Raw genomic sequence first — 72,089 nt, 5'->3', positions numbered from 1 at the left:
TAGTAACCTTGGCCTTAAAAGCAAGGTTAGGCTTCTTTGCCCTTTGAGAACGTAGCACCATATTGTCGGCGGTCTTGTCCAAGATGCTCATTGCAACGAACTCATCCAACACTTCACTTGAGGTCATGGAGTGGAAGTCCGGTCGTTGACGAATGACGGAGGACATGACCTTGTTGTAGGGCATCATGGCCTTGAGGAACTTTCGCTTGATCCAATTGTCATCCGTGTCCTTGCTTCCATGATCTCGGAGTGCGACCGCGAGTTTGGTCACTCTTCGAAAGAGCTCACGAGGTTCTTCATCTTCTTTCATTGCAAACTCATCCGCTTCATCTTGCACCACTTCATAGTTGGAGCATTGAATGCTAGCACTTCCTCGATAGAGACCCTCAACACATTTCCATGCTTCTTTAGCCATGACATGCGGTCGGAGGTGAGGAAGATCTTCGGGAAGGATAGCATCTTGGATGATGAAGAGAGCACTCTCATTGAATTGATTGTCCACGGCTTCTCGAGGGGTGAAGTTGCTTGGGTCATGAGGATAAAAACCTTATTCAATGATTCTCCAAAGGCTAGTGTTCACATGTTTTAAATGACGCTTAAAGCGATAGACCCAAGAATCAAAATCTTCATGTTTCTCATATTTAGGTGGAGGACCGGCATGATTCAAGTGAGTGGAGGGGATTGGCCCTCCATAAACCGGGGGTTCCACATGGGCAAAGATGCCGGTACCATTTCTACCACTAATAGAAGGACTCTTATCAATGTTAGCTTCCCCCTTGTCGGAGGGAGCATCCGTCACCTTGTTGGTGAGATCACCCACTTTCATCGGCGAGGTAGATTGTTTAAGTCCTTCTAGGAATTCCTTAAACATGTACTTGACCTCGGTCGTCATGGAGGTTTTCAATGTTTCCAAAGCCACATTGAATTCCACACGTGAGATCGAGTTACGCCCATCTCCCGTAGATGAGATCGGATTCGCACCGGACTGCTCTCCCACCTCATCTACGACATCAACCATACTCTTTGGACGGTAAAGTCCTTAAAAAGAGAGGAGGCTCTGATACCAATTGAAAGGATCGATATGGTTGACTAGAGGGGGGGTGAATAGGCAACTAACAATTTTTAAGCTTTTCTTTACCAAATTAAACTTTGCAACAAAATAGGTTGTCTAGATATGCAACTAGGTGAGCAACCTATATGATGCAATAACAACTAGCACACAAGCAAGCAAAGGATGTAAAACAAGTAGGCTTGCAAAAGTAAAGGTACGAAATAACCAAGAGTGGAGCCGGTGGAGACGAGGATGTGTTACCGGAGTTCCTTCCTTTTAAGGGGAAGTACGTCTCCGTTAGAGCGATGTGGAGGCACAATGCTCCCCAAGAAGCCACTAGGGCCACCGTATTCTCCTCACGCCCTCACACGATGCGAGATGCCGTGATTCCACTATTGGTGCCCTTGAAGGCGGTGACCGAACCTTTACAAACAAGGTTGGGGCAATCTCCACAACAATCGGAGGCTCCCAACAACAACAACAACACGAAGCTTCACCACAATGGAGTATGGCTTCGAGGTGACCTCAACCGTCTAGGGTGCTCAACACCCAAGAGTAACAAGATCCGCAAGGGATAAGTGGGGGGAATCAAATATCCTGTGGTGGAAGTGTAGATCGGGCCCTTGTCACCCAATCTCGAGCAAATCAACAAGTTTGATTGGCTAGGGAGAGAGATCGGGCGAAAATGGAGCTTGGAGCAACAATGGAGCTTAGAGGTGGAAGAGGTAGTCAACTAGAGGTAGAAGACACCCCTTATATAGTCGTGGGAAAAATCCAACCGTTATCCACATGTTCAGCCCGCGACACATGGTACTACCACTCCAGGGGCGCGGTACTACCGCGAGGCTGTGCGATACTACCATGGAGGACCACGGTACTACCGCGACAGCAGCACAGGCCGGAACTGGCCTGACTAGGGGGCAGTACTACCGCTTGCGCGGTACTACCGCTCCCCCTTGTGGTACTACCACAAGGCAGGAGAGTCATGGCCTGGGAAGGGCGCGGATGAAATAAATTACATCCGTGCCTACTTCCGCTGAAACTGGGGTGGTACAAAAACCCGACGCGGTACTACCGCTCGCGAGGCGCGGTACTACCGTGGCGGGCGCAGATCTAAAAAATTACATCCGCGCCTACTACCGTGACACTGCGGTACTAGGTAGGAGGTCCACGGTACTACGACTCCTAGGGAGCGGTACTACCGTGGGCCCCCGCGGTACTACCGCGCTGGACAAGCGGTACTACCGTGGGAGGCGCGGATTTAAAAAATTACATCCGCGCCTACTACCGCACCGGAGCGGCACAAGGCCTGGGTGCCGCGGTAGTACCGCTCCAGAGGGGTGGTACTACCGTGACACATAGCGTTACTACCGCTTGTACTTGCGGTACTACCGCAAGTACATCAGTAGTCGTCAGGTTTCCGCACAACCAAGATAACGAAGGGCAGCTCCAAAGTGCAGGGAAAGGGGGGACAAGTGTACGTGTTGATTCCACTCAAACCTTTCCGACGCGGACCCCCTCTTAATAGTACGGCTCTCCTACGACTCAAATCCACCAAAGAGAAACGTAGAACAATGCCGACTTCAATAGACTCCGAGGGGCACCAAATCATCTCGTTCCTAGTGATGAAGTATCTGAGAAACTCAAGGCACACGATTAGTCCGCAAAAACATTAAGGGATAAATATGCCCTTACACCCGGCGTAAGGATGCCGGATCGCGTTCAGAAGCACCTCCCCTGTCACGTCAGGACGGATGAGAAGGTGGGCAGCAACAAAGTAAGACGACCAAACACTCACCTGCGGCGCCGGGTTTGACTCACTGTACGGCGCCTTGCCGAACCGCTAGTCCTCCCCAAGGTTGGCCTTGGAGATGTCTTTCACGCCGCGCGCGATCTGCTCCGCCGACAGCCGCGTCGATCCCATGCGGTTGGGGTCTTGAAGGCCGACCATTTCTCTGATGAGGCAGGAGCGCCTCTGCAGTGGGAGGACCCAGCGCATGATGAACGCGGCGAGGAGGTCGGTGCCGGTGAGCCCCTCCCGCGTCCTCATCACCATCACCCGCGCACAGAGATTGACAATATCCTGCGACGGGCGCTTGAGTGAGTAGCCCCAGTTCGTCTTCGCCCACGGCGGCGGGATGGCGAAGGCCGGAAGATTAATGCGGTACACACCCAAGTTGCGGATGTAGAAGAAAGAGTTCTGCCATTTCTTGGCAGAATCGTCTAGCGGGATCTTGGGGAAGTCCGCCCCCGACCGCTTCGAGATGACGGCGGCGCCGCAGTCAGCGAACTCTCTGGCCGACGGGCCCTGCTGCTTCAGGGAGAAGAAGTGCACCCAGAGGTCGATCATGGGCTCGACCCCCAGGTACCCCTCGCAGAGGGTGATGAAACTGGAGAGATGGACAATGGCGTCGGCGCCAAGATGATGCGGCTGGAGCTCGAAGAACTCCAGAAATGCGCGGAAGAAGGTGCTCGCCGGCAGCCCGAACCCGCGCTCGAAGTGCGTGAGGAAGACCACGTGCTCCTGCTCCTCGGGCCGAGGCCTCTTCTCGCCGCGCGGCAGAAGGGCGCTAACGTCCATCTCCCGCGGAAGGCGCCGCGTCGCCCGGAGTTGGGTGATGTCCTCGGTGGTGACATTCGAACCCATCCAGGAGCCTGACGGTAGTGCCATGATTGGAGGAAGGCGAAAGAAGATGGGCGACGAAGGAGTTCTGCCCGGAGCAGCGGGCGTAGCTATGCGTCGGTTGCGTAGAGCGGAGCAAGAACAGGGGGACAGGAGGGCGCGAGCGAGAATGATGTCCGCCGCCCCCTTGCCCCCCTCAATTTATAACCCTCGGTTTGAACATGGGGGAGTGGGATCGTCTGCACGCACCTGTTCCACTACCCCACAATAAGTGCGCACGTACACGTGCAGTAACTGCCCGTGGAAGAGCAACCGGCCCCCGGACGCTGCAATAAATCCGCGCGCGTGGGCCAAGGGCGCGCGGCGGCGGGCCCCAGCCCATCGCCTAGTCCCGTCACACGCGTGGCCTGTCAGGCCCCTCCGACTTCCGGGCACCACGTGGCGCCCGCGCGAAGCCTGAGGGATTGCCCCAAGATTCGATGGACTCCTCGGTTCCTGTAACGACCGGGATACCGCGATCCGGTTTCCGAGAAAACCGGCACACAGCGGGTGTTGCCGGACCCGGCACTCGCAGAATCCGCCTTGCTTGAGGGGGAAACTGCGAGGGCCCACTCATCTAAAGACGGCGGACCTTCACAACTTCGGGGACTACTGTCGGGGGGATGAACCCCGGGCAGGCAACGGAACCCGGATCCTCTTCAAAAACAACAGGGCTGGCACCACCCCTCAAACTGGCACGCGCTTGGCTGGGTCGCTCGACCCGGCCAAGCCCCGCAACCCGGCCAGACTCTCCGACCCGGCAAGACGCGTCAACTCGGCCTCAACAACTAGCGCAAGACATCCGAACCCGCCACAACCAAAGCTTCCTCAACAAGCCATCTTCACCCGTGGCATGCTCCACAATCCGTCCATGGGTCAGCTCCCATCCCATCCAGGCCGTACATGGGACAAGTATTCAATCAATGATGACCAAGGCAACAGTGCCCCGCCCATGCCTCTGGTCAGCCAGAGCGTGGCAATAGTGCCCCTCACCTACCCGCTAACCAGGCCGGCGTGGCTACAGTGCCCCCGCCCTCACCGCTGACGACAGCAAGCGGCAACCTGATGGAGAGCCACTGTACACGGCTCGACTCGGCCATGACCTGACGGTCGACAAGACGGCGCACAGTCCCCCTAGGCACGCGGGGCCTGCACCTAGGGGAACCCAGCGTACCACAAGCCCTCAGCGGGATCCAGCCCGGGTCCCCGGACACCGACAATGCGGACCCACCGACTTGTAACATTACCATTGTACCCCTGGGGGGTTGGTCTATAAAACCCCCGAGGAGCCCCCACGTATATGGGCATGAGATCAAGTGAGCACAGAACTAGCCACCAAAACAGCAACACCAGAGAGAAGGAGCAGCCCAAGCCTTGGCCAGCTTCCTTCCTCCCCCATACGGCTCCAGGAGCAACATTGTACTATCAAACATCCAACTACACTCGGCAGGACTAGGGGTGTTATCTCTCCAGAGAGCCCCAAACCTGGGTATGTCTGGCGTCCCGCGCCCGCTCATGCCAACCTCGCCTCTGGAGCCCTCCAGCGCCCTCGAGCCTCCTCCTCTCTTTAGCCATCCCTTGGCATCTGTCGTGCGCCCACGACGACAGTTGTTATGCGGTTTGACCGATAAAGATATTCATAGAATATGTAGGAGCCAATATGAGCATCCAGGTTCCACTATTGGTTATTGACCGGAGATGTGTCTCAATCATGTCTACATAGTTCTCGAACCCGTAGGGTCCGCACGCTTAACGTTCGGTCACGATTTGTATTATGAGTTATGTGATTTGATTACCGAAGTTTGTTCGGACTCCGGAATGAGATCGGGGACATGACGAGGAGTCTCGAAATGATCGATCCGTAAAGATCGATATATTGGAAGGCTATATTCGGACATCGGAAAGGTTCCGAGTGATTCGGGTATTTTTCAGAGTACCGGAGAGTTACGGGAATTCGTATTGGGCCTTAATGGGCCATACGGGAAAGGAGAGAAAAGGCCTCAAGGGTGGCCGCACCCATCCCCATGGACTGGTCCGAATTGGACTAGGGAGGGGGGTGCCCCCTTCGTTCCTTCTCCTTCTCCCTTCCCCTTTTCCTACTCCATGTGGGAGGTGGAATCCTACTAGGACTAGGGAGTCCTAGTAGGACTCCACACTTTGGGCGCGCCCTATGAGGGTCGGCCTCCTCCTCCCTCCATCCTTTGTATACATGGCCAGGGGCACCCCATAGACACACAAGTTGATCATTGATCTCTTAGCTGTGTGCGGTGCCCCCCTCCATCATAATCCACCTCGCTCATATTGTCATAGTGCTTAGGCGAAGCCCTACTCCGGTAGCTTCATCATCACCGTCATCACGCCGTCGTGCTGACGAAGCTCTCCCTAGAAGCTCTACTGGATCGTGAGTTCATGGGACGTCACTGAGCTGAACGTGCGCAGATCGCGGAGGTGTCATACGTTCGGTACTAGGATCGGTCAATCATGAAGACGTACGACTACATCATCCATGTTGTCATAACGCTTCCGCTTACGGTCTACGAGGGTACTTAGACAACACTCTCCCCTATCGTTGCTATGCATCACCATGATCTTGCGTGTGTGTAGGAAATTTTTGAAATTACTACGTTCCCCAACACCTAGATATTCTACGAAGATCTTTATCGGTCTAACCGCATAACAACATACGTTGTTCCCTTTGTCATCTTTATGTTACTTGCCCAAGATTTGATTGTCGGTGTCATCATATCTAGTTCAATATCGTTACCGGCAAGTCTCTTTACTCATTCCATAATGCATCATCCCGTAACTAACTCATTAGTCACAATGCTTGCAAGGCTTATAGTGATGTGCATTACCAAGAGGACCCAGAGATACCTCTCCGGTACTCGAAGTGACAAATCCTAATCTCGATCTATGCCAAGTCAACAAACACCATCGGAGACACCTGTAAAGCATCTTTATAGTCACCCAGTTATGTTGTGATGTTTGATAGCACACTAAGTGTTCCTCCGGTATTCGGGAGTTGCATGATCTCATAGTCATAGGACATGTATATGTTATGAAGAAAGCAATAGCAATAAACTAAAAAATCAATGTGCTAAGCTAACGGATGGGTCAAGTAAATCACATCATTCTCTAATGATGTGATCCCGTTTATCAAATAACAACTCTTTGTCCATGGCTAGGAAACTTAACCATCTTTGATTAACGAGCTAGTCAAGTAGAGGCACACTAGTGACACTCTATTTGTCTATGTATAACAAGATACGTTGTTCCCTTTGTCATCGGTATGTTACTTGCCCGAGATTCGATCGTCGGTATCATCATACCTAGTTCAATCTCGTCACCGGCAAGTCTCCTTACTCACTCCGTAATGCATCATCCCGTAACTAACTCATTAGTCACACTGCTTGCAATGCTTATAATGATGATCATTACCGAGTGGGCCCAGAGATACCTCTCCGATACACGGAGTGACAAATCCTAATCTCTATCTATGCTAACTCAACAAACACCATCGGAGACACTTGTAGAGCATCTTTATAATCACCCAGTTATGTTCTGATGTTTGATAGCACACAAGGTATTCCTCTGGTATTCGGGAGTTGTATAATCTCATAGTCATAGGAACATGTATAAGTCACAATGAAAGCATTAGCAATAAAACTATTCGATCATTATTGCTAAGCTAACGGATGGGTCTTGTCCATCACATCATTCTCTAATGATGTGACCCCGTTCATCAAATGACAACACATGTCTATGGTCAGGAAACTTGACCATCTTTGATTAACGAGCTAGTCTAGTAGAGGCATACTAGGGACACTTTGTTTTGTCTATGTATTCACACATGTACTACGTTTCCGGTTAATACAATTCTAGCATGAATAATAAACATTTATCATGATATAAGGAAATATAAATAACAACTTTATTATTGCCTCTAGGGCATATTTCCTTCAGTCTCCCACTTGCACTAGAGTCAATAATCTAGATTACATTGTAATGATTCTAACACCCATGGAGTCTTGGTGTTGATCATGTTTTGCTCGTGAGAGAGGCTTAGTCAATGGGTCTGCAACATTCAGATCCGTATGTACTTTGCAAATTTCTATGTCTCCCTCCTTGACTTGGTCGCGGATGGAATTGAAGCGTCTCTTGATGTGCTTGGTTCTCTTGTGAAATCTGGATTCCTTTACCAAGGCAATTGCACCAGTATTGTCACAAAAGATTTTTCATTGGACCCGATGCACTAGGTATGACACCTAGATCGGATATGAACTCCTTCATCCAGACTCCTTCATTTGCTGCTTCCGAAGCAGCTATGTACTCCGCTTCACACGTAGATCCCGCCATGATGCTCTGCTTGGAACTGCACCAGCAGACAGCTCCACCATTCAATAAAAATACGTATCCGGTTTGCGACTTAGAGTCATCCGGATCAGTGTCAAAGCTTGCATCGACGTAACCATTTACGACAAGCTCTTTATCACCTCCATAAACGAGAAACATATCCTTAGTCCTTTCCAGGTATTTCAGGATATTCTTGACCGCTGTCCAGTGATCCACTCCTAGATTACTTTGGTACCTCCCTACTAAACTAATAGCAAGGCACACATCAGGTCTGGTACACAACATTGCATACATGATAGAACCTATGGCTGAAGCATAGGGAATGACTTTCATTTTATCTCTATCTTCTGCAATGGTCAGGCATTGAGTCTGACTCAATTTCACACCTTGTAACACAGGCAAGAACCCTTTCTTTGCTTGATCCATTTTGAACTTCTTCAAAACTTTATCAAGGTATGTGCTTTGTGAAAGTCCAATTAAGCATTTTGATCTATCTCTATAGATCTTGATGCCCAATATATAAGCAGCTTCACCGAGGTCTTTCATTGAAAAATTCTTATTCAAGTATCATTTTATGCTATTCAGAAATTCAGTATCATTTCCGATCAAAAATATGTCATCCACATATAATATTAGGTGCTACAGAGCTCCCACTCACTTTCTTGTAAATACAGGCTTCTCCAAAAGTCTGTATAAAATCATATGCTTTGATTACACTATCAAAGCGTATATTCCAACTCCGAGAGGCTTGCACGAGTCCATAAATGGATTGATGGAGCTTGCACACATTGTTAGCACCTTCTGGATCGACAAAACCTTCTAGTTGCATCATATACAACTCTTCTTTAAGACAAAACCTTCTAGTTGATCACACAATGCAGTTTTGACATCCATTTGCCAAATTTCATAATCATAAAATGCGGCAATTGCTAACATGATTCGGACAGACTTAAGCATCGCTACGGGTGAGAAGGTCTCATCGTAGTCAACTCCTTGAACTTGTCGAAAACCTTTCACAACAAGTCGAGCTTTGTAGACAGTAACATTACCGTCAGCGTCAGTCTTCTTCTTGAAGATCCATTTATTCTCTATGGCTTGCCGATCATCGGGCAAGTCAACCAAAGTCCATACTTTGTTCTCATACATGGATCCCATATCAGATTTCATGGCCTCAAGCCATTTTACGGAATCTGGGCTCATCATCGCTTCCTCATAGTTCGTAGGTTCATCATGGTCAAGTAACATGACTTCCAGAACAGGATTACCGTACCACTCTGGTGTGGATCTTACTATGGTTGACCTATGAGGTTCGGTAGTAACTTGATTAGAAGTTTCATGATCATCATCATTAGCTTCCTCACTTACTGGTGTAGGAATCACTGGAACTGATTTCTATGATGAACTACTTTCCAATAAGGGAGCAGGTACGGTTACCTCATCAAGTTCTACTTTCCTCCCACTCACTTCTTTCGAGAGAAACTCCTTCTCTAGCCATTCTTAGCAATGAATATCTTGCCTTCGGATTAGTGATAGAAGGTGTACCCAACAGTCTCCTTTGGGTATCCTATGAAGACACATTTCTCCGATTTGGGTTCAAGCTTATCAGGTTGAAGCTTTTTCACATAAGCATCACAGCCCCAAACTTTAAGAAATGACAACTTGGGTTTCTTGCCAAACCATAGTTCATAAGGTGTCGTCTTAACGGATTTAGATGGTGCCCTATTTAACGTGAATGTAGCCGTCTCTAAAGCATAACCCCAAAACGATAGCGGTAAATCAGTGAGAGACATCATAGATCGCACCATATCTAGTAAAGTATGATTACGACGTTCGGACACACCATTATGCTATGGTGTTCCAGGTGGCATGAGTTGCGAAACTATTCCACATTGTTTCAAATGAAGACCAAACTCGTAACTCAAATATTCTCCTGCACGATCAAATCGTAGAAACTTTATTTTCTTGTTACAATGATTTCCCACTTCACTCTGAAATTCTTTAAACTTTTCAAATGTTTCAGACTTGTGTTTCATTAAGTAGATGTGCCCATATCTGCTCAAATCATCTGTGAAGGTAAGAAAATAACGATACCCTCCGCGAGCATCAACACTCATCGGGCCGCATACATCAGTATGTATTATTTCCAACAAGTCTGTTACTCGCTCCATTGTTCCGGAGAACGGAGTCTTAGTCATCTTGCGCATGAGGCATGGTTTGCAAGCATCAAGTGATTCATAATCAAGTGATTCCAAAAGCCCATCAGCATGGAGTTTCTTCATGCTCTTTACGCCAATATGACCTAACAACAGTGCCACAAATAAGTTGCACTATCAATATTAAACTTATATCTTTTGGCTTCAATACTATGAACAGGTGTACTACTACTATCAAGATTCAGTAAAAATAGACCACTCATCAAGTGTGCATGACCATAAAAGATATTACTCATATAAATAGAACAACCATTATTCTCTGATTTAAATGAATAGTCGTCTCGCATCAAACAAGATCCAGATATAATGTTCATGCTCAACGCTGGCACCAAATAACAATTATTTAGGTCTAAAACTAATCCCGAAGGTAGATGTAGAGGTAGCATGCCGACGGCGATCACATCGACTTTGGAACAATTTCCCACGTGCATCGTCACCTTGTCCTTAGCCAATCTTCCCTTAATCCGTAGCCCCTGTTTTGAGTTGCAAATATTAGCAACAGAACTAGTATCAAATACCCAGGCACTACTGCGAGCATTAGTAAGGTACACGTCAATAACATGTATATCAAATATACCTGTCACTTTGCCATCCTTCTTCTCCGCCAAATACTTGGGGCAGTTCCGCTTCCAGTGACCAGTCCCTTTGCAGTAGAAGCGCTCAGTCTCAGGCTTAGGTCCAGACTTGGGCTTCTTCACTTGAGCAGCAACTTGTTTGTTGTTCTTCTTGAAGTACCCCTTCTTCCCTTTACCCTTTTTCTTGAAACTGGTGGTCTTGTTGACCATCAACACTTGATGCTCCTTCTTGATTTCTACCTCCACAGCCTTTAGCATTGCGAAGAGCTCGGGAATTGCCTTATCCATCCCTTGCATATTATAGTTCATCACGAAGCTCTTGTAGCTTGGTGGCAGTGATTGAAGAACTCTGTCAATGGCACTATCATCAGGAAGATTAACTCATAGTTGAGTCAAGTGGTTGTGGTACCCAGACATTCTGAGTATATGTTCACCGACAGAACTATTCTCCTCCATTTTGCAGTTGTAGAACTTATTGGAGACTTCATATCTCTCAATCCGGGCATTTGCTTGAAATATTAACTTCAACTCCTGAAACATCTCATATGCTCCATGACGTTCAAAACATCGTTGAAGTCCCGGTTCTAAGCCGTAAAGCATGTCACACTGAACTATCGAGTAGTCATTATCTTTGCTCTGCCAGACGCTCATAACATCTGGTGTTGCTCCTACAACGGGTTTGTCACCTAGCGGTGCTTCCAGGACGTAATTCTTCTGTGTAGCAATGAGGATAATCCTCAAGTTATGGACCCAGTCCGTGTAGTTGCTACCATCATCTTTCAAATTAGCTTTCTCTAGGAACGCATTAAAATTCAACGGAACAACAGCACAGGCCATCTATCTACAACAACTAGACATGCAAAATACTATCAGGTACTAAGTTCATGATAAGTTAAAGTTCAATTAATCATATTACTTAAGAACTCCAACTAAGATAGACATCCCTCTAATCATGTAAGTTATCACGTGATCCATATCAGCTAAACCATGTCCGATCATCATGTGAGATGGAGTAGTTTTCAATGGTGAGCATCACTATGTTGATCATATCTACTATATGATTCATGCTCGACCTTTTGGTCTCAGTGTTCCGAGGCCATATCTGCATATGCTAGGCTCGTCAAGTTTAACCCGAGTATTCTGCATGTGCAAAACTGGCTTGCACCCATTGTATGTGAACGTAGAGCTTATCACACCCGATCATCACGTGGTGTCTCGGCACGACGAACTGTAGCAACGGTGCATACTCAGGGAGAACCCTTATACGTTGAAATTTAGTGAGAGATCATCTTATAATGCTACCGCCGAACTAAGCAAAATAAGATGCATAAAGGATAAACATCACATGCAATCAATATAAGTGATATGATATGGGCATCATCATCTTGTGCCTTTGATCTCCATTTCCAAAGCACCATCATGATCACCATTCTCACCGGCTTGACACCTTGATCTTGATCGAAGCATCGTTGTCGTCTTGCCAACTATTGCTTCTACGACTATTGCTACCGCTTAGTGATAAAGTAAAGCAATTACATGGTGATTGCATTTCATACAATAAAGCGACAACCATATGGCTCCTGCCAGTTGCCGATAACTCTGTTACAAAACATGATCATCTCATACAATAAAATTTAGCATCATGTCTTGACCATATCACATCACAACATGCCCTGCAAAAACAAGTTAGACGTCCTCTACTTTGTTGTTGCAGTTTTACGTGGCTGCTACGAGCTGAGCAAGAACCGTTCTTACCTATGCATCAAAACCACAACGATTTTTCGTCAAGTTTGTTGTTTTAACCTTCAACAAGGACCGGGCGTAGTCACACTCGATTCAACTAAAGTTGGAGAAACAGACACCCACTAGCCACCTATGTGCGAAGCACGTCGATAGAACCAGTCTCGCATAAGCGTACGCGTAATGTCGGTCTGAGCCGCTTCTTCCAACAATACCGCAAAATCAAAGTATGACATGCTGGTAAGCAATATGACTATTATCACCCACAACTCTTTGTGTTCTACTCGTGCATATAACATCTACACATAGACCTGGCTCGGATGCCACTGTTGGCGAACGCAGTAATTTCAAAAAATTTGCTACGCACACGCAAGATCTATCATGGCGATGCATAGCAACGAGAGGGGAGAGTGTAGTCCACGTACCCTCGTAGACCATAAGAGGAAGCGTTATGACAACGCGGTTGATGTAGTCATACGTCTTCACAATCCGACCAAATCTAGTACCGAAAGTACGGCACCTCCGCGATCTACACACGTTCAGCTCGGTGACGTCCCACGAACTCTTGATCCAGCTGAGTGTCGAGGGAGAGTTTTGTCAGCACGACGGCATGATGACGGTGATGATGAAGTTACCGACGCATGGCTTCGCCTAAGCACTGCAACAATATGACCGAGGTGGAAATCTATGGAGGGGGGCACCGCACGCCCTGTTGGGAACGTAGTATTTTAAAAAATTTGCCTATGAACATGCAAGATCCATCTAGGTGATGCATAGCAACAAGCGGGGAGAGTGTGTCGACGTACCCTCGTAAACCGAAAGCGGAAGAGTTTAGTAACGCGGTTGATGTAGTCGAACATCTTCACAATTCGACCAATCCAAGTACCGAATGTACGGCACCTCCGAGTTCTGCACACGTTCAGCTCGACGACGTCCCTCGAACTCTTGATCCAGTAAAGTGTCGAGGGAGAGTTCCGTCAGCAAGAAGGCATGGTGACGGTGATGGTGAAGTAATCCGCACAGGGCTTCGCCTAAGCACTACGTGAATATGACCGGAGGCGTAAACTATGGAAGGGGGCGCCGCACACGGCTAACAATGTTTGTTGTGTCTTCTAGGCGCCCCCTCCCCATGTATATATAGGTGGGACGGGGAGGGGAGCAGCAAGGGCGCGCCCAAGTAGGAGGAATCCTACTTGGGGGCCTTGTCCAATTCGGCCTCCTCCCCTTCCAAAAGTATTGGAGGGGGAAGGAAAGAGAGGGGGAGAGAAGGGAAGGGGAGGCCGAATCCTCCTCTTTCCTTTCTCTCTTCCCCTCCTTCCTTCTCCTCCTATTTGGCATATATGGGGCGCACCAGCCCACTAGGGGCTGGTCTGTCCTGCCCTTGGCCCAATAAGGCCCATATCATTGCCGGGGGTGCCCGGAACCCCTTCCGGTGACCCGGTACCCCCAGAACACTTCCGGTGTCCGAATACTATCGTCCTATACATGAATCTTTACCTCTCGACCATTTTGAGAGTCCTCGTCATGTCCGTGATCTCATCCGGGACTCCGAACAATATTTGGTCACCAAATCACATAACTCATATAATACAAATCGTCATCGAACATTAAGCGTGCGGACCCTACGGGTTCGAGAACTATGTAGAAATGACCGAGACACATCTCCGGTAAATAACCAATAGCGCAACCTGGATGCTCATATTGGCTCCTACATATTCTACGAAGATCTTTATTGGTCAAACCACATAACAAGATACGTTGTTCCCTTTGTCATCGGTATGTTACTTGCCCGAGATTCGATCGTCGGTATCATCATGCCTAGTTCAATCTCGTCACCGGCAAGTCTCCTTACTCACTCTGTAATGCATCATCCCATAACTAACTCATTAGTCACACTGCTTGCAAGGCTTATAATGATGATCATTACCGAGTGGGCCCAGAGATACATCTCCGATACACAGAGTGACAAATCCTAATCTCTATCTATGCTAACTCAACAAACACCATCGGAGACACTTGTAGAGCATCTTTATAATCACCCAGTTATGTTCTGATGTTTGATAGCACACAAGGTATTCCTCTGGTATTCGGGAGTTGTATAATCTCATAGTCATAGGAACATGTATAAGTCACAATGAAAGCATTAGCAATAAAACTATTTGATCATTATTGCTAAGCTAACGGATGGGTCTTGTCCATCACATCATTCTCTAATGATGTGACCCCGTTCATCAAATGACAACACATGTCTATGGTCAGGAAACTTAACCATCTTTGATTAACGAGCTAGTCTAGTAGAGGCATACTAGGGACACTTTGTTTTGTCTATGTATTCACACATGTACTACGTTTCCGGTTAATACAATTCTAGCATGAATAATAAACATTTATCATGATATAAGGAAATATAAATAACAACTTTATTATTGCCTCTAGGGCATATTTCCTTCAGTCTCCCACTTACACTAGATTCAATAATCTAGTTCACATCGTCATGTGATTTAACACCAATAGTTCACATCTTTATGTGATTAGTTCACATCTCCATGTGAATAATACCCAAAGGGTTTACTAGAGTCAATAATCTAGTTCACATCTGTCGGTGGAAAACGACACCTATGGGATCACAAGAATCCGTACTACGGTTGCGGGGCGCGGGGTCGTGAGAAGAGCGGGATCAACAGTCAGCACAAGCACTCGGGTCATTTACCCAGGTTCGGGCTGCGAGGATGTGTAATAACCTAGTCCTGCTTTGAAGTGTATATCAATGTTCTTGGAGTTCTTGAGCTAGCTACAATGGGTGTAACTTGTCCAAGGGTCTGAATCCTTCTCCTGGATGCCTTGGGCCTCCTTTTATAGTCAAGGGGACCACCATAGTGGCACACAGGAGGTGGCATCGGTGTACTGTGGCTAAGCTTATCGCTTAGCCATTACGGGACAAGACACATTTAATGCGCCATCTGATGTGTCCCCTTGCTTTACCGCCGCTCGCCCTACTTCGACATGCGCCCGGTCGAGCAAGGAAGTCATCGCCATGTAGGCTGGCAGGCTGCTGAGGTGGCGCGGTGGTAGGGCCTTCACGAAGATTTGCATGCCACCACGTAGGCACGCGCTGAGTTGGCTTGGAAACCTCACGTCAACATGCAGGTGCCTGCCTAGTTGGTGGGCTGGCAGCTGCATGGGAGTGGTGGCAGAAACTTGGTGGGTGTGGGCCTGGTTGTGGCCCAGCGGATGTCCTCGGCAAGGGCCTTGCCGGGGCCCCGGCAAGGGTCTTGCCGTGGCGTCGTGGTCATCCCTGGCAAGGATCTTGCCGGGGGTCTCGTGCGTTTCCTTGGTGAGGATCTCGCCAAGGTCCGTCGTCTTCTAATCCTTATCTTATTTGGAGTGTTTCTTGTCTTCACAAAGATCTGCATGCCATCAAGGAGGCACCTCCCGAGCCTTGGTCTGAACGTGGTTGGTGGTCTTGGAAAACCTGGGGCTCAAGGGTGGCGCGCCCTGCTGGTGTTGGGTGAGTTGCCCCGGCAGGGTCCTTGCCGAGGCCGTGAAGGTCGCCCCAGCAAAGGTTTTCCCGGGGGAAACCACCTCGCCTTCTTGCTCTCTGTGCCTTTGTCTTGGCGTTGCTTTGACCATCTTACGGTTTTGGCTCCTCCCTCTGCCCTGCTAAGCATGGCCGTGGGCGCGGCTCTAACTGCCCGTGCACAAGTAAGGGGTACAAAGGAGCGCCCCTACTTTAGTACACCGACAGGAGCCCCCGGGCCAGGGCCACACATAGGCGCAACGCATTGTTGGGCTAAGCCCAAAACGGTGCGCGGGCAGGCGGGGCCATTTTTACTGCAGTAACATTTTCCATGCGCTGCGCTCCCCCACGATCCACGTTGCACGCGTGACGTGGGGGTTGCGCGCGCGGGTGATCGAAGCATGCTTGCGTCATCTTGCGGTGAACAATAAAGAGGCGGCTTGCATGTCCCTTCGAGACCGCATGGCCGTTGCTCATTTACTCTCCACACCTGGGAACCGTCGCTCCACACGTCCCATTACCCCCGTCCCTTGCGCCACGTACGCCGCATGCATGACATAGGGCGAATGATAGGCGCACGGGATACGGGAAGACATGCGTGCATGGGTCGATACCCACGCACCTTCAATTGGGCGGGGAGGGCGGTCGACGGCCTCGCCCGCTGTCACCTTAATGAGCCGGATTGGCTGAGAGGGGCGGCTGAGCCCCGCCCCCGTCCCTTTATAAGGAGAGGAGCGGGAGGGACGACGCCTCTCAGTCCTTCGCCATTCGCCTTTCCCCATTCCTGCTCCTTCCTCCCTTCTGCCGTGGCGAGAGGGCGCGCTAATGCTTCGACGGTGGCGGCGAGGGTCTCTGCTCGACAACACATCGTTTCTCCCCAGGAGCCCGTGGCGGTAGAGCCGGCCGTTAGGGGAAGGGGGAGGGGGCGAGGCCGAGGCCACCGTGGCGCTCAGGGAAGAGGAGGATGGGGCGGCGCATCGGCCTCGCCTCCGCCAGCGGTCCTTCCCCCAATGGAGGGCCACGTCGGGGACCAGCCCTGCGAGTTCTTCATCAGGCTGCGCCGGCCGGCGCGCCGTTGTCTTCGTCTGCCGACCTCATTCGCTCGGGAGATGGAGCTCGACCTTCCGCAGGTGTTGAGGCTGCATATGAGGGGCTGCGGGAACAGCGGCACATGGGCCGATGTTGATTTCCCAGCCCCTCACGTCATGTATCTTCGCCGCGGATGGAAGACCTTTGCTCGCATCCACAGCCTGACGGTGGGGCTCATTCTCTACTTCAAGTTAATGGAGAATGGCCTCCTCTCCGTCAAGGTCTTCGACGATTTTGGAACTCGCCTGAAGTGCTGCGTGGAGAGCTCCTCGGATGACAAAGACTCATCCTCAAGCGAGAGCGACATGGAGGACAGTGGCAACGACGACAAGGGTAGCAGGCAAGAGGATGACGGGTCCGACTAGGTGTCGGACCCGCCGCTCCGGGGCGGTGCCGGCAGCAGCAGCATCTACACCAGGCTCCTTCTCCCGGTGGAGCCGGCTCCTTGAACTTCTCGGGGTCGCCTCCTTCGGCGGCTGGCATGGGAGGGCCGGAGAAGGCGAAGAAGGCGGGTGGCAGGCCGTCATGTCGGAGTACGATGGCACCGACGCCTTCGTAGCGTATTGACGAACTGTTGCCTCATTTTCAGTTCTTCCTCCGGCACCACCACCACCAGCCCTCTCTTAGGCGGCCGCCGACATGTTCTCTTGGTGCCTTCTGCTGCTCGTACCCCGCTTAGGCGCTCCTTCTGCCCTTTTGCCTTCTTGTTCCATTTCCTGTGGAGAGGGACAAGAAAGGGATTACGGGCACCTTATCTTTTTTCAGCTTGTAAGCCTACGGGCCTTAGTTAGATTTAAAACTTATAACCTCCCTGTTCATGTTTACGTTCCGTACGAACTGTACCTGTATGGAACGTATTAATGAAAAAAGGGTGCTTGTCGGGTCTTGTGTATGTCAGCAAAGCCCATACCAAGGAACAAATCCTTGTTATTTTCAACATAAACACCGTTGCCCGGTAGCAGGCCTTGCCACTCCCCTACTCTGTTCGACCATACTCACGCCTTTGGCGGAGGTAGGGGCGAAGTAGGGGTGGGCCCTATGCTTGCTTCCTTGCCACCGCGGCTACAACCAAATCCCGAACCGAGAAGAAGTTCTCGGGTGGTAGGAATGAAGGGAGCACGACAGTCTTGGAATAAAATGAGGTTTCATACGTCCCAACCTTTATATGGAAATGCATAACAGGGGATAAGAAAACTTATCTGGATCTGCAGCCCCCGGCAACCCTAGCTTGCCATGGGTGGACCTTTGTGTCTTCAGCCCCCGGCAAGCTTGGCTTGTCGGGTCCGGCGCGCCGTCTTGTTCTCTTCCTTCCACTTAGCTTGGCGAAAACATTTATGTATCCTACGAACCAAAGAGGATGGACAGGAACAAAGAGACGCAAACTCGACCTCTATGCTAGGGGTTAGTCGTTGCTAAGCACTATCAACCCTAACCGAGGGAGAGACTGAATCTAGCATGCATGCTATAACTTAGAGCGCCAGCGCTTCGTTTATTAATGCTTAGGGTCTGCGCCTGGCTTTGTACATAGGGTTACATGCCTTGTCGGCAAGGCTTATAAAAAAGGTGGCTTGCCGGGGGGCCGGCAGCCGCGCCTTATGGGTAAAACTTGCGAAGATGCTCGATGTTCCAGGAGTTGCTCACTGGAATGGCATCTTCGGTCTCCAAGCGGACTGCGCCAGGCCTGGTGACTCATGTTACCCAATAAGGGCCTTCACTTCGGTGTCAACTTGTTGGAATTCTTGGCCGACTAAATGCGTCGAAGAACAAGGTCGCCTTCCTCAAAGCTTCGGGCATGAACCTTGCAGCTATGGTAGGAGCGCAACGCCTGCTGGTAGCGTGCTGCTCTCACAGTCGCCCGAAGACGATCTTCCTCGAGGAGCGTCGTGTCATCTTGCCGCAATCGCTCTTGCTCAAGCTCATCATAAGCGAGCACTCGAGGTGACCCGTATATGAGTTCTGTGGGGAGAACTGCTTCTGTCCCGTATACCAGGGCAAAGGGTGTCTGGCCGGTGGCTCGATTTGGCGTTGTTCTGATCGACCAAAGAACCGCCAGAACTCATCAATCCAGCGCCTTCCACTCTTGTGCAGCCTGTCAAAAGTCTTCGTCCTTAGGCCACGCAGCACTTCAGCATTTGCCCTCTTTGCTTGGCCGTTTCTTCGTGGGTGTGCCACAGAAGCAAAATAGACCTTGCTACCGAGGTCTTCAATATACTGCATGAAGGTGTGGCTTGTGAACCGCGTGCCGTTGTCGGTGATGACTCTGTTCGGCACACCAAAACAGCAAACTAGCCCCTTAAATAATTTGATGGCTGACTGTGCGGTCACCTTCCTCACTGCTTCCACTTTCGGCCACTTTGTGAACTTGTCGACATGCAATGTACAAGTACTCAAAGCCCCGACGGTGCGGGGAAAAGGGCCCAGTATGTCAAGCCCCTAGACCGAGAATGGCAAGGAGAGAGGGATTTTCTGCAAGGCTTGAGCTGGCTGATGAAGCTTCTTCCAATGGAACTGGCACACTTCACACTTGGTTACTAATGTCGTCGCATCCTAGAGGGCAGTGGACCAGAAGAAACCTTGCCGACAAGGGCCCTTGACCCTATGTAGGAGCCACATATGCCTCCGTGTACCTCCACCAACAGCTCCAGTCCTTCCTCTCGGGGGATGCACTTCAGCTTCACTCCATTTGGTCTTTTTCTGTACAGAACATTGTCAACGAGCTGGTACAGGGCAGACCGACGAGCTACTTTCTCTGCTTCTTCCTGCTCCTCAGGAAGCTCCCCTGTTTGGAGGAATCAGACGATATGCTGCGCCCACGCTAGAGCCTGTGGCTCGACGGCAAGGACCAAAGGCATCTCCTCTGCCGCGGGAATGGTTGCCTCCATGACAAGGGCTTGGCGCTCCGCCGGAGTCAGTTGTCCCAGGGCAGGCTCGGCGTCCATGGAAACATCTTCGTCGGCGGCCCCAGGGAGCTCGGTGGGGAAGTACTTGCCGGGGCCTAACTTTCTCCGCTTGTTCTGTTCTGTTGATGGTTCAACCAACGGTTGAGTTAACCGAAGCACAAAAGTACCTGGTTCCATAGGTAGCTTGAGGGCGGCGCGCTTCGACAGGTAGTCAGCAATGTCGTTCTCCACTCGGGGGACATGCTCTGCCTGTATATCGTCAAAGCGCTCCTCCAGTTTCCTCACTTCATCCACGTAAGCTTCCATCAACGGGCTTTGATAATCCTTGTTGATCTGCCGGACGACAAGCTGTGAATCGCCCGTGACAATGAGCCTTTTGACCCCTAGGTCTGCCACGATCCTGAGAGCGGCAAGCAATCCCTCATAGTCAGCAGTGTTGTTCGTTGACATCTCCCTGGGGAAGTGCATCTGGATCACATATTTGAGATGCTCTCTGGTGGGTGCGACGAGCAGCACGCCAGCACCGGTGCCTTGTAGCGAAAAGGCCCCATCAAAGTACATAATCCAGTTGCGACTTGTTTCCTTGCCTGGGAGAGTGGTCTCCTAGATCTCTTCTCGGGCGTCGAGGTCCATTCGGCAACGAACTCCTCCAAGACTCTGCTCTGAATTGTCGAGGTGCTTTCGAACTTCAAACCAAAACTTGACAGCTCCAGAGCCCATTCCACAATCCTTCCCGTTGCATCTGGGTTATGCAGTATCCGTTGCAACGGGAGGCGGGTGACGCCGGTGATCTCGTGCGCTTGGAAGTAATGATGCATCTTCCTCGAGGCCATAAGGAGGCCGAAGAGCAATTTCTGCACACCGGAGTACCTCAACCTAGCCCCCTACAAGAGGGAGCTGACGAAGTAAACTGGGTGCTGCGCCATTTTCTTCTTCTGCACCACTTCACCTAGTTACGCAGGCCCTGTCGCACTGGTGTCAGCCCTTGCCGGGGGCTCAGTCTTGCCGGGACCAAGCCCTGCCGGGGAGGGTTCTGGCTCGCCATCCGCCGACTCTGCCGTTGCTGCTGCCTCTTCATCGACCTCCCTCTGCACCACCAGTTCTGCGCTAACCACTTGATTCGTTGCCGCTAGGTACAGCAGCAACGGTTCTTGTGGTTTAGGCGCAACCAGCACTAGGGTACAGGAGAGGTATTTCTTCAAATCTTGCAGTGCTGCCTCGGCCTCCGGGGTCCACTCCATTGGGCCCGCCTTCTTCAAGATCTTGAAAAAGGGAAGGGCACGCTCAGTGGACTTGGAGATGAATCTGCTCATGGCGGCAACGCAGCCAGTGAGCCGACGCACGTCCTTGATCCGCTTAGGTGCCCCAATCTGCTCGATGGCCTTGATCTTGTCTGGGTTCGCCTCAATCCCACGCTGCGACACAAATAACCCGAGAAGCTTGTAGGACGGGACACTGAAGACACACTTCTCAGGGTTCAGCTTGAGGTTGATCTTGCGCAGGTTTGCAAACGTTTCCTCCAGATCTTGCACCAGCGTTGCTTTGTCCTTGATTTTGACCACTATGTCATCCATATAAGCTTCCATATTGCTATGTAGCTGGGGCTCAAAACCAATTTAGACTGCTCTTGCAAAATTCGAGCCAGCACTCTTCAATCCGAAAGGCATCCATAAAAAGCAATACGTACCACATGGGGTGATGAATGTTGGCTTCTCCTCATCTTCTCTTGTCATGAAAATCTGGTGGTACCCTGAGTAGGCGTCGAGGAATGATAGCAGGTCACACCCGGCCGTGGAGTCAACAATCTGGTCGATGCGCGGTAATGGGAAAGGATCTTTTGGACAAGCTTTATTGATATATGTGTAATCAATACACAGCCTCCACTTCCTGTTTGCCTTGCGCACCACTACCGGATTGGCCAGCCACGTCGGATGGAGCACCCCTCTCACCAAGCCTGCCGCTTCTAGCTTTTTGATCTCTTCTGTGATGAACTCTTGTCTCTCCAAAGCTTGCTTCCTGACCTTCCGCTTGACAGGTCGCGCATGAGGACAGACAGCAAGATGGTGCTCAATCACTTCCCTGGGAACACTGGGGATGTCGGATGCTTTCCACGCAAACACATCGACATTCGCCCGCAGGAAAGTGACAAGCTCACTTTCCTATTTGCCATCGAGGGTGGAGCTTATGGTGAAAGCTCCTCCCGTGCCGTCCTCCTTGACGGACACCTTCTTGGTCTCTGGTGGTGCAGCTTTGGACCTCTTGCTCTTGCCGGTGGAGCTCTCTGGCACGTCCTCGACGGGAGTGCAACACCCCGAAGAGGTGCGCTTACCAGAGTGGGTGCGGGGGGTCTCACCGGTTTTCTTCCCTCCAGGGGCTTCAACGGCAGGAGCAAGTGCCTTGGCGAGAGCTGCTGCAACTGCTTCCCGGTAGAGTTGGTCGGTGCAAATCAGCGCATCTTTCTTGTCGGAGGGGACGGTGATGATGTTCATCGGCCCGGGCATCTTCAGCATGTTGTAGACGTAATGGGAAGCCACCATGAACTTGGCCAGTGCCGGGCGGCCGAGGATCCCATTGTAGGGCAAGGGGATCTCGGCCACATCAAAGACAATCCTCTCCATCCTGTAGTTCAACTCGCCTCCAAACGTCATGGGCAGCGTGACCTTTCCCTTCGGCTGGCTCCTCCCCGGGTTGACCCCTTGAAACGCGTCTCCTCGAGGTCTCCATCAGGGATCTGCAGCCTCTTGATCACAACAGGTGAGATCAAGTTCAGACCGGCCATGCCGTCAATTAGCATCTTTTTCACCTTGAGGTTGCTGATCGTTGGTGAAACCAACAACGGCAAGCACCTGACCGCAGTAGTGCGATCAGGGTGGTCCTCGGTGTCGAAGATGATTGGCGTGCTGGACCACTTCAGTGGCTTCTGTGCGTCGAGTGATGGCTCCACCGCTATGATCTCATGCACCCACTGCTTGAGCTGGCGGTGAGATGTGTGTAGCGAGGCGCCACCGTTGATGCACATGGCCTTTGTAGCCTTCTGAAACTCGTGGTCGCCGGACTCATCGTCCTCTGCATGATCATCGTCTTCCTGCTTCTTGTTGCGACCCCGGGCGGGCCTCTCTTGCTGGTTATCCTTGCCGCGACAGCCTCCTTGGCCGCCATGCTTCTTGCCAGATCCTTCGGCACCGTGTTGGCCCTTCTCCTTGTACCGCCTTTCATATTCAGCTTTCTGCTTCTCAGCAAGCAGCTCAACTTGTTGGCAGTTCTAGAGGTCGTGGCCTTTCGTGCGGTGGATCTTGCAATACTGCTTGTCGGAGCCCCCTAGCTTGTCGGCAGCCGCCAAGGCCCAGCAAGCGGCACACCCGGCAACCTCCTTGCCGGGGTCGCTCGCCTTGGCCTTCTTGGCGGTGACGGTGTCATCGGACCCCTCGACAGCAAGTACATCTTGCCCTTGCGCTTCCTATTACGGCGCCGACCCTTCTTTGCCGGGGCAGCGGTGTCGCCGTCCGTGGAGTCGGTTTCCGCACCGGCGTCCTCACCGGGGTACTTCCTCCCCTCTTCAGCCCGAGCGGACCAATCGGCCAGAACATAAAGCTCGGCCACATCCTTGACCTTGTTCATCGCCAGCTCCTCATGCATCTTGTGGTTGCGTACATTCTGGTGGAATGTACTAATCACGGCGGCAGGATGAACGTCTGGGATTTTGTACTGCACTTGGCTGAACCTTTGGATGTACTTGCGCAGGTTTCCTCCTTCCTTCTGGGGAATGATGTGCAAATCGCTCGCCTGGCCATGAGCTTGATGGCCTCCAGTGAAGGCGCCAACAAACTCATGACACAGATCCTTCCAAGAAGAAATGGAGTCCACCGGCAAGTGCATCAACCAAGACATGACATTGGGCTTGAGCGCCAACGGAAAGTAATTGGCAAGCACCTTACCATCGCGGGCTCCAGCAGCTTGCATCGCAATGGTGTAGATGCTGCGGAACTCCGACGGGTGGGTCTTGCCATTGTACTTTTCGGCAACATCAGGCTTGAACGTGCGGTGGGAGGGCCACTAGAACTGCCGTAGCTCACGGGTGAAAGCCGGACAACCCTCCTCGTAAGGTAGGCCACCGTAGCCTCCCGATGTCGGGTGGTCCATAGTGGGCCCTGCCCGCCTGTCTGACTGATGGCGTGCATCACGCCGGCGCTCGGTGGTGGTTCGAGCGTCTTCAAGGGCTCGCTCCCGAAGAACGTGACGCTGGTCGCGGTGGGTCCATGGATCGGACCATGCTATGGAAATATCATCACGAGCATCATCGCGACGGATCGACACCCACGGTGGCTGGCGTGGGGGAGGAGAATGCACCATGGCTGCATCGCCACCGGCCCTTCCACCGCTGGCATGCGGTGGCTCGACGGAGCGACGGCCTACGGGCCCCGTCGGTCACTGCTCATCTTTGTTGGTGATGCCAACGAGGCTCCGGACAGTGGCTATCCATTCATCGAGCCTCTCCGCAGCAGGAGGAAAGTCGAGGAGCAGTTGCGCGCGCGCCAGAGCTTCTGTTGGTGTGGGCGGCAGCGAAAGCTGCATGGACCGTGATGCGCTTCGACTTCTAACTACGTTAGAAGGAACTCTACCACGGCCCTGCGGCTGTCCGCCGTTTCCAGCAGCATCTCGGCATGCATGCTGGCCTTCCTCGTCCTGTGAAGGACGCGCGGACTCTTCCCAGTGCGGCGCCCAGGGTCACCAGCGGGGTGGCACTGCTCATCGCGCACAACTTGGGAAGAACACGCCATGGGCACCGGTGTTGGTGTCTTGTAGGTCGCCGTGCCGCCGTCGGGCGGCACGACGACGCCCTTGGAAGGCCCCGCACTGCCTGCGGGGGGCCCAACTCCGTCTCTGGAGTTTGCAGCGTGCGGCCCATCGCCTGGCGAATGAACGACACCGCTCGCCAGGTCCGGACTGCCAGGGTGATGTGGGTGTTCGCGGATCGTGCCACGGATTCTTTCCGTGACCGGCCCGCTACTGGTCCACATCGGTATAGGCAGCCCAATTCCAGATGAACCGATCACCGTGGTCGTCTTCTTCTTGGGAGCCATGGCGACGAAGAACTGTTCGACTAGCTGCTAAACCAGATTCTCACTATTGCACCCCCTACCTGGTGCGCTAAAGATGTCGATGGAAAATGACACTTATGGGATCACAAGAATCCCTACTACGGTTGCGGGTCGTGGGTTCGTGAGAAGAGCGGGATCAGCAGTCAGCACAAGCATTCGGGTCATTTACCCAGGTTCGGGCCGCGAGGATGCGTAATACCCTAGTCCTGCTTTGATGTGTATATCAGTGTTCTTGGAGTTCTTGAGCTAGCTACAATGGGTGTAACTTGTCCAAGGGTCCGAATCCTTCTCCTGGATGCCTTGGGCCTCCTTTTATAGTCAAGGGGATCGCCATAGTGGCACACAGGAGGTGGCATAGGTGTAATGTGGCTAAGCTTATCGCTTAGCCATTACAAGACAACACGCATTTAATGCGCCATCTGATGTGTCCCCTTGCTTTACCGCCGCCTCGCCCTGCTTCGACATGCGCCCGATCTAGCAAGGCGGTCAGCGCCATGTAGGCTGGCAGGCTGCTGAGGTGGCGCGGTGGTAGGGCCTTCATGAAGATTTGCATGCCACCATGCAGGCACGCGCTGAGTTGGCTTGGAAACCTCACGTCGACACGCAGGTGCCTGCCTAGCTGGTGGGCTGGCAGCTGCATGGGAGCGGTGGCAGAAACTTGGCGGGTGCGGGCCTGGCTGTGGCCCCGCGGATGTCCTCCGCAAGGGCCTTGCCGGGGCCCCGACCAGGGTCTTGCCGTGGCGTAGTGGTCGTCCCCGGCAAGGATCTTGCCGGGGGTCTCGTGGGTTTCCTTGGCAAGGATCTCACCGAGGTCCGTCGGCTTCTAATCCTCATCTGACTGGAGTGTTTCTTGTCTTCACAAAGATCTGCATGCCATCAAGGAGGCGCCTCCCGAGCCTTGGTCTCAACGTGGTTGGTGCCATTGGAAAACCTAGGGCTCAAGGGTGGTGTGCCCTGCTGGCGTTGGGTGAGCTGCCCCGGCAGGGTCCTTGCCGGGGCCGTGGAGGTCACCCCGACAAAGGTTTTGCCGGGGGAAACTACCTCGCCTTCTTGCTCTCTATGCCTCTATCTTGGCGTTGTTTTGACCATCTTGCGGTTTTGGCTCCTCCCTCTGCCCTGCTAAGCGTGGCCGTGGGCGCGGCTCTGACTGCCCGTGCACAAGTAAGGGGTACAAAGGAGCGGCCCTACTTTAGTACACCGACAACATCGCTATGTGATTAACACCCAAAGAGTAATCATGTTTTGCTTTTCGAGAGAAGTTTAGTCAACACGTTTGCCACATTCAGAGTTGTATGTATTTTGCAATTTTTCTATGTCTACAATGCTCTACATGGAGCTACTCTAGCTAATTACTCCCACTTTCAATATGTATCCAGATGGAGACTTAGAGTCATCCAGATCAGTATCAAAGCTTGCATCGACGTAACCCTTTACGACGAACTTTTTTTCACCTCCATAATCGAGAAACATGTCCTTATTCCACTAAGGATAATTTTGACCGCTGTCCAGTGATCCACTCTTGGATCACTATTGTAACCTCTTGCCAAACTCATGGTGAGGTACACAATAGGTATGGTACATAGCATAGCATACTTTATAGAACCTATGACTGAGGCATAGGGAATGACTTTTCATTCTCTTTCTATTTTTTTGCTGTGGTCGGGTTTTGAGTCTTTACTCAACTTCACACCTTGCAACACAGGCAAGAACTCTTTCTTTGACTGTTCCATTTTGAACTATTTCAAAAAACTTGTCAAGGTATGTACTCATTGGAAAAAAAATATTATCAAGCATCTTGATCTATCTCTATAGATCTTGATGCTCAATATGTAAGGAGCCTCACCGAGGTCTTTCTTTGAAAAACTCCTTTCAAACACTCCTTTATGCTTTTCAGAAAATTCTACATCATTTCCGATCAACAATATGTCATACACATATACTTATCAGAAAGGCTATAGTGCTCCCACTCACTTTCTTGTAAATACAGGCTTCACCGCATGTCTGTATAAAACTATATGCTTTGATCAACTTATCAAAGCATAGATTCCAACTCCAAGATGCTTGCACTAGTCCATAGATGGATCACTGGAGCTTACACACTTTGTTAGCACCTTTTGGATTGACAAAACCTTCTGGTTGCATCATATACAACTCTTCTTTAAGAAATCCATTAAGGAATGCAGTTTTGACATCCATTTGCCATATTTCATAAAATCTGGCAATTGCTAACATGATTCGGACAGACTTAAGCATCGCTACGAGTGAGAAAATCTCATCGTAGTCAACACCTTGAACTTGTCGAAAACTTTTTGCGACAATTTGAGCATTGTAGATAGTAACACTACTATCTGCGTCCGTCTTCCTCTTGAAGATCCATTTATTCTCAATGGCTCGACGATCATCGGGCAAGTCAATCAAATTCCATACTTTGTTATCATACATGGATCCCATCTCAGATTTCATGGCTTCAAGCCATTTCACGGAATCTGGGCTCATCATCACTTCCTCATAGTTCATAGGTTCATCATGGTCTAGTAACGTGACTTCCAGAACAGAATTACCGTACCACTCTGGTGCGGACCGTACTCTGGTTGACCTACGAGGTTCAGTAGTAACTTGATCTGAAGTTTGAGGATCATCATCATTAGCTTCATCACTAGTTGGTGTAGGAATCACTGGAACTGATTTCTGTGATGTACTACTTTCCAATTCGGGAGAAGGTACAATTACCTCATCAAGTTCTACTTTCCTCCCACTCACTTCTTTCGAGAGAAACTCCTTCTCTAGAAAGGATGCATTTTTAGCAACGAATATCTTGCCTTCGGATCTGTGATAGAAGGTGTACCCAATAGTCTCCTTTGGGTATCCTATGAAGACACATTTCTCCGATTTGGGTTCGAGCTTATCAGGTTGAAGCTTTTTCACATAAGCATCGCAGCCCCAAACTTTAAGAAACGACAGCTTAGGTTTCTTGCCAAAACATAGTTCATACGGTGTCGTCTCAACGGATTTAGATGGTGCCCTATTTAATGTGAATGCAACTGTCTCTAATGCATAACCCCAAAACGATAATGGTAAATCGGTAAGAGACATCATAGATCGCACCATAACTAATAAAGTGCGGTTACGGTGTTCGGACACACCATTACACTATGGTGTTCCAGGTGGCGTGAGTTGCGAAACTATTCCACATTGTTACAAATGAAGACCAAACTGTAACTTAAATATTCGTCTCTGCGATCAGATCGTAGAAACTTTATTTTCTTGTTACGATGATTTTCCACTTCACTCTGAAATTCTTTGAACTTTTCAATTCAGACTTATGTTTCAATAAGTAGATATACCTATATCTGCTCAAATCATCTATGAAGGTCAGAAAATAACGATACCCGCCGCGAGCCTCAACACTCATCGGATCACATACATCAGTATGTATTATTTCCAGTAAGTCAGTTGCTCGCTCCATTGTTTCGGAGAACGGAGTCTTTAGTCATCTAGCCCATGAGGCATGGTTCGCAAGCATCAAGTGATTCGTAATCAAGTGATTCCAAAAGCCCATCAGCATTGAGTTTCTTCATGTGCTTTACACCAATATGACCTAAACGGCAGTGCCACAAATATGTTGCACTATCATTATCAACTTAGCATCTTTTGGCATCAATATTAAGAATATGTGTATCACTACGATCGAGATTCAATAAGCCATTCACCTTGGGTGTATGACCACATAAGGTTTTGTTCATGTAAACAGAATAACAATTACGCTTTGACTTAAATGAATAACCGTATTGCAATAAACATGAACCAATCATATTATGCTCAACGCAAACACCAAATAACATTTATTTTAGGTTCAACACTAACCCCGAAGGTAAAGGGAGTGCGCGATGGTGATCTTATCAACCTTGGAATCACTTCCAACACACATCATCACCTTGCCCTCAACTAGTCTTTGTTCATTTTGTAACTCCTATTTTGAGTTACTAATCATAGCAACTGAACCAATATCAAATACCCAGGGGCTACTATGAACACTAGTAAAGCACACATCAATAACATGTATCATATATACTTTTGTTCACTTTGCCATCCTTCTTATCCACCAAGTATTTGGGGCAGTTCGGCTTCCAGTGACCATTTCCTTTTGCAGTAGAAACTCAGTTTCAGGCTTGGGTCTAGCTTTGGGCTTCTTCATGGGAGTGGCAACTTGCTTGCTATTCTTCTTTGAAGTTCCTCTTTCTTCCCCTTTGCCCTTTTCTTGAAACTAGTGGTCTTGTAAACCATCAACACTTGATGCTATTTCTTGATTTATACCTTCGCCGATTTCAGCATCGCGAAGAGCTTGGGAATTACTTTCGTCATCCCTTGCATATTATAGTTCATCACTAAGTTCTAGTAACTTGGTGATAGTGACTAGAGAACTTTGTCAATTACTATCTTATTTGGAAGATTAACTCCCACTTTATTCAAGCAATTGAAGTACCCAGACAATCTGAGCACATGCTCACTAGTTGAGCTATTTTCCTCCATCTTGTAGGCAAAGTACTGTCAGAGGTCTCATACCTCTCGACACGGGCATGAGTATGGAATACCAATTTCAACTCTTAGAACATCTTATATGCTCTGTGGCATTCAAAACATTTTTTAAGTCCCGGTTCTAAGCCGTAAAGCATGGTGCACTAAACTATCAAGTAGTCATCATACCGAGCTTTGTCAAACTTTCATAACGTGTGCATCTGCTCCTGCAATAGGTCTGTCAACTAGCGGTGCATCAAGGACATAATTCTTCTGTGCAGCAATGAGGATAATCCTCAGATCACGGACCTAGTCCGCATCATTGCTACTATCATCTTTCAACATAGTTTTTCTCTAGGAACATATCAAAAAATAAACGGTGAGCTACATCGCGAGCTATTGATCTACAACATAGTTATGCAAATACTACTATGACTAAGTTAGTGATAAATTCAAGTTCAATTAATCATATTACTTAAGAACTCCCACTTGGATAGACATCCCTATCATCAAAGTGATCATGTGATCCATATCAACTAAACCATGTCCGATCATCACGTGAGATGGAGTAGTTTTCAAAGGAGAACATCACTATGTTGATCATATCTACTATATGATTCACGCTCGACCTTTCGGTCTCAGTGTTCTGAGGGCATATCTGCATATTCTAGGCTCGTCAAGTTTAACTCGAGTATTCCGCGTGTGCAAAAATGGCTTGCACCCGTTGTATGTGAATGTAGAGCTTATCACACCCGATCATCACGTGGTGTCTCGGCACGATGAACTGTAGCAAGGTGCATACTTAGGGAGAACACTTGTACCATTAAATTTAGTGAGAGATCATCTTATAATGCTACCGCGGTACTAAGCAAAATAAGATGCATAAAGGATAAACATCACATGCAATCAATATAAGTGATATGATATGGCCATCATCATCTTGTGCCTTTGATCTCCATCTCCAAAGCACCGTCATGATCACCATCTTCGCCGGCTTGACACCTTGATCTCCATCGAAGCATCGTTGTCGTCTCGCCAACTATTGCTACTATGACTATCGCTACCGCTTAGTGATAAATTAAAGCAATTACATGGCGATTGCATTTCATACAATAAAGCGACAACCATATGGCTCCTGCCAGTTGCCGATAACCGTTACAAAACATGATCATCTAATACAACAATTTATATATCATCACGTCTTGACCATATCACATCACAGCAAGCCCTGCAAAAACAAGTTAGACATCCTCTACTTTGTTGTTGCAAGTTTTACGTGGCTGCTACGGGCTTCTAGCAAGAACCACTCTTACCTACGCATCAAAACCACAACGATTTTTTGTCAAGTGTGCTGTTTTAACCTTCAACGGGGACCGGGCGTAGTCACACTCGATTCAACTAAAGTTGGAGAAACAGACACCCACTAGCCACATGTGTGCAAAGCATGGCGGTAGAACCAGTCTCATGAAAGCGGTCATGTAATGTCGGTCTGGGTCGCTTCATCCAATAATACCGCCGAATCAAAGTATGACATGTTCGTAAACAATATGACTATTATCGCCCACAACTCTTTGTGTTCTACTCGTGCATATAACATCTACGCATAAACCTGGCTCGGATGCCACTGTTGGGGAACGTAGTATTTCAAAAAAAAATCACATGCAAGATCCATCTAGGTGATGCATAGCAACGAGCAGGGAGAGTGTGTCCACGTACCCTCATAAACCGAAAGCGGAAGCGTTTAGTAACGCGGTTGATGTAGTCGAACGTCTTCACGATCCGACCGATCCAAGCACCGAACGTACGGCACCTCCGAGTTCTGCACACGTTCAGCTCGATGACGTCCCTCGAACTCTTGATCCAGCAAGGTGTCGAGGGACAGTTCTGTCAGCACGACGGCATGGTGATAGTGATGGTGAAGTAATCCGCACAGGGCTTCGCCTAAGCACTACGTGAATATGACCGGAGGCGTAAACTATGGAGGGGGGCGCCGCACACGGCTAACAATGTTTGTTGTGTCTTCTAGGCGCCCCCTCCCCACGTATATATAGGTGGGAGGGGGAGGGGAGCAACAAGGGCGCGCCCAAGTAGGAGGAATCCTACTTGGGGGCCTTGTCCAATTCGGCCTCCCCCCTTCCAAAAGTGTTGGAGGGGGAAGGAAAGAGAGTGGGAGAGAAGGGAAGGGTAGGCCGAATCCTTCTCTTTCCTTTATCTCTTCCCCTCCTTCCTTCTCCTCCTATTTGGCATATATGGGGCGCACCAGCCCACTAGGGGCTGGTCTGTCCCGCCCTTGGCCCAATAAGGCCCATATCTTTGCCGGGGGGGTGCCCGGAACCCCTTCCGGTGACCCGATACGTACCCGGTACCCCCAGAACACTTCCGGTGTCCGAATACGATCATCCTATATATGAATCTTTACCTCTCAACCATTTAGAGACTCCTCGTCATGTCCGTGATCTCATCCGGGACTCCGAACAACATTCGATCACCAAATCACATAACTAATATAATACAAATCGTCATCAAATGTTAAGTGTGCGGACCCTACGGGTTCGAGAACTATGTAGACATGACCGAGACACATCTCCGATCAATAACCAATAGCGGAACCTGGATGCTCATATTGGCTCCTACATATTCTACGAAGATCTTTATCGGCCAAACCGCATAACAACATATGTTGTTCCCTATGTCATCAATATGTTACTTGCCCGAGATTCGATAGTCGGTATCATCATACCTAGTTCAATCTCGTTACCAGCAAGTCTCTTTACTCGTTTCGTAATGCATCATCCCGTAACTAACTCATTAGTCACATTGCTTGCAAGGCTTATAATGATAATCATTACCGAGTGGGCCCAGAGACACCTCTCCGATACACGGAGTGACAAATCCTAATCTCGATCTATGCCAACTCAACAAACACCGTCGGAGACACCTGTAGAGCATCTTTATAATCACCCAGTTACATTGTGACGTTTGATAGCACACAAGGTGTTTCTCTGGTACTCGGGAGTTACATAATCTCATAGTCAGAGGAACATGTATAAGTCACGATGAAAGCATTAGCAATAAAACTATACGATCGTTATGCTAAGCTAACGGATGGGTCTTGTCCATCACATCATTCTCTAATGATGTGATCTCGTTCATCAAATGACAACACATGTCTATGGTCAGGAAACTTAACCATCTCTGATTAACGAGCTAGTCTAGTAGAGGCATACTAGGGACACTTTGTTTTGTCTATGTATTCACACATGTATCAAGTTCCGGTTAATACAATTCTAGCATGAATAATAAACATCTATCTATCTATCTATCTATTATATAATTAAAACAGAAGGAAAGTAACATCCCTGATTAAGCACGTAAAAAGAAACGGCTCAGATTTAAAGGGACTAATATTGGAAGTTTAGAAGGTAAACCAAGAAGTTTGAAGACGCACACAAGCAAGATCGAGGACATCACAATTATCCATACGTGATGTCAGGTTGAAGCCCAGGATCCCAACATTAGCAAGGAGAGAAAGCCCGTCATCAGAGAGTCCAAAACCAGCTGGACTGCAGGCCCGCTTCAAAAAAGAAGAAGTTTGTATTATTATTTATTTATGCACTCTCTATCAGCAAAATTGTAAATTATATCTTCATAGATTTATGATTTACTGGAAAGAAGATCTACAACAATAAAAAAGTTAGGGATACACATGTTATACAAACAAGCTACCATATTCATCCACACATGTTAAAAATATATTATCCATTTTTTATTTGAGTTGGAAAATAAATATATGATTCGTTAATTCAAATAGTAGCGATTGAGATTAAATGATAGGAAAAGTAGCATACAACAATAATCGTACAAATTAAGCGGTTGCTGGCACGTGCAAGTGGACAACCTGCCGGATGATGCACGTACAACACATACTCCCTCCGTTCGAAATTACTTGTCTCGGAAATGGATGTATCTAGATGTATTTTAGTTCTAGATACATCCATTTTCGAGACAAGTAATTCGGAACGGAGGGAGTACAAGTCTAATCCATTACGGATATACACCGAAATAAACAAGTCATATCCCACTTGGACATGTGCAGGAAACACCTAACGGTTGAAAGAGATATGAAGCCGCCGTGTAGCAAGTATCTCTGACAAGCTGGCCAGCTGCCGTTGTTGAAAACTAATAGGAGGCAGCTAGCCCGCCCAACATGGACTCGGACATGCCCTTTCCAATGTCTCGGGTGATGTATAATATGATGGAAACTAAATTGTTTTATGGCTGCAAAAAAACAACATGTCAATTAAACTACGTCCATAAGAAAATGTAGGAAATTAATTGGCAAATTGCAGCTTTAATGTGATTATCTTTCTCTTAGGTATTAATGAAATATACATATACGATCAAAGTTTACAGGTAGAAAATGTGCGCCTTACGTTTATATTGAAGGGACTATGCAATGGAAGCGGCATTTTGGCTATCGTGTGCATCTGCACCCCCAGTGTGACTCTATGTGATGATAGTGCATATCCACTCCTCTCACCGAGAGTTGCCGTCTACTTTGTCAATCATAATTGAATTGCAAAAGATATGGAAGTGAAATAGGCAAAAGAACATAAACATGATCATAAAAATAAACAATGATCAAAATGATCGAGAGAGAATGCATTAGCAAAATAGCCTATCAAGTATGTACTACAGTATTGGAATTCTTCTAGAAAATATGACATGGTGCAAGCAAAATAGATACGGTCAGACGGAACAATCATGCTCATGTAACATCACATAAGAAGAGTTGACGATCAGTACATAAGGTATGCAAGAGTTGGAAGAAAAATGATGTTTTAGCAATTGTTGGTAAATATGAGTACATACTATCAGTAGGCATGCATAATAGGAAATTTGGAGTAAGACATGCATGCCATTTGGCTAATGGAAACCTAACTACAATTATCAGTAATGCCAATACAGGGGGCGGAAAAGGAAGACCATCAATATTTTAGTTGATCCTGATTTAAAATTTCCATAAAAGATAGAGAATCCTCATATTGTGGTGCCACTTTTTGGTGTCTAATTTCACAAGGACAATGAATCAGATTCGGGAGAAATGACGTGGTCAAATCTAATATAACAAATATGTTAAAACTCAAATTAAACAACGCATGGTAACTCTAGTCGCGTAAATGCGCGGGTCAACCTGCTAGTTTATCATGATATAAGGAAATATAAATAATAACTTTATTATTGCCTCTAGGGCATATTTCCTTCACTTCCCTAGTTGGAGTAGGAGAGAAGGAAGGGGGAGAGAGAGGGAAAGGAAAGGGGGGCCAGCCCCCCCACCCAATTCGGATTGGGCTTGGGGGGGGGGGGCTCCCTCCACCTAGCCGCCTCCTCCTCTCTCCCACTAAGGCCCAATAAGGCCCATACACTCCCCGGGGGGTTCCGGTAACCCCCCGGTACTCTGGTAAATGCCCGAACTCATTCAGAGCCATTTCGATGTCCAAACATAGTCATCCAATATATCGATCTTTATGTCTTGACCATTTCGAGACTCCTCGTCATGTCCGTGATCATATCCGGGACTCCAAACAACCTTTGGTACATCAAAACACATAAACTCATAATATCGATCGTCACCGAACATTAAGCATGCGGACCCTACGGGTTCGAGAACTATGTAGACATGACCGAGACTCATCTCCGGTCAATAACCAATAGCGGAACCTGGATGCTCATATTGGTTCCTACATATTCTATGAAGATCTTTATTGGTCAAACCGCATAACAACATACATTGTTCCCTTTGTCATCGGTATGTTACTTGCCCGAGATTTGATCGTCGGTATCATCATACCTAGTTCAATATCGTTACTGGCAAGTCTCTTTACTCGTTCCATAATGCATCATCCCGTAACTAACTCATTAGTCACAATTCTTGCAAGGCTTATAGTGAGGTGCATTACCGAGAGGGCCCAGAGATACCTCTCCGATACTCGGAATGACAAATCCTAATCTCAATCTATGCCAACTCAACAAACAACATCGGAGACACCTGTAGAGCATCTTTATAGTCACCCATTTATGTTGTGATGTTTGATAGCACACTAATTGTTCCTCCGGTATTCGAGAGTTGCACGATCTCATAGTCATAGGAACATGTATAAGTTATGAAGAAAGCAATTTAAACTAAACGATCAAAGTGCTAAGCTAACGGATGGGTCAAGTCAATCACATCATTCTCTAATGATGTGATCCAATTTATCAAATGACAACTCTTTGTCCATGGCTAGGAAACTTAACCATCTTTGATTAACGAGCTAGTCAAGTAGAGGCATACTAGTGACACTCTGTTTGTCTATGTATTCACACATGTACTACGTTTCCGGTTAATACAATTCTAGCATGAATAATAAACGTTTATCATGATATAAGGAAATATAAATAACAACTTTATTATTGCCTCTAGGGCATATTTCCTTCATAGGCGGCGGCCGAAGAGTACATCGCTGGCAATGGACAACGTGGTTGCCGATGAAAGGAAGGGGGACAGGGGTGGACTGGAAGAAAAGGGTATCGGGAGAGGGATTTCAGTAGGCCTGGGGTGTCAGAGTCCTGCATGGATGGTATACGGACTCCCGCAAATCCCCCCCCCCAAATGAGTTTGCCTCCAGTTTGCGAAAAAATGATGGTCGTACCGGCCCACGGACAAATACAGGGCCACACTAAATGGCAAAAGACGTCTGGGTTGTGTGGTATAGACGAACACGGGCGTTCCGAGGGTCCGCGTTGAACATGCCCTGACTCCATTTTAAAATATAAGGACATCGTTGGACTATTTAAACTAATACATGTAAGGTATATTTGTTGTGCTTCACTTTATGAACTGAACGTAACACAAGCATTAGTTGACTTGGCTTTGGTGCTAAGAGATATACCTACATTATGATACCATAAAACTCTCTTTCCTACTAAATAGGGTGTCACATCATATTTTTGCCTAGGTGGCATGCTTTAGATAGAGTACACCTAGAGCACTAGGAGTGCCCTAAATGTGCAACTAAATGATGAGTGATATTTTTGCGCTTATCACACTGTTGTTTAAAGTTATCCAGGAATTTCAGAGAAAATCACTTAGGTATTGTCACTAATGACTAATGAATACGAGAGATCGCAAAATCTTTTGTTTAGTGTGTTTCCACAAAAAGGGGCCCAAACATGAAAAAAAAATCATCACATACAAGGAAACATGAGGTTTGGTGGAAGAGAGAAGGCAATTGGAGGTGGAGCACAATGAACAAAGTGCAAGATGGAACATGCTATACCCGCGCTCGTACCGTCTGCCACCGTCTCCAAGAGGTCCACTTGACCAACATTTATTAAGGGATCAACGCCAAATTCTCAACATGGAGAGCATCATTCATGAAAAAAGGAGAACCATAACCATCTTCCAATCCTTACCGCCGCCATTTCCAATCTCATCTCCACAGCCGCCACAACCATCATCACTGCAGCCATCCATCTCCAAGTTAGTCTACTTCTAATCGGTGTATCACATTCGAAAACTACTGTAAGACATATATCAATCAATCATTCGTCTTTATGTTATCTTCAATGAGTTCATCTTAAGATTCGATCGCCGTGCGTGAGTAATTTGGTAAGGCAATGAGTTGAGGCATTGCCTTTCAACACGATGTATTTGTGGAAGGGATAGTTGGAGTGACTCTGTATATTTGATGTTATTTGTATGTGTCTGATTGCAACAAAATTGTCTCTTGTCTTGTTGTCGATCTAAGGCCCTGTAGGAACCCATGATCTTATAGATCAATCAAGGAGAAGGTAAAGAGAAAGGAGGACGTGGAACGCTATCCCGAACAGAAGTGAGAGAGGGGGTTAGTACGGTAGCGGAAAGCTATTCCTTGGGGATGAATGAGATGTAGTCATTAAACGCCCAATGCTTTTGTCTGAATAATCGAGGTAGCCCCAAGCGATGGTAAGGGCCATCGGTTGGACAACTGACTCTTGATGTGTTGGCAACATAGTAGAAAACAAAAAAATGGCCTACGGATCAAAATCCTAGGATCATTATGAAGATGCATACAAGCTTAGAGCTTACTTTTGCCAACTTCAAGTTACCGCTGAAGAAGAGTTCGTGTAGATCATTCTTGAAGTCCTACAAACCATCCCACGAACAATGTCTCTTGAACGAAGTACGAAAGCATGATATCTCTAAGGATTGCACGCATACAAGATCGAAGATCCGATAACGCTTCGCTGTCCAGAACTAGGCGTCGCCAGAGAACTAGAGGAGGGAGGAAGAGCATTGCGGAGACTCTACTTTTCTAAATAACTAGAGAATTTGAGATAGAGGGGGCGCGTGGAACTTGAGAGAGAGCTTGTGTCTCATGGGGACGTTGAGCTCCTCTTGCTTACTGGGGTCGAACTGCGTCTCTCTTCGTCGCTTCAGGCAGTGATTTTGTCAAAGAAGAAGAGGTCTAGTGCGTTGAATGGTCGCGGGGTTGATGTTTTGTATCCAATGACGAGTGAAGTGAGCGATTGGCTACTTGGGTCGTGCATTCATGGCGACGGGGTGGGCTAAGGTGCTACAGAGAATGGGGGTAGCTACCTGGTAGGTATGTGGGGCAATCCCCGATGAAATGGCTCTTGAAATCGTTTGGATGGTTCGGCCCGTAAGCTCCCTGTCTAATCATTCTAGATGGTGTGAATTGTTCAAGCTTCTCTCCATTGAAAAGAACTGAAAATGAGACTGATTGAACCATACCCATAACCGTGTCTACCCAAGCCTGGGCAAAACCAAGTTTCTAAGTAATATCTTGTAGATATGGCCACTCAAGTCTATCATATGCTTTCATCATGTCCAACTTTAGAGCATAAAAAATTGTTTGACTTGGCATTGCTTCTCTTCATAAAATGAAAACACTCATAAGCACAAATTATGTTATCTGTGATAAGCCTGCCTGGGACAAAAGCAGATTGTTCATCAAATATAATATCAGGGAGAATGAGCTTGAGGCTGTTTGCAACAACCTTCGAGGCCATTTCATAAATGGAGTTGCATAAGCTATTTGGACGAAACTAATTGAGTTGAGTTGGATTGAATACCTTGGGAATAACGACAAGAACCGTATCATTGATTAAATGTACGTGAAGCGTCTTGGGCAGGAGTAAGGGTGTGAAGAGGGCAACTAGTTAATGAGCGCTCCTTGGGGAGCCTCGCAACGATTAGCGCCACTTGGCGTGCTCTCAGCCACCCGCCACACGTGTCGCGCTCTGGGCGCTCTCTCCTGATTTTTTTTATTTTTCCGCACACGTTTTTGGCTTTTTAAACGGGGTTTTTCCGGGTTTTGTTTTGACATTTTGGTTTTCTACCGGTCTTCCTTAGCTTTTGGATTAAAATAATTTTGAATTTTTTTGTGCGAATAAAACATGTTTTCTTTCACGATAGTCACGGTTTTGCTCCGTGAAAGGCACAGTTATGCTTTCTCGAGAGTCACGGCTGTGCCTTTCGGAAATGAAAAAACACGCGTTTTCTGTCTTTTTCCTTCTGCGAGAGGCACAGTTTTTCTTCTGCGAGAGGCACGGTTGTGCTTTCGCGAGAGTCCCGGTCGTGTCTCTCGGAAATGAAAAAACATGTTTTATATTTTTTTCTTTCACGAGAGGCACGGTTGTGCTTTCGCGAGAATCACGGCCGTGCCTCTCAGAAACGAAAAAAACGCGTTTTCTGTTTTTTTCTTCCGCGAGAGGCACGGTTTTGCTTCCGCGAGAGGCACGGTTGTGTTTTCGCGAGAGTCACGACCGTGCCTCTCGGAAACGAAAAAAAACGTATTTTTTTCCTTCCGCGAGAGGCATGGTTGTGCTTTCGCGAGAGGTGACTCTTTCAGAAAGGGAAAAAACCCGTGCTCCCGGGTCGGTTTTTTCGTCCGTTTTTTTATGAAAAAAAAGTTCGTCAAAACCTATCAACATGGTATATAGTTTTGAAGATCTCGATGTGAGAAATTCAACGGTGAAAACGATTCAAGATCTGGACGCACGGTTTAAGAGATAAAACGTTTTAAATAAACAGATCTACGAAAAAAAGGTAAACTCACATGTTGCGACAAGTGATGTACATGCAGCGCACCACTTGTCGCAACCTGGAGAGGTGAGAGTGACCTTTGTAACGAGTACTCCTCAACTAGTGATTTCAGGGTGTGAATGATCTGGATTGAAGCCATAATTTCAGTCTGTTTTTCTATTTGGCTGCTTCTAAATCGGATGTAATGGGCTAAGTCGCTAAATCATTTGTTTCGTTTAGGCTTTACCTATTGTTCTTTTACATGAGAAACATTTTTCTATATACATTTAATATTTTTTAAATGCTTTATAAACATTTTTAAAAAATTTGTGTAAAGTGTTTTTTGTGATATATATATTTGGAAATATTTAAGAAGTAAAAAATAGAGCAAAAAAGGTGAAAAGCATAAAATAAATATGCGGCCATGATTTTCGGCCTAGCGCACGTCCGAGCGGGCCCATTCCGCGCTCGCCTTTACGGTTTACGCGAGGCTGCCATACGTGTCACCGTAAGCGATACATAAGTGGGAAAAACCTGTATGACGCATGTTTCCTCAAGTAGAGAGGTTCCTACCCGTCAAAAAGAAAGTAGAGAGGTTTCTAGCTCGTTTTTTTTCAGTTTTGGGAACCTACTAGAAGGTTTCTGAGCCATTTTTTATTTCCTTTTTATACTTCCTTCTATTTTTCCTTTTTCCTGGTCTTTATTTTCCATTTTTTCTTTGCCCTTTCTTTTCATTTTTCATTGTTATATTTTATTTTTGTTTACAACAAATGGTTCGGTGTGTAAAAATTGTTCGCAATTTCCAAAAATCTTTCTGTTTAAAATCTTATTCACGAGTTTAATTTTTTTTGTTTTTCCAGAAAAAAATCAGGTTTTCAAATTTGTTCGGGAGTTTAAAAAATGTTCGCATTAACAAAAATTGTTCCCGTTCTTTGAAAAAATCGCAAATTTTCAAAAAATATTCTCGTATTCAAATTTCTTCAGGAATTTCCAAAAATGTATCGGTTCTAAAACATTCTTCACATTTCCAATTTTCTAAAGTGTTTCAAGAAATATTTCCATTTAAAAATGTACATATATTTAAAAAATATTTGTAATTTTCAAAAAACATTTACGTTTGGAGAAAATGTTTGAGTGAAAATTCTTTACATCTTGTTCAAAATTCATTTTACCAAAACTGTTTTTTTATAAACATGAAGAATTTTCGAAATCCTAAACATTTTCCCAAAAAACCAAAGAACTTCTGAAGTTTTTGAGCATTTTTTGTAAAATATGAACAAGTTTTGTAAACAGGATCATTTTTTGAGTTTTGCAAAAAAATGTAAAAACACGAACATTTTTTTGCATTTACGAACAAATTTATGGTTCGAAAACATTTTTTTGGAATTTCAAACAAAAAACTCAAAAACAAGTAAAGAAAAAAAAGAAAGAGGAAATGTTTGTATGTGTTTGAATTGGTTCTTATAAGCTTGCACTGCTACGTAATCACTGCTCCCTTCGTCTCATAATATAAGAACATTTTTGACACTATATTATCTACGGTGGCTACCATGAAAAGCTTCTTTGCTGGATGTCTCGTGTTCGATCCTAGGTAACGCTCAATATCTTTTCGAAATTATAGTCGCTACAATGGTCGATCGTTGGCACATCCGCTCGTTCGCCAGTGGGCCGGCCCAGTTAGGGTCGCCTGTGTGTCTGTCTGATAGTCTGCCGCAATAAGCGACAGATAGGAGCTCCCCGGAATCACTAATTAAGGAGTACTACTTTCAACTAGTAATTTGTACGTGCTTTGCACGTTAAATTATTTTGTGTAATCAACTTGTTTCAAAAAATATATATGTGTAATCACAATAATAAATTATTTAAATTATTACTAAATTGCCTATTTTATGATAAAAATATCATGCAATTTTCAAAAGTACATATGTGTTTTCTAGTGGGAACTCATGGAAACTTTTTTTTGTGCTCTTCACATCAAACCAGAATAGCACAACGAATTCCATGCGAATAATGCATTAAACAAAGCATATGTTTTTTTAAGAAATGTTATTGACATGTTTCTGAATTTTTTTATGTTTCAAATTCAAATTTGAAATATAGAAAAAATTAGTTTGGTGCAGTAATTTTCACACCTTTAAGTATGCGGTTTCTTATAAACTCTATTTCATTTGTATGTCCTCCACCTCACAACGTATTAAATAACTTATCATTCTGTTAAGAAAAATAAAGTAAAATCCATATCTAAATTTTCTACTGTTTTTCTTTTTTGAATATTTGTCTCAATGACCAGCAATATTGCCATGTGTACACTCTTTTGTCTCGCAAAAAAAAAGTGTACAGACTTTTCTACAGCACACTACTTCTTGTGAGAAAAGTAAGAAATGCATCCATGCATGTAGCACTCCATGAGGAGTAAATTGCTACTATAGTACTATAGCCTGCTAGCCTATATATATGCACGCTTGTCTAGATAGTTTCGGTCTGTACAGGTAAATACTCATGGGTCGAATATTCAATTCTCCACTGTAGCAGACCGCTATGGTGCAGGCGCTGCGCGTTCGTGACAAGTCTGGAAAATCCAGATTGGCAGCGTTTTGGCGCGCGTCTGTACAGCGCGAATCCAAGAAACGTCAGCCGTTGGATCAATTAAGTCTGGTATTGATAAACAGTGGAGATTCAGCCTGTGTAACAAATCAACGGCTAGCGGTTTTGCTACCACAGTCCACAATACGGTGGAGCGATAGTCCATGTTCAAAAATTGATGTACTATAGTAGTAGAGAAAATATCACTCGCACCTCCTCAGGTTGCGACAAGTGGCGCACTACATGCGCGTCACTTGTTGCAGCCTGAGAGTTTTCCTTTTATTTTACATCCATTTATTCAAATGTTTTATCTCTTAAATCTTGCGTCCAAGTCTTGAACGGTTTTCATCATTAGATTGCTCGCATCGAGATCTTCAAAACTAGATCCCTTATTGATATATTTTGACGCAAAAACCTAATCGGGAACACGTTTTCCCTTTTCCGAAGAAGACATGGTCGTGCCTCTCGCGGAAGCAAAATCGTGCCTCTCACGGAAGAAATGAAAACAGAAAACATATTTTTTTCGTTTTCGAAAGGCATGGCTACGAAAGCACAATCGTGCCTCCCGTGGAAGGAACAAAAGAAAGAAAACGCGTCTTTTTTCGTTTCCGAAAGGCACGGTCGTGCCTCTCACGAAAGCACAACCGTACCTCTCGCGAAATGAAAAAACAAACAAAAAATGAGTTTTTTTTTGTTTCCGAGAGGCACGGTCATGCCACCCGCGGAAGCAAAACCGTGCATCTCGCGGCAGAAAAAAAAAATAGAAAACGCATTTTGTTCCGTTTTCGAGACACATGGCCCTGCCTCTCGCGAAAGCAAAACTGTGCCTCTCAAAGAAGAAAAAAAAGTGTTTTTCCACGCAAAAAACAAAAAAAAACATTTAAAAATCCGAAAAGCTTGCGGAAAAAATAAAACAAAATAAAAAATCCGAAGGGAACACCCAGAACGCGACACGTGGCAGCGGCTAAGAGCACGCCAAGTGGCATGCTCTCAGTCCACCCGCAAGTGATCGTTGGGAGGCTCCCGAAGAACCGCTCGCCAACTAGTTGCTCGTGGAGCTCCCACATAGGCACGCCTGTTTTGGCGGACACGGCTATATTCCGCCCGCTGGAAATGGTCCGGCCTTGAAACTAGTTGCCGCGCCAGGGTGATCTCATGGTAATGGCATGCACATTTTTTTCTTCATATTTCTATTTTATATTATAACTTTTGTACTATATATATTAAAAAAAATACTTTGGGTAAAATTTTGTATAATTATAATCTTGCATTTGATAAAGGTTAAACATGAATGGAAAAATGTTTCTATTGTGTACAAAAATTGAATAAGTGTGAATGTAAAAAGTAGAATTGTTAGTCATGTATAGGAAAAAAGTTTATGATAACTATAAAATATCGCACATTTCAGAATAAATGTAAATGTAATCTTGAAAAATGTTGAGACAAATGTGAAAATGGTCGTGTAATTCAGTAAAAATGCTTGAAACATTCAAAGAAATGTACGTTACCCTAAAACAATCTTCACAAGTTTCAGAAAAGTGTTCGTGATGTTTGAAAAAATTGTTTGTAAAATGTAAAGAATATTTGCATAGTAGAAAAAATGGTTTTTATTATCCAAACAATGTTTTTGTATGTACTTATAAATGGTTAACACGAATTTTAAAAATATATGGAAAACTAGTTTTCGTAAAACGTTGTAAACATGTATATGAAAATGTTAAATGTATATAAAAAATGTTTTACATGTATACAAAAAATTTATATTATATATATAATGGTAGACATGTGCTGAGAAAACCGAAAAAAAACCTGGCAAAAGAACAAAAAGGAAAGTGAAGTTACCAAAAAGTCGAAGAAAGAAACAAGGAACACTGAAATATAATGAAAACCCTAAAGAAAAAGCAGAAAAAACAAAGCAAATCGAAAGGATAACTAAGAAAAAAGAAAAACCAAAGAAAACTAGCTAAAAACAAAGAAAAGAAAAGAAAACAACATAAAAGAAAACAAGACTGAACTGATCGAACGCGGCGACCCAACGTGGGTGAGTGAAGGCATCGAATGTAACAGCTAATGAGTGGGCCCATAGTCGTCTGCTCGTAGGCGATTTCTATTAGGAATCGGTAGGACAAGACATAACCCTGGCATGTTTCGATCAGCGATACCCTAATTCAAATGCGGATTGGGGGTTAGTGACCAAATGCGCATCACCGTCCGCGAAATGGGCCTCACCGTTAGTATTTTCTGCATTCTTCTCTCTGTTTTCTTTTTTAAAATTTTAAAATCTTTATTTTTCTTCTCTGTTTGTATTTTTTTCCTATTTTATTTTTTTTTTAAAATTCTATCTTTTTAAAAATTCTTAAATTCCTTTTTACATCATTAACTATTTTTACATTCATTAACTTTCTAAAAATCTTGAATATTTTTCAAAAGTTGCGATTTTTTTTGAAATCCAGAAACAATTTTTTCAAACTTGCGAACTTTTTTTTAAATTGCTATATCTTCAAACTCATGAACATATTTTGAAAGTTATGAACATTTTTTGGATTCATGAATTACTTTTAGATTTGCAAATATTTTTGTTGAATTTGTAAACATTTTTCACACCCATGAAAACTTCTTTGAAATTTGTTAACTTTTTTGAATGGACGACCAGTTTTTGAACTTTACAAATATTTTTTGAATTCTTGAACATTTTTTGTAATATTGAACATTTTTGAAGTTACAAAACAATTGAATTTGTGATCTTCTTTTCCATATTAATGAAGATTTTGCAAAGTTTCGCAAAGGTAATTTGATTTTTTAAATGAAAAGGTAAAACAAGAAAAAGAAAGAAAGAAAAAAGGAACGGAAAAAAGTGCCGCCTTGCACCTGGGACTGTTTATTGTGTGCACAATAACTAGTAGTAGTACTAAAACTGTTGAATGATTCCAACTAAAAAAACTTTTGAACTATTTTATTGATTTTTCATAAATACCACTCCCTATGCAAAGTAATATAAGACGTTTTAGTTCACTACTTTAATGATCTAAAACGTCCTATATTAGTTTAAAAAGGGAGTACATATCTATGGTTCTTAGCATCCAAAATACATGCACGACAGCCCATGCAGAGTATTACAAACAAGATATGCTGATCTAAATCTGTTTGCTGCCAATTAAATCAGTATGGCCTCTTCCCCGCAAAAAAGAGAGTCAATATGGCCTCTGCCCAATGTAGTTGCCCGGAGGGCCGTAATTGCAAGTGATGAACACGCCGGCGTCATGGTCGCAGAGCAGACGCGCGCAGCCGATATGCGTTGAGTTGCGCCACACTATCTGCGTGTAGTGCCCACACTGCTTACCGGCGGCACAGCTGTTGGAGGCATAATTATAGTTGGCCTTCTCGTCGGCCCATATCTTCACGGCCTGTGCCGCCGTCCAGTCCTTGCCGGAGCCCCAGAACAGGTTCTCCCCGTACTGTGGTGCCTTTGAGTGCACCAGCTTGCAGTCGCCGGAGCGCTGCCTTGCGTAGCTCGCCGCATAGGCCGCCACGGACGCGTCCCAGGTCACAGGGCCCAAGCCCACGCCGGCGCGAGCGACGTTGTGGGCGACGACGTAGTCGTGTGGCGAGTTCTGGGCATTGCTGGGGTTAGCCATCGCGGCTGCCATTGCCAGCACGACCAAAAGAGCGAGCTTAGATGCCTCCATGTGTACGCCTCTAAATGTGCTATCTATTGCTTCGGTTTTTCTTTCGTATTCTTGTGAGGTAGCGTAAACTTTCTCAGTGTGTTTATAGAGGAATTTCGTTGAAGCATAAGCCGGAATTATCGAGTATACGTAACTATGGCTGGCAGGATGTAATGAAAGGATATTGGATAACCACCGGGAATTAGTGTCTACCACAGAACCACACTTATATTTAGAAATAAAATTTAGGTAAATACTCTAAAAGTATTAATGAGGGAATGGAGATCCAAAAAATGTGCATTACCATTAAAAGATCACCTAAGTTCATTTTTTGGAAAAGTTTAATATGAAATATTGATTAATAAGATACTAATGAAAAGCAAGAAAAAAGAACAGCAAAATAATGCAGTCTCTGTATGTATGAAGAATATGTTTGCACACACAAGATTACAACGAAAAACTTATGTAAAACTAACCAATTAGCACTGTATAAAATAAGGAAATTGATATTCCTTTCACCGGCCAGTAGACTCTCACGTCGACAACCGCCGCCGCGCAAGCGACACACGTTCAGTGGGCCCTATTCACATGCCCTCCCCCTCTTCCTTACATTTTTCCTCACCAGTGGAATGCTTTCAGCTACCTCTCCCAATTGAGTTGTGGCATCGCCATCCAAGTGAACTGGACGAGGGCGACTACAGCAGCCGCCAATGGATCTTGTTGTTGTCACAACATCAGCAAGGCAGCACATGGTGCTGCGAGCTCCGGCTCACCCATACTTCGTGGATACAATCCCACTGCAACCGGCGATGCTACAGGTTGGGGGTCGATGTTGCAAATCCAGCGCCACTCATCACATCCATGTTTCAAACAAGATGACATGGGGTGTTGTGTGCATTATGCGAGACAGTGATGTGCGAGGCGCCGCCATGCTGATGTTGTTGCGTGTTACTGCTGTGATGTCATCGGCGACGGCCGCCGGGGATGCTGCAAGCAGTAGTGTGAGGTGCCTACATTATTTATTGCAAGTCGGTGTTGCGATGGCCGTCGACAACGCCGTGAGGAGTTGCGTGAGGGGGATGTGGGGTTGCTGCGAGTTGGTGATACGACGATTCTGCTACTTGTGAGCTGCGTTGGGATTTTCCCCTAAGAGAAAGGATGAAGCAATATAGTAGCTGATAAGTATTCCTTCATGAAAACCAAGATTATCGAATCAATAGAAGAATCACGCAAATCCTAGTGAACAATACCTGGGCACAAAAGAGCAAATACTTACACCCAACGCGGACAAGAGGGTTGTCAATTCCCTTAAACTCGTTAGTTGCAAGGATTAAATCTGATAGTAGTAGATAGATAAAAAAGTAAATAAATTACAACAAGGTTGAGGGAGTCCTGGATTAGGGGGTGTCCGGATGGCCGGACTATAGTCTTTGGCCGGACTCCTGGACTATGAAGATACAAGATTGAAGACTTTGTCCCGTGTCCGGATGGGACTTTCCTTGGCGTGGAAGGCAAGCTTGGGGATACGGATATGTAGATCTCCTACCATTGTAACAGACTCTGTGTAACCCTAACCCTCTTCGGTGCCTATATAAACCGGAGGGTTTTAGTCCGTAGGACAGAACAACAATCATACCATAAGCTAGCTTCTAGGGTTTAGACTCTCTGATCTCGTGGTAGATCTACTCTTGTACTACCCATATCATCAATATCAATCAAGCAGGAGTAGGGTTTTACCTCCATCGAGAGGGCCCGAACCTGGGTAAAAACATCGTGTCCCTTGTCTCCTATTACCATCCGCCTAGACGCACAGTTCGGGACCCCCTACCCGAGATCCGCCGGTTTTGACACCGACATTGGTGCTATCATTGAGAGTTCCTCTGTGTCGTCATCTTTAGGCCCGATGGCTCCTCCGATCATCAACAACGATGCGGTGCAGGGTGAGACTTTTGTCCCCGGACAAATCTTCGTATTTGGCGGCTTTGCACTGCGGGCCAATTCGCTTGGCCATCTGGAGCAGATTGAAAGCTACGCCCCTGGCCATCACGTCAGATTTGGAAGTTTGAACTATACGGCTGACGTCCGTGGAGACTTGATTTTCGACGGGTTCGAGCCGCAACCAAGCGCAACGCACTGTCACGATGGGCATGATCTAGCTCTGCCGCCGGACAGTGCCCTGTAGGCCGCACAAGTGTCCGCTCCGACCCTTAGCTCGAAGCCGACTGCGCCGATCGAGGACGGGTGGCTGGACACCGCCTCGGGGGCTGCTATCTCTAGGGCGATTGAGCCGAACACCAACCCTGTCCTTTGCGAAGCTCACGACTCCAAGGCGCCGGACTCCTCTCCGGACTCCGAACCTTCCGCCCCCTGCCGATCACCGATTGGGCGCTGATCATGGAGCTCACCACCACGGACATCTTTCAGCACTCGCCCTTCGGCGACACCCTGAATTCACTAAAGTCTCTCTCTCTATCAGGAGAGCCCTGGCCGGACTATGGTCAGCAAGGTTGGGATGCGGATGACGAAGAAATTCGACTCCCACCCACCACCCACTTTGTAGCCACTATCAAAAGTTTAAACGACGTGCTCAACTTCGACTCCGAAGACATCGATGGTATGGACGACGATGTAGGAGACAAACATGAACCAGTACCTATAGGGCACTGGACAGCCACCTTATCTCACGATGTATACATGGTGGACACACCTAAAGGAAGCGATGACGAGGAACAACGGGACGCCACGAGGGATCATTCCCTCGAAAAGCAGTCAAAACGGCGACGTAAGCGCCGCTCAAAGTCCCGCCTCGACAAAGACAGCAGCCATACAGACCCAGCCATAGAGCAGGGCGAACCGGTGGACGACGAACATGCTATCAAGCAACCGTCCGAACAGGACAACCTGGATAAACAATCCGTCCCCGGCGAAGATAATAGTCCGGACGATCTCACACCGAACAAGTTGCTGGAGTAGAAGAACCTCCACAAAAGGCCCGTCGCCACTGCGCGTAGCCTGAAAAAGCATAAGCAGAAGCTCAAAACAGCGGAAGATGCGCTCAGAATCAGATGGAGCAAAGTACTCAACACCGCAGACAAATACGGCGATAGTCGCCGAACAAAGAGCTACCCGAAGCGAAAACTACTGCCCGAATTTGACGAGGAGGCCGTAGAGCCCCCGCAATCAAAGAACAAGGAGACCACCCGGTCGGATAGATGACCCCATGGCAAACATAGAGCGGCAAACGGCGTCGCACACAAGCCGACACGCGATCCGCACACGGATTTGCATCAAAAAGATGGCCCAGTTAGATCTATCTACGGGCCAAGAAAGCAAGCTCTAGTAAGCAATGCAACACATCAAGTATCCGAATATTATGGTACACCTAAATATAGGGGTGCCGCACACCCCCTATGTTTCACCGATGAGGTTCTGGATTATGAATTTTCAGCGGGATTTAAACCCGTAAACATAGAGGCATACGACGGAACAACAGACCCTGGAGTCTGGATCAAGGATTACATCCTCCACATACACATGGCTAGAGGAGATGACCTCCATGCCATAAAAAACTTACCCCTCAAGCTCAAAGGGCCAGCCCGGCATTGGCTCAAAAGCCTTCCCGAAAACACCATTGGAAGTTGGGAAGAGCTCGAGGACGCTTTTCGGGCAAATTTTCAAGGGACCTATGTCCGACCTCTGGATGCAGACAATTTAAGTGACATAACTCAACAACCCGGAGAGTCAGCCCAAAAATTTTAGAACAGATTCCTTACTAAAAAAGAACCAAATAGTCGACTGTCCGGACGCCGAAGCCTTAGCAGCTTTCAAACACAATGTCCGAGACGAGTGGCTCGCCAGACACCTCGGCCAAGAAAAGCCAAGAACAATGGCCGCATTAACAAGCCTCATGACCCGCTTTTGAGCGGGAGAGGATAGCTGGCTGGCAAGATGCAGTACCAGCAACCCAAGTACATCTGAAGTCAGGGATGGAGGGAAACCGCGACGCAGCAAGGACCAGCGTCGGACAAAGGGAAACAGCCCGAAGAGCATGGCAGTCAATGCCGGATTTAAAAGCTCACGGCAGAATCATACAAAACCGCCCCTTAAAGATAACAGGGATGAGCTATCTAACTTAAACAAAATCTTGGACAAGATATGCCAAATCCATAGTACTCCCAGGAAGCCTGCAAACCATACCCACAGAGATTTTTGGGTCTTCAAGCAGTCCGGCAAACTCAACGCCGAACACAAGGGGCTCGACACACCAAGCGAGGACGATGACGAACCCCACAAGCAGAGCACCGAAAAACAAAAGAATTTCCCACAAGAAGTCAAAACAGTAAACTCACTTTACGTGACAAAAGGGAAAAACAGAATGACGCCCATAGATATACACGCCATGCGGCCTATCCCAGAGGAGTCCCTCCACTGGTTATTAAAACCAATCACCTTCGACCATCAGGATTACTCTAGAAGTATCCGGAATGCAGGATGGACTGCCTTGATATTAGATCCAATAATCAACGGACTCCAATTTACACAAGTCCTAATGGATGGCGGCAGTGATCTAAACCTGCTATATCAGGACACAATCCGCAAAATGGGGATAGACCCAGCCAAAATTCGCCATAGCAACACTTCCTTTCAAGGGGTAATGCCAGGCCCATATGCCCATTGTACGGGCTCTCTACTGCTAGAAGTTGTGTTCGGCTCACCCGACAACTTCCGCCGCGAAAAGTTAAACTTCCACCTCGCCCCATTTGCAAGTAGCTACCAAGAACTACTGGGACGCGAAGCTTTCGCCCGCTTTAACGCAATGCCGCATTATGCATCCCTCACACTTAAAATGCCCGGCCCGCGAGGCATCATCTCCTTAAAGGGAAATATCGAGTGTTCCTCGAGAGCGGAATATTGTGTGACTGCCTTGACAGCCACACACTAAACCGGCTTCACTAATCAAAGCACCTAAACAGGTCGTTTAGACCCCGGACACGGTTAGACGAGTCCGGCGTAAACATACAAGGGCTTACTAGCCGCATACCCCCGCATAAGGGGCTCCACGCATGTACAACAAGAGACAACAAAGCTCAATTTTATTCATTTTTTGAATTGTACTTTGTTTATTTAATATAATGTACATTCTTGCATGATCTTTTTCAACTAAGTTCCTCTCTTTTACAGATGAACACCATGCTACACCCGTCCAGGATACGGCACAACGGAGACACAGGCGCAGACGTGCAGTAGGGACCCGTGACAAGGATTCTTTTCAGATTAAGACCCTGCGTAAACCTTTTTTTACTGTCTCTTGTTGATACACATCCCCTGGTTTCTTGTTATAACCGAGGAGTAGGCTGGCGTTTTGGCATGGGCCACGTCAGAATTTTGCGCGTACCTGGACACCAGGGGCTTATTACCAAGGGCGTTGTTCGGCCCGTTTTCATAAAGACCGAATACCTTAGGGAGTGTTCGGCGTCTCGAGTTAGGCCTTATATGCATCAGCTCCGAATCATGTCTTTGGTCAAATGTTGGGTTTGCCCGGCTCCTGTGTTTTGCTGCCTTACGTTCCGCTCTATCGACTAAGGTGGCACCAGGAGAACTACTACAATTGTGCCCCGGTTCGGCCAGGCGAGCACCTCAGTAGAGAAAGCCGAAAACTGACTGTCATGATATAGCGTGAGACTGGTCAACCACTCGATGACCCGTTGGAATCTTTAGGATTCCTCCGCCTTGACGAAGGGCCGTTTCCTGGTCAGGCACTTACGCGTCCCGAATTCGGGTGAGCGCGGTGCCCCTAGGGGCTATATAGTAGCCCCACTATCAAACTCTTATGGCTAAGTGAAAGTGATAAAGCATTATAGTCCGGTTGCCTAGTTTGCTGCGCTACCACCTCCTTTATAGGACCAAGACGTTGGATCAAGTGTGAAAATGCGCCTTTTGCAAACACCCCCGCATCATATGCGTGGGGGCTGAAGCCGAAGACTGCCATCTTTCAGGTTATATACACAGGAGGTATTTTTATTCTTGAAGGCACAAGTATAAAAAGCTTTTATATTTCATCGAAACATTGTTTCACAATAATACATGTTATTCGAACATAATATCCTTCGAGCACTGTGTCTCTATTAAACGAGCGCCCTGCAGAACTTCCTGAAAATAGTGCTCGACAGGTACTCGGCTTTCGTCCGAACCTTGGGATGCAACATCAGTGGCCTTCATCTCCGCCCAGTATGTCTAGACACGGGCAAGAGCCATCCGCGCACCCTCTATGCATGCCGATCTCCTCATTGCATTGATATGCGGCACCGCATCAAGGAACTGCTGCACCAAGCCAAAATAACTCTTCGGCTCGGGCCTCTTCGGCCACAAAAGACTCACGACATCCTTCATGGCAAGTCCGGATAACCTATTCAACTCCGCCCATTTGTCCAAGCGATCGGTTAATGGAAGTGGGCGCTCTGGATTATGGAACTGCGACCAAAAAACATTTTCCATTTCGTGATCCTTTTGATCTCGGAAGTGTTCGGCCGCGTCCGCGGCACTTGCTGCCAAGTCCAGATAAGCATCCTCCGCACTCCACAACCGGTCCAACTGAGCATATTTAGGATCCGTAAATTTCCTCCGCAGCAGAAAGGGCTTTCCAGCCGCGATATCTCCGGCCTGACGCAACTCCTCCTTCACAGCTCTCATCGCAGAGCGAGCATCCTTGGCCTCGGTAGTGGCCTTCTCCAGGTCCTCTTGTACCACTAGATCTTATTTTTCAAGAAGCTTGCAGCGGTCGGCAGCATTCTTCAACTTCACGGCCATCTCGGCCATTTCATTCTTGCTTCGGCAGTGAGCAGCCTGTTCAGCTTTTAGCTCTTCGGCCGCCTTCAAGGCAACCACATCACTCTTTCGGGCCTGCTCGTTAGCTCGGGCGAGCTCCACCCGAAGGTTCTCTATGGCAGCGGCACCATCTGCATCAAGCATACATGTTGTAAGGCACGGGCATCAAGCTCCCTTACCAGGTGTCCGCGGAGAAATTGCATACCTTGTGACTCGTCAAGTCGCTTATTGACAAGCGCGATGTCGGCATCCGCCACGTCAAGTTGCCGCTTTAGTTCGGCAAATTCATCAGTCCGGCTAGCCACCGGACCCTTCGCCACCTACATAGGACGGGCGACATATTATACCTGGGATTATGATCCTCGCCGCACTGTCATTTTTTGTCAATTCCCTTGAACTCTTTAGTTGCAAGGATTAAATCTGATAGTGGTAGATAGATAAATAAGTAAATAAATTACAACAAGGTATTTTTTTTGTTTTAATAATATGATTAAGATAGACCCCGGGACCATAGTTTTCACAAGACGCTTCTCTCTCGAAACAGTATCATATGGTGGATAGACAAATTACCGTTGGACAATTGATAGAAAAGCGCAAATTTATGATGCTATTCATGGCAAGATTGAATCCATCACAAAACACCTCTCCCGCTAAAGATAAATCAATCTAGTTGGCCAAACCAAACGGATAGATTGGAGATATATACAAAGCTATAATAATCATGCATAATAAAGTTTAGAAAAGACTCAATTACTTTCAATGAATAATCTGATCATAAACCTACAATTCATCGAATCCCAACAAACACACCGCAAAAGAAGATTACATCGGATAGAACTCCAAGAAAATCAATGAGAACATTGTATTAAAGTTCAAAGAGAGAGAAGAAGCCACCTAGCTACTAGCTATGGCCGCGTAGGTCTGTGGTGAACTACTCACATATCATCGGTAGGGTAGTAAGGTTAATGTAGAAGCCCTCCGTGATTAATTCGCCCTCCCACGAAGTACCGGAAAAGGCCTCCAGATGGGATCATGGAAGAACATAAGCTTGGCATAATTGCATATTTGTTCCAAACCATAAACAAAAAGCTTATGGATCCTCATCCACTTGCTAATCTTTTTAAAAGATCCATATTATGAACCAATTGCTAGTGAGTTGAGTGCACTAGATTATTTTTATGAAGTTTTTATTTGAAATTCGTGAATCTGAAAATTGTGATGATGTGCTAAAAGAGGAAATTTATGAAGTGATTCATGATACCTCCTTGAATGAAGAGCATGATTGTAATGGTGTTATTATAAATTCTATCAATGCAATTGTGCTAATAATATGCAAAACCCTAACTTTGGGGATGCTAATTTTGTTATGTCCACTACTTATTGCGATGATCATGATTGGGGTGATTTTTCTTATGATCTTGAAAATTTATTTAAGCCTCATGATGAATATGTTTGCGTCAATATTGAAAGTGGGTTTAGACACTCTTGGTAATAATGATCCCACTACTTTGGAGAATGATCAATCTTATGAATTTTTTGATAAAAGTGGGCTTGGAGTTGGAGAGGTCATGATTTTATTTGATGATCCCACTATATTGGACGAGTGTCAACTTTGCATGCATGTGGATCATGTAGAGAATATGTTATGTGAGAGCTATATTGTTGAATTTGAATATGATCCCACATGTAATTATTACGAGAGAGGAATATATTGTGGTAGAAATTTCATGTTACTAAGTTACCTCTCTTTTTGTTGAGATTGCTATTGCTTCTTTCTTCTTCCTTGCATATGCTAGTACTTGCTTGCCTTGATAATTTGTTTTCTTATAAAATGCCTATGCATAGGAAGTATGTTATACTTAAATATGTTTGTCACATGTTTTAGGATGCTCTCTTTGTGTTTCAATTGTTATCTTTCATGTGAGTCTCATTGAAATCTTAATGCGTAGCTAAAAGGCTTTAAAGAAAAGCGCTTGTTGGGAGATAACCCAATGTTTTTCCTTTCTGTTTCTATGAGAATATGAAATATTACTTCTGTAATAATTGTGTTTTAGTGTTTTAGTTAGTTTTTGTGCTGAGTAAGACCTTTGGGATGATCTATGGTGATAGTTGATTTGATTTTGCTGAAAAACAGAAACTTTTGCATCCAGTAGCAGAATTTAAAAAATTCACAGAAGCACAAAAATTCTGAAATTTTTACACAAGATTGATATGCAAATCTCTTACATTGTACTAATTCTTCAGAATTTTTGGAGTCACATAAGTATGAGCAATATTCTGATCTTCACAGACTGTTCTGATTTTGACAAATTCTATTTTCTATGTATTGTTCCCTTATTTTGATTAATCTATGGGTAGTATTGGGGTGTATGAACCATGGTTAATTTGGACTACAGTAGATATAATGCTAATATGTATTTAGAATGAGTTCACAATGGTACCTAAAGTGGTGATTTGCTTTTATTATACTAACAGAGCTGACGAGTTTTTTTTGTTGAGTTTTGTGTTGTGAAGTTCTCAAGTTTTGGGCAAAATTTTGATGGACTACGGAATAAGGAGTGGCAATAGCCTAAGCTTGGGGATGTCCAAGGCACCACAAGGTAATATTCAAGGACAACCAAGCATCTAAGCTTGGGGCCCCGGATGGCATCCCCTCTTTTGTCTTCAATCCATTGGTAAATTACTCGAGGTTATATTTTTATTCACTACATGATATGTGTTTTGCTTGGAGTGTCTTGTGATATATGAGTCTTTGCTTTATTTGCTTTTTAGTTTGCCACAATCATCCTTGCTGTACACACCATTTGAGAGGGACACACATTAATAGTGAATTTATTAGAATACTCTATGTGCTTCACGTATATCTTTTGAGCTAGGCAGTTGCTCTAGTGCTTAACTTATATCTTTTTAGAGCACGGCGGTGGTTTTATTTTGAAGAAATTGATGAACTCTCATGATTCACTTATGTTATTTTGAGAGTCCTAAATAGTATGCAATTTGCTTAGGTTATGAATTTAGTCCTAATATGATGGGTATTCAAGAGGGATATAATAAAAACTTTCATGAGAAGTTTGATTCCTTGCATTTGTTTTGAGATATGAAGATGGTGATATTATAGTCATGCTAGTGAGTAATTGTGGATTAGTAGAAACACTTGTGCTAAGGTTTGTGATTCCGGAAGCATGCACGTATAGTCTCTCATCATGTGATGAAGTTGGAGCATGATTTACTTTTGATTGTCTTCCTAATGAGTGGCGGTTGGGGACGAGCGATGGTCTTTTCCTACTAATCTACCCCCCTAGAAGCATGTGTATTAGTACGTTGTTTAGAGGGCTAGCAAATTTTTGCAATAAGTATGAGAGTTCTTTATGAATAATGTTGAGTCCATGGATTATACGCACTCTCACCCTTCCATCATTACTAGCCTCTTCGGTACCGTGCATTACCCTTTCGCACCTTGAGAGTTGGTGCAAACTTTACAGTTGCATCCAAACACCGTTATACGATACACTCTTTCACACATAAGCCACCTTATATCTTCCTCAAAACAGCCACCATACCTCTTATGGCATTTCCATAGCCATTCCGAGATATATTGCCATGCAACTTCCACCGTTCTGTTTTATTATGACACATACCATCATTGTCATATTGCTTTGCATGATCATATAGTTGGCATAGTATTTGTGGCTTGACCACCGTTCATATTTTTTCGTACATGTCATGCTAGATCATTGCACATCCCGGTACACCACCGGAGGCATTCATATAGAGTCATATATTTGTTCTAATATCGAGTTGTAATTCTAGAGTTGTAAGTAAATAAAAGTGTGATGATAATCATTATTAGAGCATTGTCCCATATGAGGAAAGGATGATGGAGGCTTTGATTCCCTCACAAGTCGGGATGAGGCTACGGATGAAAAATAAAAAATAAAAAAAGAGGCCAAAGAGAAAAAAGGACAAAAATAAAAAATGAGAGAAAAAGAGAGAAGGGACAATGTTACTATCCTTTTTCCACACTTGTGCTTCAAAGTAGCACCATATTCTTCATATAGAGAGTCCCCTATTTTTTCACTTTTATATATTACTAGTGGGAATTTTTCATTTCAGAACTTGGCTTGTATATTCCAATGATGGGTGATGTCGCTTGAAGCTACGTCGATATTTCCCCAAAGAGGAAGGGATGATGCAGCACAACAGCGGTAGGTATTTCCCTCAGATATGAAACCAAGGTTATCGAACCAGTAGGAGAACCAAGAAACACAACGTAAACAGCCCCTACACACAAAGAGCAACACCTCGCAATCCGACGTGTTAAAGGGGTTGTGAAGATTGGCAAAGGACGTGAAGTAAATTTGTAGTAGATTGATAGATCGAACACCAATTAAAATAAATAAGAATAAATTGCAGCAAGGTATTTTTGTATTTTTGGTTTAATAGATCTGAAAGTAAATGCAAGAGAAAATAGATCGCAAAGGCAAATATGATGAAAAGAGACCCGGGGGCCGTAGGTTTCACTAGTGGCTTCTCTCGAGAAAAATAGCAAATGGTGGGAAAACAATTACTATTGGGAAATTGATAGAACTTCAAATAATCATGACAATATCCAGGCAATGATCATTATATAGGCATCACGTCCAAGATTAGTAGACCGACTCCTGCCTCCATATACTACTATTACTCCACACATCAACCGCTATCCAGCATGCATCTAGTGTATTAAGTTCATGAGAAAATGGAGTAATGCAATAAGAACGATGACATGATGTAGATGAGATCTGTTTATCTATTGCGGCAGATATAGATCTCATCTTGTTATCCTTAGTAGCAACGATACATACGTGTCAGTTCCCTTTCTGTCAGTGGGATCAAGCACCGTAAGATCGAACCCACTACAAAGCACCTCTTCCCATTGCAAGATAAATAGATCAAGTTGGACAAACAAAACCCAAATATCCAACAAGAAATATGAGGCTATAAGCAATTATGCATATAAGAGATCAAACAAGACTCAAATAACTTTCATGGATAAAAACATAGATCTGATCATAAACTCAAAGTTCATCAGATCCCAACAAACACACCGCCAAAAGACTTACATCATATGGATCTCCAAGAGACCATTGTATTGATATTCAGTGAGAGATAGAAAGCCATCTAGCTACTAACTACGAACCCGAAGGTCTACAAAGAACTACTCACGCATCATCGGAGAGGCACCAATGGAAGTGGTGAACCCCTCCGTGATGGTGTCTAGATTGGATCTGGTGGTTCTAGACTGTGCGGCGGCTGGATGAATATTTCGTCCTCTCCCTAGGGTTTCTGGAACATTGGGGTATTTATATAGCAAAGAGGCGGTCCGGGGGGCACCCGAGGTGAGCACAACCCACCAGGGCGCGCCTGGGCCTCCTGGCGCGCCCTGGTGGGTTGTCCCCTCCTCGGGACTCCCCCCAGGTGCAACCAGGGCCCAACTTCTTCCTTATGGTCCATAAAAAATCATCGTAAAGTTGCGTGACATTGGGACTCCGTCTGATATTGATTTCATGCGACGTAAAAAACATGCAGAAAACCACAACTGACACTTGGCACTATGTCAATAGGTTAGTACCAAAAAATGATATAAATGATTATAAAACATCCAAGATTGATAATAAAACAACATGGAATAATCAAAAATTATAGATACGTTGGAGACATATCTGCATCCCCAAGCTTAGCTCCTGCTCGTCCTCGAGTAGGTAAGTGATAAAAACAGAATTTTTGATGTGGAGTGCTGTTTATCATGTCATATCATATTCTTTTCTTTATAGCATGGACATTTGGACTTTCATGTGATTCAAAGCAATAGTCTAGTTTTGACATAATAATTTAGATACTCAAGCATATCAACAAGCAACCATGTCTTTCAGAATATCAATGCTAAAACAGGTTATCCCTAGCCCATCATTCTCAAACATTGGTCTATTCATGAAACACACACGAATATTAGCTACACCCAATACTTAAGTACGATCATATTGCCTCCTCGTTGGTGCTTTTATAAGAGAGGATGGAGACTCAATTTCAAAAATAAAAATTGCATAAAGTAAAAGAAAGGCCCTTCGCAGAGGGAAGTAGGGATTTGTAGAGGTGCCAGAGCTCAAAGCGAAAAATTAGAGATAAAAACTTTTTGGGAGGTGTATCCATCCCACCAATGAAAACGACTCAGAGTTCCCAACACTTTCCATGCTAGATATATCATAGGCAGTTCCCAAAAAAAGTTTATTCCTTTTTCCACCATACTTTCACTTTCCATGGCTAGCCATATCCACGGTTGCCCTCCATACCAACACTTTCCAAGGAATTTATTATTTGACAACATCAAGTAAATTCATTTTTGCATTTCGGGACTGGGCATCCCTAAAACCTTTGCCTTACTCTCATGCAATGACAAGTGAATAAACACTCATCATGAGAATAACACATCCAGCATGGAAAATATTAGCCACCCGTTACCGTTCCGCGAGCGAAACAAACACACAAAAGAGAAGTTTATTTTGAAAATTAGAGATGGCACATGCAAAGTTGCTTAGAATGGCAAAATAATACCGCATATAGGTAGATATAGTGGACTCATGTGGCAAAACTGGTTTAAAGGATTTTGGATGCACAAGTAGAGGTCATACTTGGTGCAAAAATGAAGGCTAGCAAAAAGATTGAGAAGCGAACAACCAAGAACCAAATAATCTCATAAGCAAGCATTAAGCATAATTAACACCGAATAATGCACCACACGTAGGATATAATTTTCATTGAATGATTATCGACTTTCATGCATGCATAGGGAATCACAAACCTTAACACCAATATTCTTACTAGAGCACAATTACTCATCAACATAACTCACATATCACATCATCATATCTCAAAACTATTACTAAGAATCAAGTTTATTTCGTCCAATGATCTTCATGACATATATTTTTTTATTTCTTTATCCTTCTTGGATATCTATCACTTTGGGACTAATTTTCATGTGTTGCTTCTCATAAGCTCAAACAAATATAAGTGAAGATCATGAGCATAACATATTTTCTTTCTATCAAAATAATTTAAGTGAAGCAAGAGATAATTTCTTCAAAATTTTACTAACTCTCAAATAAATCTAAGTGAAGCAAGAGAGCATTTCTTCAAAAAATACTAAGCACACCGTGCTCAAAAAGATATAAGTGAAGCACTAGAGCAAGTCCATTGCTCATAAAAATTTAAGTGAAGCATAGAGAGCAATTCTAACAAGTCATGACATAATTTTGGCTCTCTCAAATAGGTGTGTCCAGCCAGGATTGATGACTTAAAACACAAAATAAAACAAGTAAAGACACATGTCATACAAGACGCTCCAAGCAAAACACATATCATGTGATGAATAAAAATATAGCCTCGAGTAAAATACCGATGGTCGTTAGAAGAAAGAGGGGATGCCACTCGGGGGGCATCCCCAAGCTTAGTTGGTTGCTCATTCTTAGATAATAGCTTGGGATGCCGGGGCATCCCCAAGCTTAGGCTCTTCTATCCTTCTTTATCCATCGTAAGATAACCCAAAACTTGAAAACTTCAATCACACAAAACTCAACAAAACCCTTGTGAGATCCGTTAGTAAAAGAAAGAAAACCACTACTATAAATGCCGTGTCAAACCAATTCTTATTTTGTTTTTGTATTATATCTACTGTATTCCAACTTTTCTATGGCAAAAACTCATCAAAGAAAACCATAGAGCCATCAAAATAAGCACACAACACAAAGAAAACAGAATCTGTCAAAACAGAACAGTCTGTAGTAATCTAGAACTTTTGAATACTTATGGAACTCCAAAAATTCTACCAAATTAGGAAGATTAGAGTAATTTTTTATATTAATCTTATGCAAAAAGAATCATGGCAAAAGCTCTTTTCTGTCATTTATGAGAATTATTTTCATGAGCACAAAGTTTCTGTCTTTTTCAGCAAGATCAAACAACTATCACCCCAGAAGATCCTAAAGGCTTTACTTGGCACAAACACTAACTAAAACAAAAAAAACATAATAATACCAGTAGCATAATTGTGTTAACACACAAGAACAGAAAGAAAAAATCAAAAATAAATTTTATTCATTGATTTGCCTCCCAACAAGCTCTTTCTTTATAGCCGTTAAGATAGGCTTGAAATTTCAATGATGCTCACATGAAAGTAAAGGATTGAAGCACAAAGGGAGCATCATAAAAAATGCAACAAACACATTTAAGTCTAACATAATTCCTATGCATAGGCATTTTGTAGGTAACCAAATTATCAAGACAAGAAACATCTAGCATATGCAAGGAATAAGACATAGACAATAGCAATCTCAACATGACGAGAGGTAATTTAGTAACATTAATATTTCTACAACCACATTTTCCTCTCTCATAATAATTTGATGTAGGATCATAAGCAAATTCAACAAAATAGCTATCACATAACATATTCTCAACACGATCCACATGTATGCAAAGTTGACACCCTTCCAAAATAGTGGGATTAACATTAACTGAAGTCATAACCTCTCCAAACCCACTTTTATCAAAAATTTCATAAGATTGAACATTCTCCAAACATGTGGGATCTAAAGTTGACACCCTTCCGAACCCACTTTCAATATTATTGCAAACACTATTATCAATCTCATATTCATCATGGGGCTTAAATAAATTTTCAAGATCATACAAAGAATCACCCCAATCATGATCATTGCAATAAGTAGAGGACATATCAAAATTAGCATCCCCAAGCTTGGGGTTTTGCATATTACTAGCATAATTGACATTAATATAATTTATTATAACACCATTGCAATCATGCTTTTCATTCAAGGAGCTATCATGAATCACTTCATAGATTTCTTCCTTTATCACTTCATCACAATTTTTAGATTCACGCATTTCAAGCAAACCTTCATAAAGATAATCTAGTGCACACAACTCACTAGCAATTGGTTCATCATAATTGGATCTCTTGAAAATATTAGCAAGTGGATGAGGATCCATATCAATAGATATTTAGCAAGCAAAGATGCAAGCAAATAGAAGACACATGGCACACAAGCAAAGAAGAGATCTGACGAGAAAACGACGAACGACAAAGGGGGCGAATAAAAAGGCAAATTTTTGTGAAGTGGGGGAGAGGAAAATGATAGGCAAACGGTGAATAATATAAATTGCAAGGAGATGAGATTTGTGATTAGGAACCTGGTTATGTTGAAGATCCTCCCCGGCAACGGCGCCAAAAATTCCTTTTGATGCCGCTTCAAGCTACGTTGGTATTTCCCCAAAGAGGAAGGGATGATGCACCACAACGGCGGTAGGTATTTCCCTCAGATATGAAATCAAGGTTATCGAACCAGTAGGAGAACCAAGCAACACAACGTAAACAACCCCTACACACAAAGAACAACACCTCGCAATCCGACGTGTTAAAGGGGTTGTCAATCCCTTTCGGGGTACGACGCCTCAAGATAGGCAAAGGACGTGAGGTAAATTTGTAGTAGATTGATAGATCGAACGCCAAATAAAATAAATAAGAATAAATTGCAGCAAGGAATTTTTGTATTTTTAGTTTAATAGATCTTAAAATAAATGCAAGAGAAAATATATCGCAAAGACAAATATGATGAAAAGAGACCCGGGGGCCATAGGTTTCACTAGTGGCTTCTCTCGAGAAAAATAGCAAACGGTGGGAAAACAATTACTGTTGGGCAATTGATAGAACTTCAAATAATCATGATGATATCTAGGCAGTGATCATTATATAGGCATCACGTCCAAGATTAGTAGACCGACTCCTGCCTGCATCTACTACTATTACTCCACACATCGACCGCTATCCAACATGCATCTAGTGTATTAAGTTCATGAGAAAACGGAGTAATGCAATAAGAACGAAAACATGATGTAGACGAGATCCGTTTATCTATTGCGGCAGATATAGATATCATCTTGTTATCCTTAGTAGCAACGATACATACGTGTCGGTTCCCTTTCTGTCACTGGGATCAAGCACCGTAAGATCGAACCCACTACAAAGCACCTCTTCCCATTGCAAGATAAATAGATCAAGTTGGCCAAACAAAACCCAAATATCCGAGAAGAAATACGAGGCTATAAGCAATCATGCATATAAGAGATCAAAAAAGACTCACATAACTTTCATGGATAAAAACATAGATCTGATCATAAACTCAAAGTTCATCGGATCCCAACAAACACAACGCCACAAGACTTACATCATATGGATCTCCAAGAGACCATTGTATTGATAATCAACGAGAGAGAGAAAGCTATCTAGCTACTAACTACGGACCCAAAGGTCTACAAATACTACTAACGCATCATCGGAGAGGCACCAATGGAAGTGGTGAACCCCTCCGTGATGGTGTCTAGATTGGATCTGGTGGTTCTGGACTGTGCGGCGACTAGATGAATATTTTGTCCTCTCCCTAGGGTTTCTGGAACATTGGGGTATTTATAGAGCAAAGAGGCGGTCCGGGGGCACCCGAGGTAGGCACAACCCACCAGGGTGCGCCTGGGCTTCCTGGCGCGCCATGGTGGGTTGTCCCCTCCTCGGGACTCCCCCCAGGTGCAACCAGGGCCCAACTTGTTCCTTTTGGTCCACAAAAAATCATCGTAAAGTTGCGTGGCATTTGGACTCCGTCTGATTTTGATTTCATGCGACGTAAAAAACATGCAGAAAACAACAACTGGCACTTGGCACTATGTCAATAGGTTAGTACCAAAAAATAATATAAAATTACTATAAAGTTATTATAAAACATCCAAGATTGATAATAAAACAACATGGAATAATCAAAAATTGTAGGTACGTTGGAGACGTGTTAATGGGCTTCCTCAAAATTGCCCTAGGTCTTTGTGAGCAAGCGTGTTGGATGCACACCCACTTAGTTTTCTTTTGAGCTTTTCATACATTATAGCTCTAGTGCATCCGTTGCATGGAAATCCCTACTGCTTGCATTGACATCAATTGACGGGCATCTCCACAGCCCATTGATTAGCATTGTTGACGTGGGACTTCTCCTTTTTGTCTTCTCCACACAACCTCCACCATCATATTCTATTCCACCCATAGTGCTATATCCATGGCTCACGCTCATGTATTGCGTGAAAATTTAAAAAGCTTTTGAATGTTAAAAGTATGAAACAATTGCTTGGCTTGTCATCAGGGTTATGCATGATAAATACTTTGTGTGATGAAGATAGAGCATGATAAGATTATATTATTTTGTAGGGATAACTTTCTTTAGCCATGATATTTTGAGAAGACATGATTTCTTTATTAGTATGCTTGAAGTATTATTGTTTTTATTTCAATATTAAACTTTTGTTTTGAATCTTATGGATCTGAATATTCATGCCACATAAAAGAAAGATTACTGGATAAACAAGTTAGGTACCATTCCACATCAAAAATTTCTATTTTTATCATTTACCTACTCGAGGACGAGCAGGAATTAAGCTTGGGGATGCTTGGTGCATCTCCAATGTATCTATAATTTTTTATTATTCCATACTATTATATTATCCATCTTGGATGTTTTATGTGCATTATGGTACTATTTTATATCATTTTTTGGGACTAATCTATTAACCTAGTGCCCAATGCTAGTTGTTATTTTTTCCTTGTTTTTGTCTTTTACAGAGAATCAATACCAAAAGAGTCTGAACGGAACGAAACTTTTTGAGGATTTTTCTTGGACCAGAAGACAACTACAAAGCTTCGGGACGAGGCTAGAAGAGCCACGAGGAGGCCACAAGCCTGGAGGCAGCAGCCTAGAGGGGGCGCCCTCAGGGCTTGTGGACCCCTCGGGACTCCTCTAACCCTAAACCCAGCTCCATAAATACCCAAATATCCCCCCTACACTAGGGGGCACACCAAATATACTTTTCCACCACCACAAGCTTCTGTTCTCGTGAGATCCCATCTTGGGGACTTTTCTGGCACTCTGCCAGAGGGGGATTCGATCACGGTGGGCCTCTACATAAACCTTGCCGCCCTACCAATGATGCGTGAGTAGTTTACCATAGACCTACGGGTACATAGCTAGTAGCTAGATGGCTTCTTCTCTCTCTTTGATCTTCAATACAATGTTCTCCTTGGTGTTCTTGGAGTTCTATTCGATGTAATCTTCTTTTGCGGTGTGTTTGTTGAGACCCGATGAATTGTGGGCTTATGATCAGATTATCTACGAATATTATTTGAGACTTCTCTGAACTCTTTTATGCATGATTAAGATAGCTCTGTATTTCTCTCTGATCTATTGATTTGGTTTGTCCAACTAGATTGTTTTTTCTTGCAATGGGAGAGGTGCTTTGTGACGGGTTCAATCTTGCGGTGTCCTCACCCAGTGATAGTAGGGGTGGCGAGGCACGTATTTGTATTGTTGCCATTAAGGATACAAAGATCAGGTTTTTACCATATTGTTTGGATCTATCCCTCTACATCATGTCATCTTGCTTAAGGCGTTACTCCGTTCTTATTAACTTAGTACACTAGATGCATGCTGGATAGCGGTCGAAGTGTGGAGTAATAGTAGTCGATGCAGGAAGGAGTCGGTCTACTTGTCACGGACGTGATGCCCATATTCATGATCATTGCCTTGCCTATCGTCATAACTATGCACTTTTCTATCAATTGCTCAATAGTAATTTGTTCACCCAACATATATTTCTTTCAAGAGAGAAGCCTCTAATGAAACCTATGGCCTCTGGGTCTATTTTCCATCATATTATTTTTAGATATATAAATCCAAAAATACAAAATACCTTGCTGCAATTTAATTACCTTTACTTTATTTTGCACTTTTACCTATCTTTTATACCTATCTCTATCAGATCTCACTCTTGCTAGTGACCTTGAAGGGATTAGCAACCCCTTTTTCTCATTGTGTGCAAGTGTTTGTTAGTTTGTGCAGGTGCATCTATTGGAGACTTAGGTGTTCCTCCTACTAGATTGATACCTTGGTTCTTAACTGAGGGAAATACCTATTTCTACTTTGCCGCATCACCTTTTCCTCTTCAAGGGAAAAATCAATGCAAGCTCAAGAAGTAGCAATCCGCAAGTTGATAATCAAAACATACACCAAGTGAATCAATAGAACATCCCGTTTTCACCACGGATATCCCATTGCAAGACATACATCAAGTGCTCTCACATTCAAAAGATTCAATCTGACATAACAAAACCTCAAAGGAAAAGATTCAATTCATCACAAGAAGGTAGAGAGGGAAGAACACCATAAGATCCAAATATGTTAACAAAGCTCGCGGTACATCAAGATCGTGCCAAATCAGGAACACGAGAGAGAGAGAGAGAGAGGGAGAGAGAGAGAGAGATCAAATACATAGCTATTGGTACATACCCTTAGCCCCGAGAGTGAACTACTCCATCCTCATCATGGTGGCCGCCGGGATGATGAAGATGGCCTTCGGTGATGAGTTCCCCCTCCGGCAAGGTGCCGAAACATGGTCTAATTTAGTTTTCAAGGCTACGGAGGCTTGCAGCGATGGAACTTCTCATCTAGGGTTCTTTTTAATTTTTGGGGTATTTATAGGAATTTTTGGCGTCGGTCTCACGCCAAGGGGTGCCCTAGGGGCCCACAAGTTCAGGGGGCAGGGGGGGCGTGCCCTAGGGGGTGGGGCCCCAGGCTTGTGGCTCCCTCCGCCACTTCCCGGCCCAGCTCCTATGCTTCGGGGGTCTCTTTTGGTCCATAAATAATTATCATAAATTTTCAGCCCATTCCGAGAACTTTTATTTCTGCACAAAAAACGACACCACGGTAGTTCTGCTAAAAACAACATAAGTCCGGGTTAGCTCTAATCAAATCATACAAAAACCATATAAAATTGTTGTAAACATGGCATGAATACTTCATAAATTATAGATACGTTGGAGACGTAACGGAAGGAAATATGCCCTAGAGGCAATAATAAAGTTGTTGCTTTAAATTTCCGCATGCTTAACGTTCGTTGACGATATAGTGTTATATGAGTTATGTGATTTGGTGACCGAATGTTGTTCGGAGTCCCTAATGAGATCACGAACATGATGAGGAGCTCCGGAATGGTCCATAGGTAAATATTGATATATAGGACGATGTTATTTGGACACCGGAAGAGTTTCGGGAGGTACCGGATAGTCATCGGATCACCGACAGGAGTTCCGGGAAGCCCCGGGAGGCTATATGGGCTTAATGGGCCAAAGAGGGAACACACTAGCCCAGAAGGGGCTGGTGCGCCCCGCTCCCTGGCCACAGACCCTGGGGGAAGGAAAGGGGGAGGGTTGGCCCCTCCTACCTTTCCCTCCTCATGAGAGAAAGGAAAGGGGGTGGGCACCTCTCCCTGCCTTCCTCCCGCGCACAAACAAGGAACGGGGGGGGGGGGCAAGGGCAGGAGCCCAAGGGGGATTCGGCCTCCCTTGGGGCGCCTCCTTGGCTGCCTCCTCTCCCCCACCTTTATATATGAGGGAAGGGGTGCCACACAGGACCACAACAATCTCTTAGCAATGTGCACCACCCCTCTCCACAGTTTCGTCCCTCGGTCATATTTTTGGAGTGCTTAGGCGAAGCCCTGCGGAGATAGCATCACCACCACCATCACCACACCGTGGTGCTGCCAGAACTCATCCACTACTTCGCCCGTCTTGCTGGATCAAGAAGGCTAGGACGTCACCGAGATGAACGTGTGCTGAACGCGGAGGTCGGTACGTTCAGTACTTGATCGGTTGGATTGTGAAGAAGTTTGACTACACCAACCGCGTTCATAAAGGCTTCTGCTTATGGTCTACGAGGGTACATAGACACACTCTCCCTCTCGTTTCTATGCATCTTCATGGATAGATCTTGCATGAGCATAGAATTTTTTTTGTTTTCCATGCAACGTTCCGCAACATTATCAACATTCCCAAGCTTAATTCTTGCTCGGCCTCGAGTAGGCCAATGATAAAAGAAATAATTTATGAAGTGTGAATGCTAGCATAGTACATAAATTGGATCAATGGAATTTACAAACACTTTTTCTAGCATCATTATATATCATAAACAGTAGCTCATCTCATAAATAACTTCTCATGATCAAGTAACAAGCTATTCACATGTTAAAGTATAGACCATAAACTTTCTTGAAAACTAACAAACTATGTTCTCAGTCATCAAAAAATTGCAATTCATCTTATTTTCAGGAAGGGTCTATGTAAGAACTTGGATTTAGCAAATTCCACATACTCAACTATCATATAGTCTTCCATGATTGCTAACACTTAAACCATATTTTTAGAACAAATAGCATCCATCGAACACAGAGAAATATAGGGGCTTAATCTTTCACCTCCCAACTTATTTATCATATAGATAATTGTCAACAATAATAATTCAAGACCAAATATATTTGAATGGCCATATATGCTTGGATCTTTTCCCCACCACATGATACTTGCCAACTAGAGAATAATTGAGGTTGAAATGAGAAGGAATACTATTGACTCTTTCATAAAAGTAAATATGTAAAAGTAAAAGATAGGCCCTTCACAAAGGGAAGTAGAGGTTGTCATGCACTTTTTATTTTTGGATGTGCAAACCCTTAATGCAAAGGAACGTGACCTTATATTGCCCTTTATGATAGCAACCATTATTATGCAGTGTGTCGCTCTTATTTGTTTACCATCACAAGTTCGTACAACGCTTATTTTCCCTTACAGTAAAAGATCATACATATTTTAGGAGCATTTTTTATTGCTTTTTGCACCAATGAAAACTTACTTGAAGGATCTTATTAAATCCATAGGTAGATATGGTGGACACTTATTGCAAGAAACTGGGTTTAAGGGTTTCTGGATGCACAAGTAGTATCTCTACTTAGTATGAATTTTTGGCTAGCAAAAGATCCTAAGCAAGCAGCACATGTTGGAGGATCCATAACAATATAGCTTCTATAAAAATATACCCAAACATAACTCATTACGTTGTCTTCCTTGTCCAATTTCAACTAATTTGCTCAAGTTTCAAAATAATTAATGGGGCTCTGATGTTGCTTGAACTACGTCAGTATTTCCCCAAAGAGGAAGGGATGATGCAGCACAACTACTGTAGGTATTTCCCTCAGTTATGAAACCAAGGTATCAATCCAGTAGGAGAACCAAGCAACACTATGTAAATGATACCTGCACACAAAGAACAAATACTTGCAACCCGACGCTTATGACAGGTTGTCAATCCCTCTACGGTAACGACACCAGAAATTGCCAAGTTGACAGGATAAAAATTGTGTAGATTGAATAAATAGATCTCGATAAAACACAAAATAAAATAAGTAATAAAAAAGTGCATCAAGGTATTTTTGGGTTTTTGGAATAATAGATTCGAAAACAAAACCGAATAAAAATAGATCTCAAAGCAAATATGATAAAGAATAGACCCAGGGGCCGTAGATTTCATTAGTGGCTTCTCCTGAGAAAATAGCACACAGCGGGTAAACAATTACTATTGGGCAATTGATAGAAGATCAAATAATTATGACGATATCCAAGGCAATGATCAATATATAGGCATGACTTCCAAGATTAGTAGACCGACTCCTACCTGCATCTACTACTATTACTCCACACATGGACCCTATCCAGCATGCATCTAATGTATTTAGTGTTGGGGAACGTAGTAATTTCAAAAAAATTCCTACGCACACACAAGATCATGGTGATGGCATAGTAACGAGAGGGGAGAGTATTGTCCACGTACCCTCGTAGACCGTAAGCGGAAGCGTTATGACAACGCGGTTGATGTAGTCATACGTCTTCACGATCCGACCGATCCAAGCACCGAACGTACGGCACCTCCGAGTTCAGCACACGTTCAGCTCGATGACGATCCTCGGACTTCGATCCAGCAAAGTGTCGGGGATGAGTTCCGTCAGCACGACGGCGTGGTGACGATGATGATGTTCTACCGGCGCAGGGCTTCGCCTAAACTCCGCGACGATATGAACGAGGTGGAATATGGTGGAGGGGGGCACCGCACACGGCTAAGGAACGTTCCGTAGATCAACTTGTGTGTCTATGGGGTGCCCCCTACCCCCGTATATAAAGGAGTGGAGGAGGGGAGGGCCGGCCCTCTTCTGTGGCGTGCCCTAGGGGAGTCCTACTCCCACCGGGCCCAATAAGGCCCATTAGGTCACCGGGGGTTTCCGGTAACCTCCCGGTACTCCGGTAAAATGCCGATTTCACTCAGAACACTTCCGATGTCCAAACATAGGCTTCCAATATATCAATCTTTATGTATCGACCATTTCGAGACTCCTCGTCATGTCCGTGATCACATCCGGGACTCTGAACAAACTTCGGTACATCAAAACTTATAAACTCATAATAAAACTGTCATCGTAACGTTAAGCGTGCGGACCCTACGGGTTCGAGAACTATGTAGACATGACCTAGAACTATTCTCGGTCAATAACCAATAGCGGAACCTGGATGCCCATATTGGCTCCTATATATTCTACGAAGATCTTTATCGGTCAAACCGCATAACAACATACGTTGTTCCCTTTGTCATCGGTATGTTACTTGCCCGAGATTCCATCGTCGGTATCCAATACCTAGTTCAATCTCGTTACCGGCAAGTCTCTTTACTCGTTATGTAATGCATCATCCCACAACTAACTCATTAGTCACATTGCTTGCAAGGCTTTTAGTGATGTGCATTACCGAGAGGGCCCAGAGATACCTCTCCGACAATCGGAGTGACAAAACCTAATCTCAAAATACGCCAACCCAACATGTACCTTTGGAGACACCTATAGTACTCCTTTATAATCACCTAGTTACGTTGTGACGTTTGGTAGCATCCAAAGTGTTCCTCCGGTAAACGGGAGTTGCATAATCTCATAGTTACAGGAACATGTATAAGTCATGAAGAAAGCAATAGCAATATACTAAACGATCAAGTACTAGGCTAACGGAATGGGTCATGTCAATCACATCATTCTCCTAATGATGTGATCCCATTAATCAAATGACAACACATGTCTATGGTTAGGACACATAACCATCTTTGATTAATGAGCTAGTCAAGTAGAGGCATACTAGTGACTATATGTTTGTCTATGTATTCACACATGTATCATGTTTCCGGTTAATACAATTATAGCATGAATAATAAACTTTTATCATGATATGAGGAAATAAATAATAACTTTATTATTGCCTCTAGGGCATATTTCCTTCAGTCTCCCACTTGCACTAGAGTCAATAATCTAGATTACATAGTAATGATTCTAACACCCATGGAGTCTTGGTGCTGATCATGTTTTGCTTGTGAGAGAGGCTTAGTCAACGGGTCTGCAACATTCATATCTGTATGTATCTTGCAAATCTCTATGTCTCCCACTTGGACTTGGTCCCGGATGGAATTGAAGCGTCTCTTGATGTGCTTGGTCCTCTTGTGAAATCTGGATTCCATTGCCAAGGCAATTGCACCAGTATTGTCACAGAAGATCTTCATTGGTCCCGATGTACTAGGTATGACGCCTAGATTGGAAATGAACTCCTTCATCCAGACTCCTTAATTTGCTGCTTCTGAAGCAGCTATGTACTCCGCTTCACATGTAGATCCCGCCACGACGCTTTGTTTAGAACTGCACCAACTTACAGCTCCACCGTTTAATAAAAATACGTATCCGGTTTGCGATTTAGAATCGTCTGGATCAGTGTCAAAGCTTGCATCGACGTAACCATTTACGACTAACTCTTTGTCACCTCCATATACGAGAAACATATCCTTAGTCCTTTTCAGGTATTTCAGGATGTTCTTGACCGCTGTCCAGTGATCCACTCCTGGATTACTTTGATACCTTCCCGCCAAGCTTATTGCTAAGCATACGTCAGGTCTGGTACACAGCATTGCATACATGATAGAGCCTATGGCTGAAGCATAGGGAACATCTTTCATTTTCTCTCTATCTTCTGCTGTGGTCGGGCATTGAGTCTGACTCAACTTCACACCTTGTAGCACGGGCAAGAACCCTTTCTTTGCCTGATCCATTTTGAACTTTTTCAAAATTTTATCAAGGTATGTGCTTTGTGAAAGTCCTATTAAGCGTCTTGATCTATCTCTATAAATCTTGATGCACAATATGTAAGCAGCTTCATCGAGGTCTTTCATTGAAAAACTT

The 72,089-nt window shown here is 45.0% G+C and overlaps 1 protein-coding gene across 1 annotated transcript; it reads right to left on the bottom strand.

Annotated features, from left to right (window-relative positions):
- Positions 1-45,288: 45,288 nt before the first annotated feature.
- Positions 45,289-46,087, bottom strand: LOC119305220 (pathogenesis-related protein PRB1-2-like). Its single transcript, XM_037581800.1, has one exon. It carries the CDS (start codon positions 46,050-46,052, stop codon positions 45,558-45,560), a length of 495 nt encoding a protein of 164 aa, XP_037437697.1. The 5' UTR covers positions 46,053-46,087; the 3' UTR covers positions 45,289-45,557.
- Between the last annotated feature and the right edge of the window lie 26,002 nt (positions 46,088-72,089).

Source organism: Triticum dicoccoides, chromosome 5B (genome assembly GCF_002162155.2).
Source record: "Triticum dicoccoides isolate Atlit2015 ecotype Zavitan chromosome 5B, WEW_v2.0, whole genome shotgun sequence".
Lineage (NCBI taxonomy): Eukaryota > Viridiplantae > Streptophyta > Magnoliopsida > Poales > Poaceae > Triticum > Triticum dicoccoides.
This window is presented reverse-complemented; position numbering and strand designations above follow the sequence as displayed.

What these genes read in the sequence shown, in the direction of transcription:
- LOC119305220 (XM_037581800.1), bottom strand. Translation starts at nt 46,052, where the DNA reads ATGGAGGCATCTAAGCTCGCTCTTTTGGTCGTGCTGGCAATGGCAGCC.